Genomic DNA, 72,089 nt, shown 5'->3' with positions numbered 1-72,089 from the left:
AATTTGAATATGCATTTTCATGAGGCTGCATATTCTTTGACAGATTCTATGTATTATTGTTCTAAAGATGACTCTCAGTAATGAAAACAGAGCCTGAACCTAAGAATTCTAGTGGAAATCCAAGTCTTGGAATTAAGTGTGTGTGTGTGTGTGTGTGTGTGTGTGTGTGTGTATGTGAATATTCGCATACCCAAATTTGTCTTCTCCCCCACATCCACTACTCCTTTCTATTTTGCTGTGTTCAAGCAATTTAATTCTGCATCTAATTTTAATCTGTAAACCATATCCCTTCTTGCAGTTGTAGAGCATGTGTTAGCACTTAACCAGCAGGAGGGGGTTGCCTAAGGTAAGAGGATTGATAGCACAGACCCGGCATCTTAAAAATGGCTTTGTGTGATTTGGCGCCACTAGCTAAGACTTTACGTTCACAGGTCCAAGCTGTCTGTCCAGGGCTTAGAGAGACTCAGGAACTGAACACAGTGGAATCTTTTATTCCTAGTACTTGGTGTTGATGTTTCAGAAAAATTTGCATGGCAAGGGGCTGATTAAGAAACTCTGAATGCATTCACGATCTGCTTTCTTAGAGAGAGCAAGCAGGAAGAATGAGTAAATTCGTCCAAAAAGAGTGGGAGAGTGACTTGGAAAATGTGATTAAGATCCGTTGAAATTAGATTGTGTCGCCACTGAGTAAAGTAAGAAAGGATTTGTAGGAAAACAAATTTGATACTTAAATGCCATTTTTTCTTACTATCCTTAATCTACAGTGTTAGAAATTAAGAAAAAACAGTTTATTCTTAGATGTATTCTCACCTTAAGATCAAGGGGAAAGTTAAGTTTTAGTCAACACATAGGGTAAAAATAATCAGGTGAAGCTAAAATAACCCTCGGAAATCCTTAACATACCTGTAAAGTTAAAGCATTCAAAATTAAATTATTCCCAAACCTTTCCATATTTTTTCCATACATCCATTTTTCAGGTTTTATTGTATTTCATGTTTAATATAATAATGCAACTCACCAAAGTTGATAAATACTGTATTCCATAAAGATGCATCTTTTTCACATTTTAACATTTCTGAAATAGAGATGTGTTCTACAATTCATGGCATTTGAAAATTATAAAGTGCAACCTTCCTTCTTTCTTTCTTAATTCTTTATTTCTTTCTTCTCCTTCCTCCCTTCCCTCCAATCCTTCTTCATTCAGTGGTTTGTCTTACCATTAGTAGTTTCTTTTATTTGATGAAGTATAGTAACTAAATTCACATATGATAAAAATATAAATAAATGCTAGGACTCCTCGGTCTAAAAACACTTGCAACTATCATAAATGTAGTTTTCTGAGACATCCACAACTCCATTTTGATTCATGGCATCTGGCCCAAAACATTGGATTATATGAGGTAGTTATTGTAGATACTGCTTCCTGAACAGATATATTTCTGAATCATTCATTCAATTAATATTTATTAAGCTCCTGTCACATGCTTAACACATGCTTGTTCTTGGTGCTGGATTTAGAACAGCAAAAGAAACAACACAACAACAAAAAGAAACAAGTGAAGTCTCTGACTTATGGAGATTATTTTCACTTATGAAAAGAAAAATCAATCTTAAGTCATTTGATTCCAGTGTCATCTTTCCAAACATAGAGTCTGGGAATACAGAAATTGTTATTTAGTCATACCTTCATATTTAACTTAAATCCCAGTGAAAGAAAATTCAAGCTATGCTATTGTTTTAGAAGATAAAAATTATTGTTTATTTTCTTAGAAATAGTTATTCACTAAAAATTTGATTCTTAAAATTTGAATATGAAATAAATAGTACAGTTTAGATCACCAGTCTACCAGTTCTGTGACATTGGGCATATTATTACTATCTTGTTCCAATTAAAAAAGATTTTTTTTCTTTCTCAAGTTGTTTTTGTGAGGACTAAAGAAGACAATGTAATTGGAGTGTTGTGTATTTAACAAAGTAAATAATAATTCCATTTAACTTATTTTTGCAAATTCACCAAAAGTTAAGCATAACTGTTATTATGATTTTTTTAAACTAAGACCTATACTAATTTAGGATAGCAAAGAAGTGGATTTTGTCAGCTTAAAACAAAATAAAATAAAACAAAACACAGGGGAAATCAAGACAATTTTAAAATAAAAAAATTTAAAGGTAAAATTTAGTCAGAAATTAAAGTTCTTAACTAAACAGGTTTACAAATGACTGATCTTGTAGAAAACGCCAAATAAGCATTAGAGAATCTCTTCTGTCTAAAAATCTGAAGAATGATTTTTCATAAAATATACCCATCTATAACATAATACTTTCTTTGCATATTTGAAATCTTTCAATTTTACATATACCTTCCTTATGCCTTGGTGCTACTGAGTACTTACTGCCTGATATTACTTAAGAGCACATCCTGGCTTGTGAGTTTTGGCTTAATTCTTCCCATTTTTCATTCAAAAACTGAGATAAAGCTCGTAACTGATAAAAGTTATGAACATTATAGTCATTGAGTCAGTAATTTCATGTATTAATTACACACGTGCATCATGAAAATTCAAGGGCAACAATCAAAATCAAATGAGCAATTAACAAAATTTTAAATATTTTCTCATCCTGTGAATTCAAGTTTATGTATATGAAAATTACATTATTAAAAGGAATGTTATTGAGAAATTTTGTCATTTTACATAAAGCATGTGAACTCCTTTTAAGAAATATAAAAGATCATTGAATAATTGACTTAACATTTCAAAGTAGCTTATCCTTATATTTATCTTACTTTAAGTTTTCAGATTTTAATTTATCATCATATTTAGAATTAAAATATCTAAGATATGGTAATAAAACAAAAAAAAGTGCAATCAGATCTTGAAATAGAAAAAAAAAAAAAGATGACGGTAGAGCAGGGTGAGATGGTGTAAGCCTGTAATCCCATTGGCTCAGGAGACTGAGGCAGGAGGATCGCGAGTTCAAAGCCAGCCTCAGCAACAGCAAGGTGCTAAACAACTCAGTGAGACCCTGTCTCTAGATAAAATACAAAAAAGGGCTGGGAATGTGGCTCAGAGGTATAGAACTCATGAGTTCAATCCCCAGTACCAAAAAAAAAAAAAAAAAAAAAAGATGAGGTTACCTAGAGCACTTTTGTCAAACATCTCACAGTACTGTTTGTGTGTGTGTGTTTATGTGTGTGTGTTTAAATCAGAATAAACACTTATTTTATAACATTTAATATTTTAAATGCTGTCGCCAATGCCAGTGTGTGTTGGAATTCCAACAGGTTGGAGGTCTTTTATTTTAGTAAGCAAAATAATTTGAATTTAATAATAAAGATATTTTAAAAATACAACCATATTTTCATGGTTTTCAATTATATAAAAGGATAATAGTAACACATATAGAAGATAAAATGAATATGAGAAGAAAAAATGGTTAAAATTTAAGTGCTAAACACTGTGCTAAAGTAATTACATGAATTATTACATTTATTCTAAAAGTAATACTATAAGGTAGGGACTATTTTACCAGTTACACAATTGAAAAAACATAGTCTTAAGAAAGTGAATTAATTTCCTCATGATTGCTCCTCTACTAAACTTGGATTTAATCCTCAGTCTGAGTTTTAAAAACTTTTTATTTCATTACAAGCAGACTCTTCTTTCATTAAAACAAATCTAAATTTTTAAGTTATTATTACTTCCTGTTATATGATAGGTCATTATTCACTGCCTCACTCCCCATACTTGGACAGGTAGCATGCTTCTATTATTAAAATTTTAAAATAATGTACATTGTTGGTGGGACTGCAAATTAGTACAACCACTTAGGAAAGTCAAATGGAGATTCCTCAAAAATTAAGGAATGATATTTCACTCTTTGGTATTTATCCAAAAGGTCTAAAATCAGCATACTATAGTGATACATGCATACAAATATTTAGAGCAGCACAATTCATAGTAGCCAAGTTATAGAACCAGTTTAGGTGTCCATCAAAAGATGAATGAATAAAGAAAATGTGGTATATATACACAATGCAATTTTATTCAGCCATTAAGAAGAATGAAATTATGTTATGTGTAGGTAAATAAATAGAAGTGGAAAACATCATGCAAAATGAAATAAGTCAAACTCGGAAAGCCAAGGGTTGAATCTTTTCTCTCATACGTGGAAACTAGAGAGAGAAGAAACAAAGAATGTAAAAGGGAGAGGGTCTCATGAAAACTGAGGGAAGACCAATAGAGTAGAGGAGAGAGACTGAGAGGAAGAAAGGAGGGAATAGATTAGGGAAGTACAAGGGAATGAAATCTACCAAATTATGCTATGGCCATGTACAAATGTACCACAATGAGTCAGGTGTGTGTGTGTGTGTGTGTGTGTGTGTGTGTGTGTGTGTACAAAATTGTAGTACATATATAGTCATAGGACATATATAATTATATATAATTATAGCATGCTAATTAAAAAATAATAATAGAAGGGAGATTAATAGTGTAAGGCAAGGGAGGGAGGAGGGGAAGAAAGGGAAGATAGAAAGGAATGAGACTGACCAACTTACATTACGTACATAGACAAATATGGAACAATAAATATACCTATTATGTATAATTATAATACACCAATAAAAACAATTAAAATGCTGCTTTGAAAATCTTCAAACATATGTACATATGTGCATTGAAAAAAATCACACTTTCTAAATTTAAAATATATTATAAAGCTATTATAAGCAAAACATCATGTTACTGTCATTAAAAATAGACACACCAACCAATGGAACAGAATAGAAAGCTGAGAAATGAACCCAAGTATTTCTGGTCGATTGATTTTCAGCCAAGTTGCCAAGAACACACAGTGGGAAGGGGCAATGGCTTCAGGAAATCATGCTGGGAAAATTGATACTCACACAGAATACAATCAGATCCTTATCTCACATCATATAAAAAATCAACTCAAAATGGATAAAAGGCTTAGGTGCAAAACTATAAAACTACGAGAAGAAGCATAAGGAAAACCTCTACAATATTGGTCTGGGCAGAGGTTTCTTGTCTAAAACTTGAAAAGAACAGACAACAAAAACAAATAAAAAATGGAATTGCATCAAATGGGAAAAGCTTCTGCACAGCAAAGAATGCAATTAAGAGACAATCTAGTTTTGAGAGGAAATATTTGTAAGTCAGACATCTGATAAGTGTTAATATCCAAAAATATATAAGAACTCAATAGATGCATAAACAACACAATAGCTAGAAAACAAAACCCTCAGTTAGACTCAGAACACATATCAGTCATAGCTAACAAGTAGGACTTTTTTTCCAAGGCATTAAATGTCTATGGACATCCACGACATCAAGAAGCAGACCAAAGAGAGCTGAGAAAATGAGCTCCAGCCCCGAAATTTCAGAATGAAATCCATTTCACTCATCACTTGGGGAGCTTCAAAACATCTAATGCCTGCTTCTTATTGCTCCTTATTTCCCTGATCCTCTAGGTTTGACTTGCTGGCAGGAAAAGAAAGTAAAATGTTCATCCACCCCATCCTCATGGCATTATACTTGTGGAACACATCTACTACCTCCTGAAGGATTCAGCTTTTATTAGTTCAAATTCTTAAGAAGGAAAATATTAAAGTCTCAGCCATGCCTATGGATGGGTTCCCTTAGGACAGGTGTGTATTCCTAGTCCAATAGGCCATAGCTAGGAAGGGGTAAGTCACACATTCACAAAGGAAGAAAGATGAAGCCGAGAAGTGAGTCTAAGAAAACAATCATACCTAGTTTAGTATGAAAACATTCATGTCAGCAACACTAGAGGCACTATCATCTGATGAAGCAAACCAAAGAGACTCACATCACATTGTTTTAAATTTGGATTCTTATCAGTGAGATAGAAAAAGTTTAGATCATATATGCATCCTCCATTCACATTTATGCTGTGACTACTCTGTTCACTTCCATTGTTTGCTTATTTCTTGAATTGTTAATGTTCTTCTTATTGTTTTTTTTATTAAAGTTTGTACATACTCAGTATACAGATTGTTGATCTTATCTATCGCTCATATTCTTTCCAATTGACTCTTAGCTCTCTTATTACAGTTACTATTTTATTTTTATTTTTACAGACTGCATTTTGATTCATTGTACACAAATGGGGTACAACTTTTCGTTTCTATGGTTGTGCACGATGTAGATTCACATCTTTCACGTAATCATACATGTACTTAGTGTAATGATGTCTGTCTCATTCCACCATCTTTCATACCCCACCCATCCCCCTCTCATTTCCCTCTGCAGTTACTTTCAATATGTTCCAGTTTGATGTTTAATGTAGTCAAATCTTCCCACCATTTTCTTCTCTTTTATTCTTTTTGCTTTGTCTTCATATTGAAAAAAAAAAAAAAAACTTTACTATTTCAAGGTAAGTAAATATCCAATTACATTTATTTTAAATATTTTTTTAAAATTGCATGTAATTGCTTAATGTCCTAAAATAAATATTGAGAGATTATGAGACATTACAAATTTCTTTTTACTTACTTGGCTAATATTCACATTTTTTTCTACCAGAATAATCCATCTATTAAACATATTAAGATATTTTATTCAGGTTGCATTACAGCTTCACAACATGTTTAGATTTTTAAAATATACTCCTCTTAAAATAATGTGGAGAAAATATTGAACAGATGGCTGATAGTAGATACAGTTAATTAGGGGATTATTAGGATAGTTCACATAAGAGTTATACATTTCTGAACTCAAGTAGAAGTATACTGAAAAATTGGTACATTAGCAGCATAATAAAAAAGTGATCATCTATAGGGTTTTTCATTAAATGTCCAGAAAAGGACAGAAAACAAAAGACAGAGAAGGAGATGACTGCAAGATTCATGACTTTGGTTGCTCAGTTGATTGAGGGTTTTGTGCTTTAGGGAAAAGGTGATCAGTGGTCATGGCTGGGCTTAGGGCTGAGAGCAGAAGACAGATTGGTCTGGATATCTAACTTGAAGACAAATACTTGAATATCAGCAACATCTAGGCAGATGTAGACAGTGGGCATGTGCTTGAGATTCCTTCAACGATGTGAGGCAAAAGGGAAGAAAGTCAGGAAACCAAGGTTGTATCTCTTGACAATGGCACTCAGAGATTACACATACAGAGACAAAAGTAAAGGAACAGGATATCAGTGTTACAAAGAGAAATTTTAATGGGATAATAAGGAAATAAAAGTCAATAGTAACTGGAGCTTAGGAAGAAGAGATCAGGGTGTCAGACACCAAGAGAAGTTCAGTAAGGATAACTCACAGAAAAGCCTGATATTTATTTGGCAATACAGATCCACTGGTGAGTAGTTTCAGTAGTTAGGTACAAGGGGTAGAAAGGAATGGTAGAAGAAGCCAAATTACAGAGTTGAGGTGAAATGGGGCAGGCTGTCACATACTATTTCTAAAGTCTCATCTTTTAAAGAGAAGAAATAAAATAAGTAGTAAGAGACTGAAGCAAGTCCAGAGGAGGTTTTTCTTAAATGTCTTTAGTTTTTTGTTGAGAAGAGACAAAACTGAACCTTGCCACATGTTACATGGAAAGAGCCATATGGTGAGAAGAGGGGCTATTACTGAGCAAGACAGGAGGAGGTGAGACAACCAGGGGGCAGGAGTGTATGTGTTGGTGGGCCATCGCTGAAGAGGTGGAGGGAGCAATCAGATGGAAAGACTTCTCACTGAAAAGAAGAGGGCTGACCATCTGTTGAAACTGGAATGGTGGAGAGGATCCGTTGAGTAAAAAGGTCCACATTTGAGCCATCTACTAGATAATAGGGTGGAAGAAATATCATGGTGGAGTTGAGGGACCAAGACATTTAGAGGCCCATAAATATGTACTAACCTGCTTCCTTTTGATTGTGTGACTTTTTTCCCCTAGCCACAGTGAAGCTGGAAGGAAAGTTGCCTTGGGGATAAAAGAATGAGAAAAAAGAAGGAAGCAAAGGCAGAGTGTGGGGTGTGGCAGTTTAGGCACTGGATTAGGTCAAATGTTTTCGGGGCATGAGGAAAGCTCTAATGGGGTCCTAGGAATGGGCTTCTGCAATGGGAGCTGAAGAGAGGTGAGATTTAAAGGGTCAAGGAGCAGGAAGGATGGTGTATTGGAGAGATTTTTAAAATGAACATTGAATTTGGCTAGGTGCTCCAAACATTTTAGAAGCATTTTATTACTGTACATAATAATTTAACTATTATCATTATGAATGGTGAACTTAAAACTACTGGGATCAAACTTAATACCTAATGTTTTATTTAAAAATAAAGGCCCAAACTAGTTTAAAAAAATGACATACGTAGCCTTACCCAGGAAGTCAAAAGAGTGTGACTCCTCTAAAGATCATGGTTATATTTCTAACAATTCTGATAAGGTGTTTGGAAAGAGAAACCCAAGGGAAGGGGGTAAAATTTTATCTCAGAATTGAAATTTAGTTAGGGAAATGGATACTCATCATGATGATCACGTGTTCTGATAGTCACTGAGTTATTTTATACATTTTTTTCTCTTCCTTAACAAATACCATGGCAAGTTGAATTATTTGAGTGAGTCCTCACCCAGAGAAACAGAACGATGCAATTACTTCATGCTCCTATTCCAATCTGACCAGGAAATCCAACAAAAGATGTAGAGAATAAGTGCTTTTAAGTGCTATAAAGACAGAGGTGCCCGTGGCATGGATCCTGGGGTGCGTCTTGGTATCTTCCTCTCACCCCACTGCAAGGGTAGAAACTGTATCAATCCAGACGATGATGTTATTGATCCTGTGGACAAAATGGTTTACTTTTTATAAAACGTGCTCTATTTATAACCTGCAGAAGTACAGAGAAGCATCACTCTTGTTTGAACCAGTGCTTTTCTCACTGAAATCTAATCACACGATATAGATTGAATAAATAAACTGAAGACTCAGACAGATCGGAAGAGTTTAGGGTGCAGAGCAATACCACCGTATTCAGTACATCTTTCAAAGGTGGAATGTCGTTGATCATGATAGCAAAAAGCGGGGCCACAGTTGCATTCATTGTTCAGTGAGCTTGTCCACACTGCTCAACCCACCGACAGCAATGAATGTTGATTGTGACCTTTTTAAAAATAATCTCTGCATGGGGAAGAGAAAGTTCTGGTGTGTCCTGCTTTGGTTTTCTGTCTTCAGCAAATTCTGAGAGCCACAGAGCAGATGATGGTTAGCCATAGGGTACAATCAACGGTCGATGGTTTTGATTTTAATTCCAAACTCACCGACAGCGTTGAATGTTCACCGAAGCAACCTCTAAGCTCAGAATTCTGCTGACTTTACTGTATCTGTAAGTATGGGAGGAGGAGGGAGACAAAGATAGAATACCTTCAGTTACACGTTGTATGCGTTTTAAGTCATTTCAAAGAAATAAGGAGGAAGAGACGAAGGGTGATTCTTCCAACCAACAGTTTGGCCAGTCTCCATATCTCATGTGTCAAAGAAAGGGATTTGTTTCTTCAAGCTAAAAAAAAAATGCTGATCTTGGTTTAGTTCCAGAAGGAGAATTATCCCACAGTTACAGACAGAAAGAATTTCTTATTCAAAGTAATTTGAGGTATCAAATCAAAACAATATCTTAAAATTTAAATAATGCTATGCTTATAGAATATGTTATGCATGTAGAATATTCAAAAATTAAAAAGAACTCTCTTAGATTTCCTCAAATTCATTTACTGTAAATTACCCTTTTACATTCATACTATATGTCTAATATATTTGATTATAAAATTTGGTTTTAAAATTAGTATATGTCCCAAAGCATTCTAAAACTGAACAGATTATAAATGAAGAAATCTGTTCCACCTATTTTTCTTAGTTTACAACAGACATATTTCATTAATACAGTAAATGCAATCTATGCATGCTATGAAGCTATGCCAACCATTTTGGATATGAATTCCTAACATTTTTTGGGGATGGGTGAGTCAGGGATTCTTTTCATAACCCTCTTTTCTAAGAGTGCCTTATGAATAATGATTATTTTAAAGCATTTATTATCAACTCTATTGAGTGTATTTTATAACTTCCTTCAATAATTTTCTATTATTGATTAAAACAAAAGTTTTCTTGCATATATCAGAGGATAGAAAGTCACTATTTCATACACTTTAACTGGCACTATTTCATACACTTTATCTGTGGGTGGGACAACCCACGATAATTTAGAATACTACTTTGAAGATATTCAAATAAATGAAATAGTTCCTGAAATATAATAGTTAATTATGTATTCCAATTTTTACATATTCTGACATCCCCTTCTCCTACAGTACCATATTTTAAAGGCAGTTTTGCTTAAAATCTTTGAAACAAAATTTTCACATGGAAACGTGCTATAACTGATGTTTGAGTGGAATAAGGGCTAGTGACCTGAAAGCATATATTGAGACAACAAATAGTAATAGAATAAAAATGGTGATTAATCTGAATTTTGTAATGTTTGATTCCTTTGAAATAAGCGGTTTTTCTACAGAATACAACTCCTTAAAAGAATGCTTTGTCAATAGGCATTTCTGTGCTGCTGCTGGAAAGAATATTATCATGGGACTGAGGGCTCATTTGTTTGCATTATCAATTCCACCTGAAGGCATATCACTCCTGTTCTGCTGCCTGCACATTTCGGCGTTAGTGTCAGGTCAATATACAACCATTTTCAATCATGCCTATTCATCTCTCACTACATCTGCTAACATTTGTATAACAGGGTTGCTGTGATAAAAGACTTCAAACCCTGTATTTTGCCTTGATGCAAAATATGCATTTGACCTACTAATAAGCAAAGCTCTAGGGTAGTTACAATTAATTACAATGCATATCCATGTTATTATTTGTTTTGCAAAACATTCTCCTAGAAAATTTTTGCAGAATATCATTAACTTATGCCTAAATTTTTCAAATTATTAAAATAAAGCTCTTGAATAAATTTAATGTAAAATTCTTAAATAATTCATTTCCAACAGTAAGATATTATATTATATTATATATCTTGTCATTTGTACATAGGATAGTAATTGTGAACATAGTAATTAATTCTTTCTAGTTTCCCTGGATTAAACTGGATGTGTTTCAGATAAACATAGTTTGTTGAAGATACAAATCTCCTAACAGTTAAATTCTCCATAAGAGGAAATAAGATCTCTGTATTCTTGCTGCCTTTACCCTAATGTCAGAGAAGAGAATAAACTTCAGGGTTCTATATACTAAATTATTTTTGTATCATCAGAAAAAATGTTACATATGCTAATTCTGGTTTCTGCTAATTCGAGTGGGTTTTCAATCCCTATCTTGTATTTTCTCTAATTCTCTCTCTTCCACATATTTTCATGACTAATCTTTGGCTATAAGTAATTTATCTTTAAATTATTTCAGTTTAACAGTACTGAGATTTGATGTTTTCTATTAGAAAGTATGCAGCATTATCCTTTTTTTTAATAACATCATGTTCATAATTCCAGAATTCTAAATTGGTTGTAGCAATTTCCATTCTTATGTTGTTTTCCCTGAATGAAAAAAGTCATAAGAAATAGGTCTTTTGTGGATGAGTGTCCCCTTATGCCCCTCTTCCTTATTTTGGAGCATTGTGTGGGCAGGATAAGACTGATTTGCATCAAGGTCAGATTTATTTTAGATTTTATTTCTCATCCCTGGACTTGTGGGAACATTAAGTATTTTGGGTTTGCTTAAGGTTAGTAGGTCATAAATAAACCAAAGCAATTTCTTTGCTTTGAGCAAGAGGGTCACAGAATACATGAAATACCACTTTTAAACAAAGCAAACTTTAACATGAATTGACAGAGGAACATGAAGAAGTACTGCCATGTGCCTCAGTAAAAGGCCACAGGGATTTGGGATGCTGAAGTTGTCTGTTTTAGAAATAGATTATATATCTTGCTTGATGACCTGTATTTAATTTAAGTGACTGCCGCTGCCAGTCCTTCCAGAGGGCAAGTGTGTGAAATAGAGCATCCTAGTGTCAGGCTCCAGCCCTTTCCTCTGCCTGATGCCTTGACCTAAATTGGGCATGTGGGCATTGATCTGGACAAATGAGAGGGGAGGAGATTTTCTACCACTTGCATTTTATCCTTAATTCTAGTTAGTTGAAAATTTGGGGAGCAGCACCCTACCTCTGAGTAAATTTTAGTTTACTCAGTTTGATCTTATTTTAAGAGTGAATTTTTTTCAAAATGAAAGACATGAAAAATGCTTCATTTAAAAGTCTATTTTGTTTGTTTCCTCCCTCTCCAAAAGTATGAATACTATCTCTGAAACCCATCATAAATGAAATTCCAGCTTGCTCATGTCCATCTCCATTTTCTTAGAAGAACTATTCCTTTGATCAGGATAAGAAATCTCAGGAAATGTTTCAGGACTCGCATGTTTACCTTCTCGACAATGCAGTTTAAGTCTAATATAGAAATGCTCATTCTGAATAATTATAATTGTAATTATTGGGGTTTCTGGTTACTTGAATAGAAGAAGCAGAAACACCAGAGGTCAAAACTGACTAAATGCAACAGAGAGCCAAGTCGAGAACTTGGATATGGTTTTCCACTGAGCAAAAAGGAAAATCAGGGCATGTCATGCCAAAGCTTGGCTCAGAGTAGATATGTTTTACTACTGAAATGCTGGCTTCCAGAGAGGACTATAATTTTGTTTTCCAATAGCTTTGTAATTACTGATAGCCCTTACTCCTCTTGACAGCTAAAGGTCTGAAAGTTTTCTGGTTTTCTTTCCCAGAAAACTGTGGAAATGAATCTACATTACTCACTCCCTAAAATGTCTTATGAATTTGCTTTGGAGAAAGGAAGACTTTCCAGCATGATCTTTGTACTATTTGGCACAATTGCCAGATATTTAAAAAATTGATTTATTTTTAATATCTCTATTAACTGGATTTATATGTTAGGAACCCACATTGTATATGTATTACAAAATATATATAATTTTAAAAGTCTTTGTGATTGCTTACAAACTATAAAAGCTCAAATATTTAAACTTAATAAAAAGGTTAAAATATAAACCACCATGACTTCAACAAAAGCATCACTTTTAATAATAGCCTACAAGTATTGGTATTTTTGCTTATATTAACCATTTATTATCACAAGCTGGATTAAAACTTTTTTAATAGTGAATGTCTATATACAAACTGTACATAGGTATAAAATTTTTCTGAGCATGTGAACTGCAACAATTTAAAAGGTATATTTTATTGGGCAGCCTGATCTAGTCACTAAACAAAGCAAGAGAATTGCTGCAATGGACCCGGCTTCTGCCACTCACAGATTTGGTTATATACCTTCTATGAGCTTTAGTTTCCTAGATAAGATCTGCATCACAAAACAATTATCAGATATACCAGTTCCAGTTCTGAATGACCATTCTAATGGACATTCTGTAATATATAATGATACCCCTTATTATTTAAGGGACAGAGATTAAATCCAGATCTACCAAGAATCTAATGCTTCTTCCCTTCAGAAAAGCAGCTTGCAGTCCCAGTTCTAAAATTTACACACACACACACACACACACACACACACACAAACCTGCATGCACATGAGGCTTTTTTATAAGTAACCTCAAAATATATGATTTTTTAAAGAAGTGGTACAATAACATTCCCAGTAAGATGCAACAGCCTATTAGTCTGCTGCTTGGCTTTCTTACCTGGTAGGTGGTGGTGACTGACAGGCAAGGAGAGCTCTTCTAAGACAGGGAGTTCTGAAGAGGATTGATGTCTACTTAAAAGTTACAATTAATCTAAAACTCTTCTAAAGTTAGGAGCCCTTGATTAACCTAAAGCATCTTCGTTAATCTTCAACATTCACACAGAGGATGAGGACTAGAGAGAATTCAGTATGACTGTTGGTCTTCACCTTTTAAAATAGGTTCTTTTCCTTGAGAGTATGTCCTAAACTATTTTAAATCAAATCCGGATGCCATTGGATCTACAGAGGATAACACAAGTGTTTCAATATTGTTGTATTTTTAGACATTTATCAAATCTTCACTTTAAAAAAGATATTTCAAGGTTTGCTATAGGAAAACTATTTCAGTGGCTTTCTTTCTTTCTTTTTTTTCCCTCTGCAGTTTAGACATCTTCCTGAAGCAAAAAAGAGGGAAGGAAGGCATGAAGGAAGGAAGGGAAAGGAAGGAAGGAAAGAAGAACAATATTGCATTACTACATTTTTCCAAAACACATAATCTTATATTGGGTTATCAAAAACTGGACTTTTTGAACAATGGGTCATTCAGAGAGACAATTTAGGAGGGGATATTCTCTTTTCATGGAAAGAAAACTCTCTTCTTTATAGAGGAAAGCACAAAGAGCAAACTGAATATAATTAACAATTCTAATCATAATGAATTCTTTTCCATTATGAAGATCAATCAAGTCCGTAGTATAACACTCTGACTTCCACAAACTCTTGCCAATGTCACCATGGGCAGTGTTTATTTCTAACAAAGAAATGTAGCATCCTTGATCCAAGACTTTGTACTAATGGTTGATTACTTCCTCAATCCAGAAAGGATAGACATGTTAACTTATAAATAATTTTAAAATCACTTTCCAGTAAATACTTCCATATTAGTAAAAGAGTTTGTCTTGTGTTATAATTAATGATGCAAATTAATCTCTTGAAAATTAATAATAATATGTATATAAGAGAAAATAAGTCTTAATAGGGGAAAAATATATCACATCTTTGTAAAGAGGTAGATACCTTGCTTATACAAGCTGCTAAAATTTATCAAAAAAGGACACTTAAATGCACAATCAGAAAAGCACATACTAAGCTTTTGAATTTTTTATATGAAACAGTGTGTCATTTTATTATTGTACCATGTTACATTATAGGAAAAGTGTTTATAATTATACTTTTAGAATATTGAAAACATCTTTCAAGTTTTCTATGCTCTATTCAGAATTTAGTCTACAACTTAGGGTCTCCCAAGTTTTTTAATGACATTCTCCACTAACTATGTTATTAGAATACCTTTCTATTTTTAGAAGATATTGTGGATATATTTCTGGCTTCATAAATTATACAAGCATCTGTTCTTTCAATCAACAGGATACCAAATGTTTTTTACATCAATCTGTGTGAAACAATGTATGTAATACTATTTTATTCCCCAGGAGATTTTAATAAGTACTGAGTTTATAGTAAAAAAAAATTTGAATGATTAAGATGGTGGAAGAGGGGTGAATAAAATAATAAACAATAATGTATTTCAAAGTAAACTTTGTGGGAATTTTAAAAATTATGATATGAGTAGTTTTAAAACCTTTCTAGGTTTCTATTCTCCATAGAATATTTAAATTGACTAGTAGAATCTGACAGATTTTTAAGTACAAAACTGTAAATGTATTAAATAATTACTTCTTATGTCTTTATATAAAATTCTGTGTTTGGAAAATATGAAAAAGTGTTTTCCTTTACATTGAGTTCTGATACATATTATATGGATGGCAATTTATTTCATCAAAATTGCCTTTATAAGAATTTATTCTTTAAAATTGATTAATCTAAATAGACATGGGTATGCAAGCTCTTCTAAACCTTCTTTAATGTGACCAGCAGGTGACTGTGTTCTCTCCACAGGTGACTTGTGGGCTAAGAAAGGATTTCAGCCAAAAGTCAAGACTCCATTACAGTTGAGTATTATATTTCTCAATAAATCCTGTGAAAATGAAATACCTTAGCTCAAGTTATTCATTAGATATATGTCATTATGACATGTTTGGATTAATTGTTAAAAGATTTATGCATTGATTTTGGAATCTGATAAATGACCTCTTCTATTACCAAGACTATAATTTTCTAGTTCCTATTCCACTTTTATTTCCCTTAACCAAAGAGAATAATTCTAGAGGACATGATTATGTTTCCTTCATTCTGCATTTTAAAAGAACAAATAGGAAAAAAACAGTATTTAGTTAAAAATTCACAATGCTTTTTGTTGTAAAACATAATAATCCATCAGCTGATTCTTTGAGCAATAGGATCATATGGTGACTTGATTCCCTGGAATGGTAGTTGAAGAAAGAAAAATGATTTTATTCAGGCATTATTCTGTTTCTACCCACATGAACTTATTCTTTATTAAATGTATATCAAAATCCAGATATTTAAAAAATTTTAAACTAATCATCATATTCAAAGTATCTGTGGTAGATGAAGAGTAAACAATCTTTGACGTGATTGGTTAAAAGTGAAAATCTATGATTTGACTTAGCAATCTCCAGGAATCAACGACACTCTCTCACCACTCCTCATCCCACTAGGAGACATCTAGTTTCCACCTCACGCATGACACAAATGTGCTATTCCTTTCAGAATTATTCCTTTTTTACTTAATTTACAAGCAATCTCTCTTTGGTATTAATCCTAAATGGTTATTGGGCATTGATGCAGAGAACAACTGACAGAATGATTCATTTGCAGAATGGTTTTCAACAATTTATTTACGATAGTAGCTTTAGAACTCACTTTTTAAAAAAATCAGAATATTAACTAGATAATTTTGGAACAAAATCAATTTCGGTGCTTTTTTAATATCCCCTCTGAAACTCCAATTAAATACGCTACTCTTCCCAGTTTCCTGTCTTAAAACTAGTTTTTAGTGCTGCCTGGAAGCTGTTAAACAGCTGCAGCATTCCAGCCGTGAAGTTTTTAGCCATGAGTGAATTACACAAATGCAAAGACAGTAAAATTGCTTCTGGAGAAAAGTCTACACACACATAGATTTTTGAAGAATAAGTCAAGTTATCAAAAAATTTCAGACATTAACAGTATGAATATATCCAGGTATGCAATATTTTACAGAATAAGTGTTTACTATACAAATAAGCAAATGAGCACATCATACAGTTATAATATGAAGACAGAAATATTTCTTCTTAAAAAAATCAAAGTACATATTCAAGTTGGCATATAGACTCAAAAACACTGAATAAGTTTGGACAAATTGTCAAATAGTGACAGAATTCTATGGTCACTCCCCACTGAACGTCCTTTTTATCATTCTATGTACATGGTAACAACTTTTTTACTTTGTAATTATTGACCAATAATTTTTTAATGAGCACAAGAAGAAAATATAAATTATGCCCTGTATATGTATACCAAGACTTAAAGGACATCTGATAGTTTCAGCTGACATTTAAAATGAGAGGAGAAAAAGACCATGTAACAAATTAAGGACAAGTACACCAATCAGAGAAATCTAGTTTGAATGATATGTGATTTTCCTCTGCAAAATGAAATATAGGTACACCAAGAATTTTATCAAAGTTTCTCTTTTATGGTCTATCTTTCTCACTAGAGAGTGGGATCCTGGATTCAGACTCTCCTTAGTCATCTACCAAACTTGAGGACCTAGCATATTTCTTAGAATAGAACAGGTGTATAATGTGTGCTTGTTGCCTCTTCCTTGATTCCCTGACAAACATTATCAGGATGCTCAATGGGACATGGCCTATTTTCCTACTTGCCCCAATTCACCTGACTTCCTATAAAACAATACTAAACTACTTTTGGGGTTCTGCACGTCTGAATACACTGGGTTCTGAAGTCCGGAGTCCCAAAACCTAGTCATCCACAAAGGTTCAGGCAGGAAAAAGTTTAAACAGATTTAATGCTCAATTGAGATCTAAGCCACTTCCAGAACTGCCGATATATAGCAATGCATAGAACTAAAGAATTGTCTTGTTCTTTAAAAGTGCTTCATTAAATTAGGAATTTTGCTATTCTCTGCAAATGGACCATATATTGCCTTCTAATGGCATGAACAAAGTTATTGCATTTTTAAAACCTATATTTTAAAACGTTTATTGCTCTTAGGATACTTTTTGATACTCTACATACTTCTTTGAATAACACTTTAATTTTTGAAAACATCTATATTATCTCTGTTGATCAAGATGGTTGGGCACTAATGGAAAGTATCTTCATTGGAGGCCCATACACAGCATAGTCATTAACCACTTTCCAACTTTTATTTAGTGAAAGGCAAAATGAAAGAGAGCAAAAAAGGCAGTTAAGTGCTCTGGTTTGCCAAAGTCCTCCTTAGAAATTAGTTAAAATGTATCATTCCTAGTAGTTCCACCTCACCCAGCTGCCCAGATATTTTAACCACATGTTTCTCCCCCATTAAGGTAAGTTCTGGTAAAAAATGATTTTCTTATCTCAGTACATTTTTAGTATTTTTCATAGCTGGGCCCTCAGGATAGACGTCCAGCTAATGTACTTTTGTTTTCTGAAAAGTCCTTTCACAGTATTTCATTTTGCACAGATGAAAGTCAGAGTTTTCTTTCAAGCCTTGTGGACCAATCTGATCCACTATTTTTTACACACTGAAATTTGCAACATTAAGTATTTTTCAGCTATTCTCGAAAACTGGATCATTTTCAAAGGATATGAAGTTGTCTTCTTTGTGGCTCTTTAGAGTGTAGGGTTAAAAATGAGCAGGGTTGGATTTAAGACAATTTCCAAACGTTTTGATCTTTGACTGATTCCCTGGCTTATGGTGACATCTTCCAAGACATTTAATTCTGAGGGGCCAATGGTGTTCACATGCATGTATAGGAATGTGTTTATCCAAAAGTCAGTCACATCATCATCATAAATATTGATCATTATAAAAAATTCTCCACAAATGGAAAATCTGTTCCCCAAATTAAAGAAATCCAAACTTTTCTTTACTTAATAGTTATGATGCTGCCAATTATAATGTTCTTAAGCGAAAATGTTCTAACATTCTTGATTTTTTTATTGAATTAATTTTTGCTAGAAGATATTTTTCCCCAAAAGATACCAGGAGAAAGACCATTTAAACTAACACAAAATAACTTACTTTACAATCCTTATTTTCCATCATTTCTTATGCTTATATTAAACTTAGTTTCTGTCAATGTCTAAGATGTTGATAAGAATTTCTTGGTTGTGTTATCTGAGTTATCTTTCAGTGTTGCTGGCTGGCTTTCTCTTTGAGACACCTTTTTACATATGACATGTGGTCATCATGTTTTTCTTAAAATTGCACTTCTTAATGTTAACATTGGATTTCTACTTATTGATCAAAAGATGTTCTGAGCAGTAAACAACAAACTGAATTTTATAGTCTGCTAAGAATCCCTCCAAAATAGTTTCAGACATTCTGACTGATTTAAACAATTCCAATTAGTTTCTCCCTATACCATATAGTTAACTACAGGGAAGGCATGTTTTGCATAATGAGATTTACACAGAAATTTTGTCATCCTGGAGAGAAAGCTATAAAAATGTATTATGCTTCAATCTATTTTTAGCTTCTATTTTCTGGGAGGAAAAAAGGGATAATTTTGGCAATAACATTTCAAAAATCTTCTTTTTATTTTTTAGGGTAAAAAAGTTGTTTACTAAAAATGGGAATTTTTAAACTAAATACTCATTTACAGCTTTTTAAACATTCTTTATTCTACATTCTGTCTAGTTTTCTTAAGATCACGTGAATGATACAAAAATGTGGTACATAATACTGATTTTAAAGCACTACAAAAGGCATATCATTCTATGGACCCACACTATAAGACTGTACTTCTAATTACCAAAATTAGTTTTATGAAATATTTTCAATCACATTTAAATGATTATAATTTTCTCATGCAACACTGAAAACATTTGGGGGCATTTCAGAGAAATATTATCATTTCCCTGAGATTAGAAAATTAATATCAAAAAGCTAAAAACGTCCATTGGAGAGAAAAGATATCAACAAGTAAGCTGTCGTTTCTATTATAGGAAATAGCTAGAGGCATATGGCAGAAGTAATGGAAAGGAGCAGAATTTTCCTCTGCCTCTAAATATAACTTTTGACTTCAGTTAAAGATAACATTATATTGAAAGTATGATTCTTGTAAGCCTCTACAGTTACTAAAATAGCCTATTGGAACAGACAGAAAAATTTTAAAATTAAATATACATTCATTATTACAAATTTGGAATACTTTGGGAGAAATAAGGGAATTAAAGTATACACAGCATACTGAGAAATTCAAAACAGTGGTCTGCTAAAATTCGGTATATTTACATACTTGTAAATAGCATACTTCCAAAATATGACATTTGTTCTTTAGGATAGTTGTGTCCATCTAGCGGATAAGGGAGATGGGACAGGAAAACACATTTTATTTGAGGTTTCACATTTGATGAAACTATATACAACTGAATCTTTATAGTTATTCGGAATGTGACAGAATGTCTCTATTTTAAGGAAAATGAGGGAATAAGGTTTAATGATTTACTTTAGAACTGACTTAATTTCCTGCATTCATGCACGTACCATGTAAAATGTTTGCTCAGGCCTCGCATTTTGGTTGTTACATTTCAAGGATTTTAGAGACTGATATTTAAAAATACATATCAAAGTCATCTTAAAGGATTTTCTGCAGGAATAAAGTTGAACTTGGAGGCTGCACCAATAATCTTACTTTAGAGCCTTAACAGTTTGCTTTAGGATTTGCAGCAGAGGCTGGGTAGGTAGTTGTCACAAAACCTTGGAAATTTAAGGGAAATCTTCAGTGATCTGAATCTTGAATTTCCAAACAGCACAAATCTATTCGTTTTAATATTTTTAATTTCAGAAGCAAACGTGAAAAATCAAATACTCCTTTTTGATGTGAAATTTAGAAATTTCACATAAATACCTCAAATGCAAATAAATACATTTTTACATTTTTTATGTATCCCAACCTCTTATGTAAACCTGCTCTTCCTTAAACACTCTCCCTCCCTCCTTCTGTCTCTCTCTCTCCCTCTCTCTCTCACACACACACAAGTACACACACACACACACACACACACACACACACACTTTTTAGTAAAATGGACCAAGAAAGGAAGGGGGGAAATTAAGAGAGAGGAAGGGAGGGAGTGAAAGAAAGATAACAGAAAGTTTCAAAGTGGGCATGGTGCCTTTTTAACAGGTGAGCATGTTTACAGTAGCCAGAAGAAAATTTTAAGGTTGGGGCTAAAGAAGAGACTGATTTGGGACCACCTGAGCACTTACCTTTTCTGAGATTCAATCCTGTATTAGTTGAGAGAATATTATTTCCAATGCATTAAGATGCAGTTACTGAGTCTGGTCATTCTTTTGTTCTTTAATGTTCACAGTGACCCTTTGAGATTCTATGCCTCAGCTGAGTTAGAATCAACTTGCATTATTCTGTTCCTATCACGTTTTATATTTGGATAATTGGATAGCACATATACATCTCATTAGTTCACACCTTACATTTATAGTCAAGTATATACTATTCAATAATAGATCTATTTTAAGAAAAGGAGAAACAAACAAAACAAACGTTTTCAAATTGCCTTACTTTGTTTCCTTTGTGAAATTGAAAATTATATATTTATGGTTTAATTACAGAGAATGTATATATGAAAAAAAGATGCCTAATGAAGTCAGTATTATATTTGGGAAGAGATACTAGTTTGAATATAGATTATTAGCTAAAGGTGATTATTAATTTGGATTATTTCCCTTTTAGTTAAAAACAGAAACACACACATTCTCTGATGAAAATAAATCTTAAGAAGTAACTCTGAAATTAATAATTATCTCCACAAAGTAATGGTGAAAAGTTATTCAAGCTAATTCTATTTATCTAATTCTACAGAATATGTTACCAAAAATTATATGTTCTATCAAAAGAGATCATTCCTTAAGTTCACAATTCTTTGGATTTTTGCCATCCAGTCTAATTGAGTCACTTTATTTCATAAAACAGGAAATGGAGACAGAAGATATAATGACTTGCTTAAAACCTTATAAAACTACAGAGAGAGCAGAATCAAAGCACAGTCCAGGACCATTTCAGAAAACCCGTTCCTCTTCTCTCAGTTGTTCCTGGGGTTCATGGATCCATCTCAATCTCTCTTCCACCTTTCAAGGCTACAGTTATTGCTCCAGCTCTTACCCCTCTTTGTGATTCATCTTCTGAGTTTATTTTTATTATATTTCAGTTCAAAAATAACACCTAGACTTTCCTAATGCTTCATCATAACAATACACATTTAGTCCCTATTCTAATTTATTTTTTCTCTTCATTTTAAAAAAAAATAAATGTGTCCAAAAATCTACAAGTTTGCAGTTCTTTCAGATCAGCATTATCACTCTGTTGCCACATGGAAAGCCAAATCTCTAACCAGCCCTTCCCTGTCATCTCCCAGAGAGCCACAGGCAAATACATTTGATCTCAAAATGTCACAAAATATAAATGTCCATTCATTTTTTTTTTTAAGAGCAAGGATTGTTAATGGGGTTTTTTCCATTATTTTTTTCTCCCGGACAAAGAGTTGAATGCTTTGTACTTCATGATAAATAAAAGCCTTCTTATCTAATTCTTAAGTTCCTTGATATTTATATTTTCCCATTCCTATTCCTCCTCCTCTTCCCCTCTTCCTCTTCCTCCTCCTCCTTCTTCTCAATTACCTTATTTTTCAATATTTGAAATGCAGAAATATAAATCAAGACTTGAATATAGAAGCAAGTTGTACTCATAGTTATATATGAACTTTAAGATTATGGTTTCTCAATATATCTTTCCATTGTCGAATTGATATCCCAAACAAATACAAAAATGTTCAAGTTCTGCTGGACCATGTAAGAGATATTTTACACATTGTAAAATATATACACATTGTAAAATTGTATACAGAAGCATATAATCAGACAAAAAAATAACACAGCCAGGCACGGTGGTGCACGCCTGAAATCCCAGTGACTCAGGGGAATGACAGGAGAATGGAGAGTTCAAAGTCAGCCTCAGCAAAAGTGAGGCACTAACTAACTCAATGAGACCCTATCTCAAAATACAAAATAGGGCTGAGTGTCCCTGAGTTCAAAACCCAGGTAACCAAACCAAAAGAAAAAAAAAAGAAAAAACAACAACAACAACAACAATTCTGCCTATAGAACAATGGAAAATGAAAAATGAGAAGTGCGAAATTCATATAAAATTCATTTTCTATGTCTTTGCCTGGTCAGATAAGGTCTGTGTGCTTTGTCAGACATCAGATCCGGCCTGAGCACCCACCCCATCTGTCAGTATCTGGCTCTGTTCTTACCACCACAGGCACCAGGAGAATCTATGAAAAGAACCAGGGCTGGCTTTTCCTTATGATGCCTTGATTAGATCATGTAGGGATTTCCAAGAAATTAATGAATTTCTCGATGACAAGTGAGTCCTTGTTTGCTTGTTTTAAATACACAAGAAATTAAAAAAGGTCAGATAGAATACATCTTTCTTTTTTCATTGTAACTGAAGAAGAGATCAGGCTAAGAATCACTTTCCCTTTCTTGGAAACAGAGGACAGCCATGTTCCACTGTGGTAACAACCTGCACGAGGGTCACTGCCCACTCTTCCCGCTGCCTTTAATTAGCGAGAAGGCCTGCGTTGGCAGTGCTCACCCACAGAGTCCCTGTGCTGCAGGCTCATCTGCCTCAGTGACCAAGTGCAGAATCAGGGCCCTTGGGTACAGTCCCCTGCACACTGCAGGGGTTTGAGAAAGCAGATGCTGAAGAGGCCAGTTGCGGGGTGAGTTTGTTTGAGTCTAGGGACTCTTCCAGGAGCCTCTTAGCTCTCTACTGGTGCTCAGGTGACAAGTCTTAGGTGATATGGCCCAGGACCAAGGCTAGTCATCTTCCTTAGGCTGTGCATCGTCCCTGCCCAGCATTTCTTTCAAGGAGAACTCAGCCCATAAATCAGACAGAAAGTCTGTCCCAGAGGACTCGGGGGTAGAGCCGAGAGCTCGAAGGAGCCATTGTCTGCAGCACTTGGCTGTTTGTTGAGTGTGTGATTACAAGCTGGAAAAAATGCAGCCCTTGCAGAGGCTCAAGTGTTTGAATTATACAACAGCGATTAATTAGGGCAGCCCAAATTCAAAGTAGTGAAATAATGAACAAGTTTTTAGAATGAATGGAATTAATTTATAATGTATAGTAGGCAGTCTGCCCAATTGCTGTGCCCTTCGGACAAGTGAAATAATTAAAACCCCACATACTCTACTTACTCCATGCAATTTTTTTTTTAACTCATTTCTATAACTTTCTTTTTGGAACTAAATATAGCACATGCCTTTTAACTTGACAAATAAGATTTGCTAAGTGTATTAAAGGTTCACTGTTACACAAAAAGATAGAACGAAGTAATGAAGTATAAGCAGGCCTTTCGTTTTAAAAACCCTCCAAGACTCACATTTTGAGTCTTTGCACGAAGCAGTTTTCTCCTTTCTCTGGTACAGTTTCCTCCTTCTCTGGTGTTACACTGCAACTACTGTTACCTTTACACTGGGTTGCTAGGTGACTTAAAAATTTTGTCTTGAGAAATGCCATCGTAGTTATTGAAAACTTAGAAAGGGTGCTGGATATAGAAAATAAGAGAAAAATCCTAATCAATAAGGCATATGGTAGAGCACACCTAATCTTCCCACTCACCCTCTGCATTAGGATGAATATAAAAATATATAGAATTTTGATTGAGGTTTGAAAATAGATTATTCCCAACAAAAGAGGACATTTTTAAGAGGTGAAATAACCTTACTCATAATGTTTCCAACAGTCCCTTAAAATAAACATTTCTGTAAAAGAAAACTATTATTTCAATGACTGATTTTTTTTAATATAATTCAACTATGTATTATAAGAAGATAAATCGAGAAGAAGTCAGAACACAGATTAGGACTGAAATATTTCCGGTTCTATGAGTGTGGTGCTGGACATGATGTGCCATTTTCAAAAATTAGACTATAACTAGTCTTTTTATTATTATTTCTATACTTAAGCAAAAATTGTCCTATGCTCCTATCAATGTGAAATTTCCTTCTCTGTACATGTATCTTGTTGTTATTGTGGTTGCTGCTATTAATCAAATAGCTATGGAAGAAAACTGAGTGTTAATTTACCTTTTCATTGTCTTCACTTACAATCTCTTAATGTGAATCCATGCATGTTATAAATTAATAACTTCCATTAGATACCATGCAATCCAATATTCTGCAAACTTCTCAACACCTCAATTTGGTAAACTATCTTCTTATCAAATCTAAAATCTTCACCAGGACTTACTGAATGGCCTAAATGATTTCTCTTGTTTTATCTCCTCACTCACTCTACTTCAGTCAAAAGGACTTTCTTGCAATTAACAGAGCTTGCCAAATATGAGTTAGCCTCAGGACCTTTGTACATGAAGTTTATTTTGTCTAGAATGCTTGACCATTAGTTAGATAAATTTTCCTGACTTCATTGATGTCTGTGGTCAAAGGTTAACTTTATAAGAGACCTCTACATAAAATAGTACCCTGGTTGTTCTGTGTATATACTGCTTTATTTTTATGAATTACGAATATCACCACAGATATGATATTTACAGATAACAGAGTCAATTAGAATATAGGTTCCACATATCTGATATGAACCAGGCACTGTTTTATGATCTTGGGATACAGTAGAGAACAAATAGAGTAAAGCATCTTCCTTCACAGAGTTTACATTTTAGTGTGAAAGAGAAAACATAAAAGATAAGAAATGTTAGACTTTCATGAGGACTAAAGATTCACAAATTAGAGCAGGAAAGGGAACATGGAGTGCATTGAGGGTAGGGTTGAAGCAGTTGGTGAAGGTGACTTTTAATAAGAATTTGAAGGATGGGAGGGAGGTAACCCTTTAGACATCTAAAGGAAATTCCAGGAAGAAGACAGAGCACACACCAAGAGTTAGACAGGATAGGACTGGCATCCTCAGTTTTTCTGCTGATTATCTGTGCCCTAGAACAGAACCTCCATTAGAGTACAGATTTTATGTGTGTGATTCACTATTAAATTCCCACCATCTAGGACAGAAATCTCTGAATAAGTATATGTGAAGACATTAAATAAGAAACACGCACAGCCGTTACCCAACGTGTTCTAAATAACCAGGTTGTCAGTGGTGGACGTAGGATTTGAACCCCCAACAATGTAACTCCACGGTCTGCTCTAGCCACAATCCTCAGCTGTACAGGAGCTCCTAGCTCTCTTTGGAAGTAGGAACACATGGTGTAGAGAAAGAATATCTGAACTGGGAATCCAATGATTACAGAAAAATTTTTTAAAAAAGGAAAGATAGGGACTATTCTAAATTACCTAATTTTATCCTGAATTTTAAATATGGGCTCAGAAAGGCCAACACGTTTCCCATGGTTAAATACAAAATTGTCTGAGTCAAAGGTGGATGTGACCACTATAGTATAGAGATTGGCAACAGATGGATAGTCCCTCTTGGCCTGATGGTTTAGGATTCTATGACTTTGGGCAGCATTTTTTTTCTCTGTGCCTCAGTTTCCTTAGTCGCAAAATGAAAATGTTGGGCTGGAGGATCTCTAGATCTTTTTCTGTCTTTTTATGTTTTGGGAATGTTCACATAGATGACTGCTACACATATTTCTATAAACATTAACTCTCAGAAAATTACTCTAGAAAATTGAACGAGTCTTATTTTTGAACAATTTTAACAATCTTGAACAATTTTTATCCACTAAAGAGATGAATACAAATTATCCATGAAGAGAGACAGAGGCATTCCAAGGAGAGTGGGTTATTAAGAGAAGGCAACCGGGCACAGGGGTTCACGTGTTAGGGAAAAGTGATTACCTATCAGACAGATGCTGCTGGAATACACAGTTTGTAGAGGAGATGGAAGAATTTTGAAGTTGCTGTTTGTGGGGATCAAAGTACAAAGGGTTTGCAAAGCAAGCTAAGGAATTTGAACCTTATTCTGTGGGTAGCAGAATGTACAGATGGTTTCTACAGAGTTACATGTATTGTGGTCAGCGACACATCATCCATAGGACAAGCTACAGTCAACGTTAATCAGTTTCTTATTCTAAGATGCTTTTTGACATGAATTTTTATAAGGTATGGTGCAGAAGCACAGACAGGGTTTTAAAAAGTTATTGGAATAAATTACAGAGATGTAAAAATAACATTGGAAGACCTTCCTTCCTGCCTTCTACTCTGATCCTGAACTGGGACATTGTACACTGCAAGGCATATGGTTCCTGCTCTCATGTGGCTTATCATAGAGTGGAAAATGGCATTAACCACCACAGAAATTTACTCTCAAAACTACCTGACAGTGGATATGATGTAAGAGTTAAAAAAAAAAAAAAAAAAGCTATTCTAAAAACGTTTATTTTAGAATTTTCAGGAGGCCAGATGTTCATGAGGGTGCCGGTTGCAGAAGAGAGTTTTAGGGGTTCTTTAAATTGTTGGTTCAGTGGTCAAGACATTAAGGAACAATAAAAACTGTTTATAAAGATATCCCATGCATGCACACATTTATTTTTCTTTCCTACTCCCCCTGCTTCTTCATGCTTCCCATTCTTATTTATGCTTTGCATTAGCCACCTGTGTGAAAATCCCCAAATCTTCTTTTAGAGACTCTGATTCACCCAGCCCTGGCACATGACTGCATTTCTGGTTGACTGATATGTGGGATAACCCAGGTGTGACCTTCATTTCTAACTGAGGGTTGTAGTCCACCCCCACACACAGATATCATGTATGGTTCACAGGGTCAACAGCACATTGGTACATACACAATACGAACCACACAAAAAATTAGCATAGGGTTTCCAGTAATCACATATAAATGCAATAAAAATTTAGTAGAAATTCATTTCTGAACAGATCTGTGAAAAAGACAAGAGCATAAAATGCAGATGCAAAAATGTACAGCTATGTCTGTACTTTATGTCAGAAAATTGTAGCTAGTTTCAAATTCAACATTTTATGTTTATTCATATTAAATCAATAAATGTAGTAAAGTTGAAATTTAATTTAATTAAGTCAAACCAAGTTACCACCATAAAGAAAAGTGACCCCATTCTAGAAATAACCATGATGCTTTCAATAGACTGTAATCAAAAATGAAATTTATTATGTATTATGATTATTTCTAAAGAGTAAAGAAATGATTATACTAATGGTTTTGATTTTTATATTTATAAATGCATATATATATCATTTATCTATATTTTCAAAATACATATTTATATATAGTTTTTAAATAATATCATTGCCTAAGGCTAAGCAGTGAATTTTTTAGAAGTTAACTAATAAGTCAATTATAAGCTTCATTTTTCCCTTCCCAAGGGGCCCTCATATTTCATGAGCAATGACAACCATGGAATCTCTCATTATTTCCTTACATTGTTTTTTCCTTTCTCTTTTCCTTTCTTAACTGACTACATACATATTTTAAAACTAAAGTCTACTTTTATTTGTAACCTACCATTGGGTTATATTATTCAAAAAAATAATACTTTGAATATATCTTTGGAAACTTCAAATTGTTTTTAGCCCTTTGTGCCTCACTTTTTGTGTATTTATGTACAGTAAATATCTGAAAGAAGAAGAATATTACTATAAAAGAAGGGTCATTTCACAAACTTTAAAACAATTTGATTAGAGAAATGTTTCTTGATAGTCAGAATTCAGATCTTCCAGAGCATATGATTTATCAGTCGATGTCTGAGAGATAACTAGTCCCTCTTTGTAAAAGAAAAAACTATGCAATTAATTGATCCATCATAAGAAAAACAGTTCCATTAAAATGAGAAAAAAGTAATAACAACCATCCTCCCTTGGAAATGACACTGGTACACTAATATTTTACATTTGTGTATTCTAATATTCATATCAAAACTATCGACAGATATGTTTCTAATTTAACTTTATTTTGCTTGCATCTGAAAATAGTTTAGCGTTATCAACTACCTTTCAGCAACAAAATATTTTCTCCTTTATTTGGGACTTAAGTAACCATTAAGCTCTGTTCTCTTCTAAGCTAATGAAATCAAAATGTGGAGGAAGTGAAATCAATTGAATAAAAACAAAGCTGACCTAATAATTCATGCTGTCCAGGAGGCAGGGACTCTGCGCTTTCATGATGGTTTGTTGTAACACAGGTACTCCTGACGGGGGCAGTATATCGATCTCTAGGTGGAACCAAAGCTTGCAGTTGCAGGGGTGAAAATATTCTTGTAATAAAGAGGATGTAATATGTATTTTCTTAGTAGACCTCTAGGAAGGTACAGCCCTGGAATTTTATAAAAAGGGCTTTGTACATATTTCGTGAATTATGTATTACATGAATTATTAATTATTACTTAAATTATTTAGAATTTACAGTGCTTTTCCTCCCTTCTCTTTGGAAGGAGATCACAATGAAAGGGATAAAGATATTTTGATGAAGTGACTAGGGGTAGAAATTTTTAGACCATATAAAGAGAAAGGCACATTCATTACACTAGTGATTGTTCATTTGCATATGAGGGTGTGAAAATGATAGTCCGATTCTTTGACGTGAAACTGGATTAATCCGAAGGATAATGAGTAGTTACCTTTAGGGGATTTCTCTCTGTGTGTTAATGCACAAATGACATTTCTATTCACTAAAATTCAAAAGCAGTTAAATTAACAACAGTTCTTTGATAATTACTAAACTTTCACATGGATAGATAACCAGCACTTTGGAATATACCAAAGGTTGCTATTATGTAGAGCTACTCACAAAGATGAGCTTAGGTAGCAACCCTTGCGGGATCCAGATTTGAAACCTCTATACAATTCCTACCATATCAGGTCAAGACTAGTAGGAATTTCACGGAAGATTTAAAAATGTTTTTAATACTGCAAAAGAATTAATGCTATGGCTATACTTAAGGAAATCACTCTCAATAATTCTTTTTAAAAGCAATGATATTAAGTTCCAGATGTTTGACAACTACTCTCAAACTCGAAAAATCTAAATTGTGAGACTTATTCTCCCTATAAAAGTATGGTACAAGGCAAATTATATGCTTGCCCTAATCTTTTTAATATGCATTCAATGTGCCTAGCTTTGACTTAAGCATTTGAGAAAAATATGGCATATTAGCTTCACTGAAAACAATGAGAGCTGAGTTGCTTAAGTCGTGGGGAAAACTATAGACAAAGACCCCAATGTTCATTATACAATTTATCTGCTATGGAAAGAAAAATGATTTCACCTTTCAGAGATGCACTCCTCGGGAGAAAATGAGCAGCAGTCAACCCTGCAATCTACTTCATGGTGTTTAGGTAAGGATCAGGTTAGCTAAAGAAGGTCAGAATCTATAATGATTAAAATGGGTTTGATACCAGGAAGTCCTGAGTCTGAACTTTGACTTTGCACCTATCTAACTGAAGAATTTCATAATACTTAACCTCTGAAAATCTACTCTCCTATAAAATGGGCAAGAAAGGGTTGATGCAGACTTGTTTATCAAGCAAACATCACATTGTGAGTGACCATGATTATTAATGAAGTAGAATAAATTATTTTTCAGATAACTATCTCATGCACATATAACCCATTATTAATAGAGAATAATTGCATCTATAAAATATGCTCTTCAAATTAGCAACTTCATTCCAATAGTTAAATGTCTCAAACCATTTCATATGATTGAAGTTAAAGTCTAGCAACATGGATACTGTATCAATATTAAATTTCACTCATGGAAGAAATAAATACATTCAAGTAACAGAAGAATATTGTAAAAGCATAAAACATATAAAAAGTACATGATCTTCATCCTTTTTTCTGCCAGTCTAATGAAAGTATTCTTAGGGTTTTAACCCCTGGGTTAGCACATGCCTTATGGAAGTGGGACTATGACAGTTATTTGTTCACTCATGTTCTTAGCTACATCACTCATCATAGCCAAGGAGTAGAAGGAATCCCTGGCTCTCTGTCCATGGAGAGATGAATGGATAAACAAAATGTGGTGTATATACCTACAATTCATTATTATTTGGCCTTTAAAAAAGGAGGGTATTCTGCTACAACTTGGATAGAACCGGAAAACATTTTGCTAATTGAAAGAAACTGGTTGCAAAAGAAATGCTGTGTGATTCCACCTACATAAGATAACTAGAGGAGTTGAATTCATAGACAGGAAGTAGGATGGTGGGTGCCTGGGGACAGAAGGAGGGGAATGGACGGTGCTGCTTGTCCAGTGGGTATGGAGTTTCAGCTTTGGAAAATAAGAAAGTTCTAGAATGGATGGTGGTAACAATTGCACAATAATGATTAATGCCCCTGAACTGTACATTTTAAATAGTTAAAAGGTTAAATTTTATGCTATGTACATTTTACCATCATAAAAATCCATAATATTTTTCTATACATTTCTCTGCTTTCTTAGATTTAGGGTTATGATCATATTCTTTAGTTTTTTTTGTGTATTCATATTTGGTATTTTGGAATTTCCAAAAATAATCTGAGAGGGGTATGGGAGAGTCACTTTAAAATGGGCTACTTTTACTTTGGCTAAATCCTTCAATTTTAATTCCCATTTCCCATTAAGCATAAATACATTTAATCAATATCAAGATAACCAAACCGATATCAGACTTTGCTTTCTCTTCTTGATAATGGGTTTGGATAAAATGATCAACTGGTTTAACAAGGCAAGGTCTTTTAAAAACAACTCAGAAAGTTGCCAATAAATAAAACAATGCTTGTGAACAAGTAGTGCTTGTTTAAATGCTGAAAGGACTGGAACATTTTAGGTTTTACAAAGAAAAGCATCACATCATAATCTTCATATACATGTACTAGAGTTTTTAAGTTTTACTTTTCACCTATAAGCCCTAGTCTATCCACCCACCTTATATTTTAGAAATCTTAACCTGGCATGTACCACTGAGGATTTCTTGCCCTCAAAGAGACTGCATGATAGCAAAGCAGGTAACAACTCAGATGTCCAAGAAGAGGATGAATACATAAAAGAATATTTACTAACACTATTCAGCAGTAAATAAATACATAACTACATGCAACCATGTAGATCACTGAACAACATAATTTATAGTGATAGGAAGTCTGTATATAAAATGTTATTTTATAAACATTCGAAACAAACAGAACTATCATATATATGATCCCCAAACTCAGGAAGGTAGAGCCATGGCAAAAATATTTGTAGGTGATGTGCTGCATATTTCCAGGGGCATCATTCAAATCATGCCTGGTTGTAATGATAGATATCACTTTAAATTTGCAAAGTGCACACTCTGCACAACTGGATATGGAGGCTTTGAAAATAGTAATTTCTGAGGGAGAGAGCAAGAGAGGGAGAAGTGCAGAAGTTGCTTTATCAAATATAGTGCTGCTCTAGTGCTCAAATTGGGTATTAGATTTACAAGTGTTCATTATATTGCATGTACTTATTTGTATTTATCAAATAATAGACTCCCTGATGTAATTGTACGATATATCCTAGGGTGGTGGGATAGAAGAGAGTGAGGATCTAACTTTGATTGTTTTCCACATGTGGAAAACTTTTCCTCCTACTCTTTTTTTGCTCCTGAAAATGACTATTACCCCTTTTCCTTTGCTTTCAATAAAAAGAAATGTTTTAGTTAAATTATTGATTGCATGGATTTTTTTAGCTGCCTCATATTCTGATAATAAAATACTTGTCATGATCTTTGTCAAATGTCTACTAAAGGTGTACTGCATCTCAATCTTAAAATAAACTTGTGATGCAAATATTGATTATTTAAAAAAATTCATATCTACTTCTGAAAATGCATGAGGTTCATGTTATATATTGGAGCATGGAAGCAAAGTTATCTATTAGTTACTAATTTAGCATGTGCTCCTAGAAAAAATGAGTTTTGCACTTTAAATATCTACAGCTACTTATCAATATACATAATATTGGATAACATGAAGGTCCAAGTGATTATGTATTTCTGCTTTTATCTATATATGATGAGAAAAAAGCCCATTATTTTGTAGAAAATGTAACATTTTATATATCTGCAGAAAAACTCTGAGTGAAATGTTAATTTTCAGAAAGTTTTTATTGTCGTCTCTATAATAAACATTATGTTAAAAGTACATATTCAAATTAAAACTTGTTTCTCTGCTGACATTTGAAACACACCATCTGCATTGTGTGCTATACCAGAATGCAGAAGGCAGTTCCTTCGCTTTATATATAATAGTCATCTGAACATAAACTAGTTTAACATGAAGTGCCTTGTTTAGAGAACAAAAAAATTTTTACCTGTGATTCTCTGATGGATACACATACTTGTTTAATGTAATGTGTGTCCATAATATGCTATGTGCTGTGTGATACATAAAATAGAAAATCTTAAAAGCAAACAAAATGTGGAGTGAATACACAGCAGAAAAAAAAAAAAGAAAAAATCCATAAATCAATTAAGATAAAATAATATAAATCAAAGTGTCCCTTTCGTCCATCTTAACCAGGTCAACTCATAAACCTAGTGTAAAAGACAATTTGCTCATTTTTTCCTAGCAAGAGAAAAATGAGGGCCAGTACAGTATAGAAGAGTTTTTAAATGAACCATACTGACAGATTATAATACGGTGCCCCATCAGATGACGTGGTGTTTTGACTACATGGCTATGAGGGCTATAATTTAAATGCCATTAAAGACACATAAGCTCTAGCATGGAGACAGGAACACTGAAATCTTTTTGGTCTGTAGTCACAATGCTGATAAAATTGTTCCTTTGATCTTCTGACGCTGAAGTCTGTTGTCCAGAAGGGAAACATCTTTGTGCTTCTGTCTTAAACTAAGACAGATTTCGTTTTCCATCTAAGTCATTGTGTTAACACCACATAAAAAGTAAAGTATATTTTAGTATTTTATCAAAAAGAACTGACTTTCTCCCATTGTTATTTAGGTTACATCACGATTATGCAGTACTCACAACAGTGTTCCCGAAATACTCGCATCTGGGTTTAAAGTGAGTAGACTCAAATGTCCTGGTATGGACAGCTCAGTGGCATTTGAATGCTAGGAATTGAGAACATTGTAATTTTTTTTCTCTACTTAATTTTTCTTTTGAAACAATAAGGAGATACTGTACTCATAAGACTAAGCAGAACATAAACGTTTGACCTCTGTGAGGAAACACTATAGATAATAGTCTATAATAAAATATGTGCTACAACATTTGCAAAAATCATGCCAAACGCTCTCCAGATCAAGTCTCTACTGAAAAACTTGTAATATTTTAACAATTTCTTGACTTTAATTGTAATTTAAAATGTATACACCACTTTTTCATGAAACTCAGGGTATCCTGCATTTCCAGGGGGTGGTACAATATAAGACATTTTGATAATAGGTTAATTGGATTGAATTTCTCTGGAAAATCAGACAAGAGGAAGAAAAAATGATTTGCTCATGGTTTTAAAGGCTCTTTATCTATAATCCTATTAAATTTATGTCAAAAACATATTTTTAGATGGCAGTATGTTGATAATAGTTTCCAGATTCTATTCTACTTCAGGTCTTATTCATTTGTATGGTGACTATCTTTCATATTAAAAAAATAAAATGAGCAATATCCTATTTAAAAAGTAGATACTGAGTTCGGATTATTTTTGCCAAGATTTATTGATTATTAAAAATACATCTATCTATTCTATTGTACGTAAGAATGATTTCCAGCTTCTTAAAAGAAAAACTTGAGATGACTGAAGGCAGTATGTTTAATGGTCAAAAATAATATTTTCATTCTGTCAAAATTTATATTTTCAGATGGGAATGTCTTGGTAATAAACTTTGCTAAGTCAGGTTTGAATAGCTTCAGGTCACACTATCTCCTGCATAAATCATCTCACCTTCTCCCCCACTCTTTGCCTTGAAACATTTTATAATACCATGGTCTAATAAAATTCTAAAAGTCAACTTTCTAACCAAAATGTCTTTGGAAAGTTAAAAGTGATTTGATTTAAAAAGTGTGAGTAAACAAAGAAAAAGAGAACCTGAATGAACACTTTTTGACACAAGTCATGCTCAAAGGAAAACAATTCAAATTCACTGGGTATTTCTGCAAAACACCCATCAACAAGCAAACAAAATCTTATCTAGAGCCTGTAATTGAATTCTTCATTATTCTCTTTTTTTTTCTAAATATTGAAAATAGTTTGTTTTCAATAGAAACAGAGGCTTCTTTTGCTCTCTGTGCCAAAGTGGGGCAAATGGAGATGCTTCTGTTGACAAGTCTTTGCCTACTGTTTATTGTTATCCAGCTGTCCCCTATGATAAGACGCTGGAGTGCAGAGTCCCAGGCATGATATTTTCCCCAGAATTCAGTATACATACCCAACAATGGAAGTCCTGACTGCCAAAGGGTGTGTCCCTGACACTTTTGTGTGAGTGGATTGCTTGGTAGTGAAGAGGACCTCACCGTCATTGCCAAACGACAAAGTGAAAAAGACCATCATATAAAGGGAATCTAACTTTATTGATTCTGAAAATAATTTATCTGTCTGTGAATGCTCAGGAACAACCTGAGATTGATACAGAATTTGCTCTTACTCATTGTGAGCTGTTGAAAAGTGAATTACAGTTAAGATTAGAAAGGGGACAGTATGAAGGGCAACAAAAACAATCCCAGAGAGTGGATTGTATACTTTGTATCTGATTTTGAAAAGGCTTTTAAAAATTCATATCAACATCTTTCTGGAACCCGTGATTGCTAATGGTTACCAGTACCAGCCCCAGGCAGATTGCCTAACAAGATTTTCTAGAGCAGTGAAGGTAAACAAACCAGTTACTATCTAAACATATATTTATGTTATGGTTATTTAAAGCCTCAGTATACAATGAAGAAAAAAAAAATGTTAGGAGAATGCTGAATATCTTCTGGGTATTATAGAAACATTTGGCCAAAACTGAATTCTTTAGACAAACATAAAATCAGGATCATAGAATATAAACACAATGTGAAAAAAAATTACTGAGAAAAGGATATTAGAAATTATAGTCACTGAATAAAAAGCATAAGCCTTTTTTAATCATTTGAAATTGACTGCTAAATTATGAGAGGAAGAGATTGAGATTTAATCACCATGAGTGTAAAATTTTCAGAAAAATAAAGGAATAATACACTAAATGGAAAATTATGGTGAATAAAAATATGCAAACTAGAATACTGACATGTTTTGAAGGAAATGTAGGAAAGCGGGAAAAACAGAAATAAAAAAATAAAATTTGTGAATTAACAAATAAAATCATATGTGATTTTATTTATGCCCAGTTGTGCTACGAATCAGAACAACTCTCAATCTGTTCAGGAACAAAACAGTTTAGTTTCTATGAGATCATTGGTAATAATTTTGATTAACAAAGTGATTGTAGGGTATTACTAAAATCCATTTCATTCTTAATTTTATGAACAAAAAAACACTAATGCTCTTAAAATGAAGATAATGATTATTTATAGTCATTTCAAAGATGAATTAACAGCAAATGCATCCAGCAGTCATTCCTTTTGGTTATTTTTAAAGAATACAAACAATCTAAGCAAACAAGCTGAGTAAATTTTATCAGATCTGAAACAGAAAATAATTTCAGATAGTTAGTGAAGTCAAAATACAGATGGGTTTGCCCAATACTTAAGAATTCTAAACTTCTTTGGGCAGTCTCTGAATTTCTAGCAAATTTTTAAGGATCTGAAAATCTCTCTGTTGAGCACAAATACAGGGCACAATGATACTGCTTTATAACTTGAATAAATTCATTCTCTTCTAGCAATTTAAATAGGAACATGATCTTGAGCTTGCCTCCTATCTTGATCATTTGAAAAAATAATAGCAGGAGTGGAGTCTCCAATTTAAACATTTGGTATACTCTGAATATGAGCAGAATGAGGTTTAATTCTCTAATGAGTATCATATTTCAAATGGTCGAATTTGGAATATGACCACAATGTAGTTTTATGTCATTCAGAGAAAGACAACGTCCATCACTTGTAAGTGGTTCAGACTGTGGCATCTGATACATTTGCTTGTGGTTCTTAACAGTGAATGGTACCAAATAAGTGCTTTCCAATATCCAAATTTTTGAGCTGCCAGAGAATGTTCAAACAATTGGGGTTCTTTGGAATGTGTCCTTTACTTCCTGCTATGGGTCAGAAATCACAGCTGCCACAGTAGCTGTGGGTTCCCAGATGTCAAGACTGTAAGGAGAGTGAGGTAATTGCAGGAATGAAGGGATACAATTTTGTTATCAAAGATCACCCTGCCCATTGAAGACAGCGGATAAGGCACTCATGTCAGTACTTTGGATGTGTGTAGTATGAATGGGAGGTCTTTATGCTACAGGGGTTTGTACATTTGCTTTTGTGGCAAATGATAGGCCAGGTTTATTAAAATGTGTAGGAAAGAAGGCGAGTCAATGCTCTCAACACTACCTTCATGGATTTAGGAAACACCTAAGTATCAATAGGCATTAGCAAAAGTTAGTTTTGTAAAATCAAGAACTCAATAATAAGGTTTAATTTTAAGAGTTCTGGTACTACAACTTGCTGGTGCAGTAAGAGAATATAAAATGTTTGTACACGGACAAATCAATGAGCAGCTCTGCTTAAGGCTGTGTTTGGAAGCTATTGACTGTACAGAAGAGACAGGATGATGATTTTCCAGTATGTAACTAAGAATGATTTCTTTCCCAACTTGCCTTGTTATGTGATGAAAAAACTACAGGTTACTAAAAAAAAAAAAATCTGTAAGCTACCATTCAGAAGCTAGAATCAAGGGACCATATTTCTTTGTGGGAATTTTAAAGAGTAAACTACTTTGGAATTTTTCACTGTCAAAAGCAATATGTATTGTTCAGAGATTATTGACATTAATTCAATTTGACAATATCTTCTCTTTTTTTTCTGTTCAAATACCTATATAATTTATTTTATTGCGTGTAGATGTTAGTTTCATGTTTTTTACAACTTAGTAGAATAGTCATTGCTTTGGTTTCACCTAAAGCAAGGCAGGTTTGAGGATCACGTGAGTTATGATTCAACTCTGGATTGTTCTACCCATGAAGACAGGCACTTCTCCTCTTCCTAATATCCACCATCCTGTCCCACTAAGACACTAAGCTTTTCATAGCTTTCGTGGGCAGCACATAATATTATTGTCTCTCACTGTGTTAATAACAGTCAACCCAATAGTCACAAATGAAATGAACAATTTTTATGCCATATCTCCTCCATTCTGCATAATTTTGGAGTTAGGACTAGAATTTGACACCCGCTTTGTTAAGCCTAGCCTGTTACATGTGACCTAAGGGCACCTGACTGCACAATTCCATAGCTCCATGCACATCATTGTCCAAATCAAGGCGACATCCTGAAGCTGCATAGCCTTCTGGGGCTGTTGGTGGTGGCCTGCCTATCTTCAAAAATGTTTTTGAGTCCTGGTTAATTTATTAAATATATTAGATGTCCTATAATATAGTGATATCTTAATTTTAGTTGGATCCTGACAAAGTTGAAATAAAGGTATTGAATAAGTAGGGCCTTGCCTTTATATTTAAGATATAAAATATATAGAAAAGAGTTAATGGACACTTTGGGGGCAGTGAACACTGAGAAGAAAGGATGGTTCATTCTTTTGGGGCAGTGGAATAATTAAGGAAAATATGAACAAAATATTGATAACAATGTGTTTTGTTACTTTTGGAAAGCAAACTTTTACTGTTTTGTGGGATATATATATATATATTTAGCTAATTCAAATCTCTGGCAGTAGTTCATCTGTTTTGTTTTTCTTTTAAGTTTTCCTGTCTTTCAAAGGCATGTGAAAATAACCCTCTGGAATGTAGCTCAGTGGTAAAATGTCTATTTATTTCATTGGCATGGTCTGTGCCACTTTTAATAAAGAGAAAGTTATCAAGTCAAACTAAGAAGGTGCACATGAGCTTAAGTTCCAAAACAGTGACTCTCTGTGGTCTGGATCACCTGAGAATTTGTGAGAAATGCAGTATCTCAGGCCTCGTTATCTGAACTGGATGCTCTGAGCACAAAACTCAACATCTGTACTTTACCAAATCATCCAAGTAATCAGGACACAATTCGAGTTTGGGAAACTGACCTAGAAGATCTATGGTAGCTAAACATTGCTTCAGTAACCAAGTTGGAAGAAATAGTTTCACAGCACATTGTTGAATTAAATTGTAATTTTTTCCCAATGTGAACTTGTTCATTACAAAAAATGCTTTATTACATTTCAGATGTACTATCAATACAAGTTCTCATAGCTATTCTACTTTTATAGTGTAATACTACTTATTACCAGGGAAAGATTCATGGAAATTTAAAAATTCAATATACAGAAACAAAGCACAATTACCCTAAGCTCTTCACAAAGACAAATTAAAACTATAAGCATAATACCATTTTATGATATAGTTACTACAGGTTGGAGCTATAAAATGTCCTAAGTTTTAATTCTGTAACTCGATACCACACATTCATGGTGATATGTTTAGTGATATCACAATTAATACTTGAATGCAATTGAACCCATATCTATCCTTAGTGTCACTCCGGGTCTATAAAAGACAAAGCTATTATCTTCCCATTCATAGATCCAGAGAACTTATTAAGATTTCAAATCTTAGAAATATAATAAAAAATAAATAAGAGTATGTGTAAATTTTAGTGTCTCCATGCCGTCCAGTAGAGGACTTTAAAGTAGGTAAATCTGAGGAGCTTTAGGAAAATCAGTTTAGTCCTACCATGTGCTTAATGGGAAACACACACACACACACACACACACACACACACACACTCATTAGACAGTTATTAATATTCTAAGAGGAAATCTTCATTAGTTGATGAACCTAAGTTGTCCATGAGCTTTTCTCTTAAAGTCAACTCAAGCTAAAACATAGTGGCTTAAAAATTTTTACAATTTTTGCAAGAATAATAGATCAGTGCTATCTATGGTTCCTATGGTCTAATGTTTAAGAGTCTGTACTTTCTATTTCTCTTTTAATGATTTACTCAGAGGTTTCTATGTGATTATCATTTTATTCATTTTATTCTTTCCTGTCAATACATTTATACACACACACACACAAACACACACACACACATTCACATACACACACTCGAAACAAAGGCATGTTAAGTTAATAGTTTTTCTACCATCTCACTGTAAACTAAAAAAAAAAGTTGATAGTTCACATTTTGGCTACATGATTATCAGTCCATCTCAATCATCTCACAGGAAAATCATGTTTTAATAAATGGATAAAACCAACTTTTATGGAAAATTACAATGAGGGTCACTTTTATGCTAAAATAAGTTCCATGTAGAATTATTCTAATGGACTATTATTTTGTTTTCTGCTGTAAAAAGTTTCCTCTGAAAACATATTACTATATTTAACTATAAAATACACGAATTTTTTTCATGTCCAGTTAAAGGAAAACATTTTGTATCAATTTTCCCTCACAGGCTTACATTTCATATTTTCAAATAAGGCACAAAAGTATAATTCTACATTCAATATCCCTTAATATTCATGTTATCTAAAACAATTCAAATTGTGAATGCATCATCAAAATTCAAGTTTTATGTATCCTATAGTTATTATATCCTGAAGAAACATTTCCATTTTCAAGCTATTCTTAACTTAGTATGTAAAAGTTCTGTGTTTACAATTTCTACTAATGTGAATGTAGGGGACCGATGTAATTCATTTTACATATACATAAAGAAAAAAACAAAAATGCCTAGGCAGATGGTTATCAGTCATGGGAAACTTGCGTTCTCTCACAGGCATTTGGCAACTTCTAGATATCGCCATAAAGGGGAGGGTGCTCCTGGCATCTAGGAGGCCAGTCCAAGGATGCCGATAAACATCCTCCAGTGTACAGGACATCTCCCCACACCAAGGAATTTTCTAGTCCAAAATATCAGCAGTGTCACTGTTGGAAAACTCTAGAGAAGAATAGAAGACTCTCTAGTCAATATAAATTTGTCGTAGTTACTATAATTTCCATCTCATCCACTTGGAAAATGAAAACTTTCCATCATAGCAGTCTAACCCTGCAACATGAATAAAATTCCCCTTCCTTATTCTCAAATTCTCCATTTCAAATCTAGTTCCCAGGCCCCAGAAAGCATTCCTTCTCTGTATTGAAAACACTGCTAATGATTATAGACCAGCATTGGATTCCCATTATAATCTACCATTGCTGTCCTGGCATTTCCAGTTATGTATACATTGCCTGTGAATGTCCAGCTTTGTCAGTCGATGTCTTTTTCTGCAAAGCAAATCATTCCATGTTGTTTACTTTGAATAGATGGCATCTTATAAAGAGCAATCACTTCTTCCTCTATGTAAATGTTGCTTTTAATAAGACATTTATGTTTCATCTCCTTTTAAATTTTCTTTATGAATAAAAATTTAATGGATATAAAACTAAAGCCTACTTTCTAACTAAATATATTTTGATAATCTTTCAATATGCAGTTTAATATCTATAATAGTTCTGAAGTAATTTCTCATGTATATGATACAACTTTCTTTTCTTTCTTTCTTTTTTACAATTCTGTTGTTGTTGTTTTCTTTTATCTAAAGGCTAACCATGGCTAAAGATGCCATACAATCTTCAGTGTAATTTTGCAACATAAAGTTAACAAGAGATAAATGTTGCTCTGCATTTTAAATTTATTTAGAAATTTTAAAAAGATAGCAGACGGAGAATAATACTTTGTTTTTCCTTATAATCTGGTCTGAATTTTCCTTGAGTTGTATCCTTCAGATCTATCTGTAAAATTCACTACAGGCAAGGGATACACAGCTACACCTTCTGTCCCTGAAGATTCTCACAGTGGAGGTTTGGCATGAAACAATTTTCATTGCAATATTTGATCATAAATATCTTTATTAAGAATACAGATCCCACATGCCTACAAATTCTGATAATTGTCATGGATCTCTTCATACAGTATTAAGACAACACACATCAAACCCAATTGTTTCAAATTAGTCTACATTAGTACCAAAGGAAAGAAAATCATGTTTGTTTTCATTTGTGGTGATTTCCTTGAACAGTTTTGGCCAAAGAGAATGAAACTATCCATAAGTCCAAATTCAATAAACCATAACATTTTCTATTTCTAATATTAGACATTTTTTATATTATTTAAATTATTATAATCATAGAGATGAGGCAGATCTTGGTGAAAGCTAACTGAATTTGGAATCCCTAAAATACAAATTAAAACTACAAGCAGACACAAAATCCTGGCTTAATTACTGTTTTTCAAAATTATAGTACTTCTATTTCAATTAGATGCAACCTTGATATTTTGGGACAAATGCCCTAAATCAGGAGTGGAAACTGATAACCACTTAAGTATTACTACTTCATAAAAATGTTCATCTTTAACTGAAGAAATGATAATTTTTTAAAGATGTATGTCAAAACATACTTAGAACTAAAAAGTTATGATTTCTTAAATACATCTTAAGTCACACTGCCTAGTACAGGACTGTGTGGAAAGCTTTTTGGAGCTAAGACATTCTTGTCCAATTGGCAGAAATGTTCTTTCCAGTAACATCACAACATACAATGTTGTGTGATGTTTCAAATATTAACCTGAGTGAATATTTCTTTTTTTTATTGTTTTATTTTCATAGAAAAACTAGAAAGTTGGTTTGAGGTAAAATTAAATTTTTAAAAGTTTTGATTAACATTAATATTTATCAGTATTTTTAATATCTCAGATTTTTAAAACATGATGTCTATCATATCATCAGAAACAATCATATTTTCTATAGAATGCCACTAATTGCCCCTAATTTTAGATCTAGCTGCTTATCTACAATACATGTCCTCTCCACTCCCACTTCTACCAATTCTTATGGGAATACTTATAAATGAGAAAATAGGATTTTTTTTCCATATACATTTTTTAAGGGTGCAATACTTAGAATGGGGAAAGAATTCCTGGAGTTCTGATAATAGCTTACCTTCTTTTCTTCTGGACAATCTCTTTAGTCTGGTTAAAAATACAGGACTATGATAAATAATCAGAATACAAAAAAATTAAATGGGGATTGTACTGATACAAAATATGATACTCATTTATGTACAGAATTTGGGTGTACTTCACACATCTACAGAAGTCAGAACATATATTAACAATTGAAGTAGGTATTTCTATATGAATAATATCCTCAGGTAATTTAATGCATATTCTTGTTCAGATTGAATGATAGTTATATTTCACTGTATTTGTGTTTTGATGATTGGATTTCTCCTCAAACATTTTTCAGAATTATTTCCTGAGAAAATATTTTCTTTCTCTAAATACATGCAAAACTATAATTAAGTCGATGGCATTTGTAAACAAAGTGAATGACTTAGGACAGATTATTTTCTGGACATCATTCTCTTCATCCAAAATATGAGATTTGCATTATATAATTTCTATGCTTCCTATCTGATCTATAATTCTGCTAATTCCAATGAAAACCTAAGAATAAGGCCAAAATAGTGAATATGTAAGCTAGAGAGACACCTACAATTTATCATTTTGTTTAACAGTGACATTGTGTTACTGTTAAATTTAGGCTACAAATGATTCCATCTACAAACGTGGTTGCCTGACACCTACATGTGCACACATGCTCTTTAAAATAATTCTTGGGAAGGGAATTTTTCCAAAATCCTCAAGCATAGCATGTTTGAAGTGAATGAGCCCCTGCTGGATTTAGGAGATCCTTCGAAACACAGTGTCACAGTGTCCCTGTTCAAAACCTGTTCTTTGTTTTCTAGGGACATCCAGCGTGGAAGAATAACCAGGAGCCAAGCAACTACTATTTTGCCCATGTGTGTATGTTCCTTTGTTTAAAGAAAATGGAAGAAAAGTAAAATATGGAATTTTTAAAGACAGAGATAAAATCAAATAGAAAGAGGGACCCACATAGAGGGGAGGAATAAAAACTAGCTGGGAATGGAATCCAGTGAGGAATCACCAATAGATAGACATCTTCAGAACCAGGGGCCTGATTTCCTGCTAGACTCAGAAGGGTCCCCTTCTAGATGCTCAGCTCAAATGGTCATATCTTTAATTGGCTGACTCTAACAACTGATTCAGTTACCACCACAGAAATAGAAATTACAGCTTTCAACCCTTCATTTTATCCCTCTTACCTATAATCCTGTAGTTCCAGTCTGTCTGACCACTTGACAAAGTTTTTTTTTTTTTTCATTTTGTTTTGTCTTTTCTTTCTTTCTTTTTTTTTTTTTAATTTCTTTAAATTAGTGCAGTTTCGGGGGAACACTCAGACATGCCTTACACAGAAAACAGTAGACATCCCTAGAAATTCTTGATGAGAAAAAAAAAAAAATCCTCTGGGGACATAAAATGGCACACAGGGCACACCATAATGATTCTCATAATTGAGATTGTCATGTGTCTTATTAAAAGCCATCATTTACCTGGAGGTCTTTCTTGGAAAAAAAAATGCCAAGATACTTTACAGATTTTACATAAGAATGTTTTTCAAAGCCTTAGTGATCTATTTTCATATGTATGTTGTTTGGTGAGGTCCTTCAAAGGGCTTCAAGGTTTACTTTTATATTTAAAAAGAGTGAAGATGAAAGCTATTATTTGAATACAGCAGTGCATTCAGTGGCACCAAGATGCTTATTATAACTGCCCTGATGAGACAGTCGAAGCGTCTCATGGATGCCATTCTCCTCTAATGTGTGTTTAGGTGCCCTGTCTGCTGGTTCGCCTAAGTGATGTGGCGTACATTTGATGAAAGGACAGTGAACACATCAATTATAAAAGACATCTGCTAATGAGAGGAAGAAAAGGAAGGGAGAGAGCGAGAGACTGGAGGGAAAAAGAAAGAAATTCTCTGACATGGAAAAGAACAAAGCATTTCGATTGTGCTCAAAGAAATGACGTACCTTAATCACGTTCTAATTTTAGGGTACAACTAACCAAGCTCTCTACTCTCCTTTAGAGACATCCACGTTTCTTTGGTTTCTGTGGAACTGTCATTGGAGATGTAGATCAAACTTCCTTCTGTTTCATTCTTGAAATTGTTGGTCATTTTGCCAAGACGCCTATGCAAAACAAACAAACGAAAAAATTATGTGAAACTCAGGCCGGATTAAGCAAATTAGCTAAAATTGAGTTTTAGTCTTTCATGGGGATGTTTTCTAATTCAGCAGTCCAGAGGGAGCAACCAACTTTTAGCATCCTAAATCTTTCCTTTTGTAGGGCTACTGATTTGGTCCCAGAATCATTGTTTGTATTTTTTTTTTCTTCCATAAATGAGCCCCATGAAATAACAACTGGAGATCCCTGAAAGAATAAATCAATAATTTTGTTTACCTAAAGCATGCTAATTAAGTAAAAGGATTACTTTATTTGAAAGCATTTCCCATAGGTAAAAAGAACATTTTAAAATATTAAATACTATTAGCTCAATAATTAACAAAATCTATATTATATTCTCAAACATCTTAAATGTATTAGCTTTGTTTTTATTTTTATCATCTAATTTAAAGAAACTAACTTATCTTATTAAAGTTATGCTATCTTTATATCATTCTTCATAATAATAATTGAATTTTTAAATATTGAAATAAGAAAATATTGAATATGATTAAGCAATATAATTTTTTTCTCCTCTTAATCAGGCAAAATGAAGCCAAGCAAATGTTTTATTTTTCAATGTTGAATTAGAGAATCCTGATATTTTGTAAAGAAAAAAAATGACCGTAAGAAATATTGTTTAGAATTTATGTTTATTGGTTTTCTTAGGCTAGTCATCATACATTCTGCCTTCAGGAATCTATTTCTAGTCTTTCATTTCAAAAGACTACCCATGTTTTCTTGAATATATTTCACACTGCAGCATGTTTTCTTCCCGTGAAATTCTGTGATCGTTGGCACCTGGGGCGAGGCTCCCAAGTCTGCTGAGGAAGCACAACTTAAGAGGCATGAATGACCCTGAAATTGCAGAGAAGCCACTACACAACTTCACATCTTCCTGGGAAAGACTCTTCTTTGGATGGGGAAGCAGAGGGCGTGGCAGTGTGGGGACAATTGTAGAAAAGCTGTATTCTGGCTGAGTTCCGTGTCACTCTGGTTCGCTGTATCTCTCAGCTATTCTGTGCACATCCACTTAGTAGTAAAATGACTAGTGGGAGGAAGAGTTTAATATGTATAAATAAATATGTCAGTTATTCTTTAAGAAATTTTAAATCACAGAGTATCAGATTCAATGTTACAGAATGTTCAAACACCCTGAAAAACCAACAAATACACCAAGCAACTGGTCTGTTTGGTGGTGACAACATAGCTTTGGACTGATTTATGTTACTGAATTCAATGGGGACTTCTTATCCATATTAATGAGATGGAACTGCTTTGCATATTCAACTTTAATGTTCTAAAAGCAACAAAAATTTACACCCTTTCTTCTCACTCTATAGTTAGCATTTGGGAGTTAATGCTGACTTTAGAGATTGATTCCCAATCTCTTACAGCTGGCAAAATTCTTCATATTACACACAGAGAAACTGAGGCTCAGAGATTCACTAAGACTCCATCAGAGCAGAACAGTATTAAAAAGTTAGACTGCCAAACCACCCAACTGGTGTTGTTTTCTTTTGGTAAGCAAATGAATGACTCTTTGGAGTCCTTAGATTGAGCATTTTTAATACCAATTTTATTAGTTAATATTATATTAAACTAATTAATATTAGTTTCATTTTAATATCAATTTCATGAGTTAATATTTTAAATATCTTCTTTATATCATTCTTCTTAGGTTGGAAGTGATAACTAGAATATATCCTGACATCAGCATTGTGTGAATGAAACATTTGTTTAGTGATCATAATAGTCTCAGTATACTCCAAGATATCTCTTAATGATTCTGGCATAATATGTCTTCTCTCTCTCTCTCTCTCTCTCTCTCCCTCTCTCTCTCTCTCTCTCTCTCTCTGTATGTGTGTGTGTGTGTGTGTGTGTCTTTTTATCTCTAATGTTCATGTTGGCTAACATATTTAAGGATCATAGGACTAGGAAGAAGGTGGGAGAGTAAAAAAAGTGTTCTTGATTTTTTAAAAAAATTGTTAGGAACTTTAAAAAAAAAAAAATTAAAATGTCCCCAGTGCAATTTCTTGGTCTATTACCCCTGACAGCTACTATCAATTATATTTTAACCTGTTAATGATCTAACATTTTCTAAAATATAAAAGCCAAGTTTTGTTCAAGGATCTAGCCCATCTATTAGAGCAGAAAGCTCTTGAGTGGGTCGGTGGGTATGCAGGCAGCCCAGGCTGACCTTCCTCTGTAGCTGATCGTTCTTTGTTTTCCAGTCCTCGTCTCTGCACCTACACACCGCCTGGTGCAAACTGGAGGCCAACCAGACGGCCTTTACTGCTAGATGCCAGAAGAAGGGACTGCGGCAGCCAAGGCCCTGGGCACACAAGCTGAAACTTGCATGCTTGGCAAGGCTCAGATGCCAAGGTTTGCATGTCTAATAAACCACTCTCTGCCTCTCCAGTAATGATACCCTGGGGCTGCTGGGAGGAGATTCTTTTTATAGGAAACATACTCATAAGGATTTAATATTATCTTTCTGAACCCTTTGATTCAATAAGTTTAAAAAAAAAAAAAAAAAACTTTTCCTTCTTATATTTTAGACCCCATGATGCGAACCAGTGTTAATTCTTTATGCAATAGTAGTATGTAATCAGCTTCCCTCTACTGAGCTCAAGATTCTTTTTCCTTTTCAACCACGTGCTTTAAAAAAATAAAATATCTTGCCACTGAATGTCTTTTTTACAGACTGAAAAGACTTTTAGGTTAAACAACATTTGTTAGGCTTTGATGCAATCAAATGTAATTTCAATCTTCTTGAAATATTCAGCCCTGCCTCTCTGAAATTGCACATATGTGTCAGCTTTCAATTTTTCTCACTAGTGTTCTACACATGAAATCTATTTTCACTGAGAAAATGGAATCTTTGTGTCTTTGTCTCTAGGCGCGCAGCTTTCAGTCGTGTTCTGGCAGGGGCTTTGACTGTCGAGGCACTGGGGGAGGGGCCTGGTAGTCATTTGTCAGCTTTCTTGCATCTGTAATTTCTGGCCACTCAGCAGTATTAGAGGGTCTAAGAAAGGGGGTAAGGAAGGTGGGGGGGGGGAGAGTTTGTCATTGATGAAAGCCAAACCCGGAATAACTGCCCCATGTTAATGACCAAAGAGAGAAGGGAGAGTCTAAAAAACTTTTATTGTGCTTTAATGAAAAAGATTTTTTGGAAATGGCTGATTTACAAAATTGCACATGGTAACATTTTCAGATCTCGGTTTAGAAAGCCCCTGTCCATATTGTGTTACTGATTTCATTGCTTTTAGCTTGGCAAGGGCTCATGAAACTATTTTAATTTTCCATCAGTGGCTTCTGGTTATTTCTGCTCTTATTTCCTTGTAACAAAACTGACAGCCCAATTAAACATCTGCATTTAAAAATCTGGATTTCCCCCATAACTGTTTTGCTTTTCTCCTAAAACTTCCAGATGTTTTGACTTCTTTATGATTTTAATGCATGCAAGTATATTTGCTCCTATTCCAAAGACATAGAGAAAGTAAGCTAGATGAACTGACCAGATGTTTCTATATGAAAGCTTTGTAAAACACAAATAATCAGGTCAACATTTTTGTCTCTTTATGGATAGATTTAAATTAGAATACACCTTATTGTCTTTTAACAACTTAGTTGATCTTTGCAAGTTATTTCTGTGGACTATTAGAGGTCAGAATTCACACTGTGATCTGTTCATTAATCGCAGCAGATGAACAAAGTATCCAACTTTGTTTTCTCAGTATCTAGTAAGCAGGAGAGAAACTGTTTTTATATTTCTGTCTTTCTTCTTTTTTCTTTGAGAGATAAGAAGTTGTAAGCTATGTAAAGAAACAATGTATTTTAACTCAGTCTCTGGCTTTGTACAAACATTAAAGGAATCATCAATATCTTGCCTTGAAGTGTCTGGCCAAGAGTTGAAAGAGTCTCTCATATATTTCAAGAAAACCTGTTTCCCATAATTAATAACAGGAAGCTGGGTAAACAGACTTATGCTGACAAATGAAACTGAAACAGCGACATATATACAGAAACATGGAAAAGAAACAATGAAGCATTGTATAATTGTATCAGCAGAGTCATTTTTGGATATAAGGCAGGAGGTACTCACATAAAACTCCAGAATAAAAGATTAGTAATTTCATATTTCTGTCCATTTGAATATGTGCTTATAGAGAGCAATCATTTCTCCCACCCTTCAGAATTTACAAGTGATCTCAGACTACTTATATATGTAAAATCATTGTTTGCTGGAATATAGATTTTCAAAAATGTAACAATGAAGGAAGAGAAGATTTTTAAATATATTATGAAAATTTTTAAAATTCATTTTCCATGCACAGGGAAAAGTGAACAACTAACAGGACAATTTTGATGTATGTAAGGGTTTTTGTGATTTGTTGTTTTTTTTTGTTGCTTTTTCTAGGTGAGTGTATATTTGTGAGTTCTCAGTCAAACGGAATGCAGCAGTCATTAATTAGTTCACCGGGCAGATGGACCCACAGATTTAATCTGTGGATGAAGCTTTCCCTGGATGCAACGTATCTTCATCTTCTAACTGTATCATAAAATACAGAGTGTCCACCTCAGTACTGACCTCAAAAGCCCAGATTGGGGTGATATGTAGTGTTTCTGTATCTTAGAAATATTGGGCTCGATCTAAATTTTTGGATTTTTAAAAATAGTACCAGTGCTCAATTTACAGTTAATTTTCAGCAATGAACTGTTTGATCTTTTAAGTGATTTTTAAAAATTTACACGTTAAAGGCGATTATTCAAGAATTGTTAGATATAAAATTCAGCTTGGATAAGCTGAATTTTTATTTCTGGTTGGTTAGGATGAATAGGAGAATGAATTGAATGATGGAAAACTTTTGTTTTATGATGTGCTATACTGTAAATTAAAGAATGCTTTTTGACTATTCTAACACAATAAAAACAAACTTAAATGAGTGGGAATTATATACCTTCATGGTAACCTCTCAGTAAATCATATCTTAACACTAGAAGATGAGACTAAAACATGATCCCTGTTACCAGGTGCAATATACATCCACATAACTGACATATGAATTGAAAATCAAATTAATTAATTAATTAATTTATTTATTTATTCTTAGCCAAATCTTTAGTGGCTAGAAATTTAAGACAGGGAGGTTATATTCAGAGCTTACTGGGTCCAATTACAAACAAATACCAATTATTTAATACTTTACATATACATGAATGAAGAGAATTTATTTTGACACATTTTATATCCTGTATCTTACATTTATTGTGGAAATTGGAAGCAACCAAATGAATAATTTGAGAGTAAATAGTTGAGTTGGAGAAACAATCAGAGTGGAGCTTTGTTAATTGCAAGTGAAAGTAAAAATCTTTGCTTGAGCTATAAAATTGTATTTTAGGTTTTTTAAAAAGGCTAAATTTTAAAGTTATTAATTTAAAATGTACTTTATTTGGATTTTTTTTTTTAGTTTAGAATGAGGAATATATACTATATTGATTATGACCAGTATAGCAGTTATTAGGAGAAATTTTGTAAATATAAACAGTTAATGAATTCTAAATTAGAAGAAATTTCAACATAGTTGTTTTCTCTTAGATTTTTGTAGAACGAAAAATAAAAATTATTAGATTTGTCAGTAGATTTATGTGATTTTCAAGTTGATGCTTTGGAAATCATTGAATATTTTCCCAAAAATTTTAGGTAAAGTTCTTCTTGGAAGACTCTTAAATATAAACTATAAACTGTTAACTGTTAACTATAATTTAATATGAAAACAGACCAATGAGTAAAGAAGGATTTTCATAGAAAGAAGCATTATATGCTACACTTTCTTCATGATATTTAAAGTTAGCCTTGGAAATGATTTGTCATAAAGATTGTATAGGTGATATGAGTTGCATTGTCCAGGAGAATAAATGCAGAACCACCAAGGTCAGGTAGGTTAGGGTCAATAGAATTATCCAGTGCCTGGCAGAAAAGAACATTTCCTCTTCCTATGGCTCCATCAGAGCACAATGGGCTAGTCTTTAGATGAAACTAATAAGGGAAAATTTGGTGTATTTAAGAAAACAACAATGAGCTCTGTGCATAATTGCCACAGAGTCAATAAGTCTTTTTGCTTTTCTAAGAAAGCACTACAATTTCATTTCCTGAAAATGAGATCTGAAAGAAAAAATATTGTAAAGATAAGAATTTCAGTAGTATTATACATGACACTGAACTTGGACCAATATTTTGATCAAAAGGGACTGGGGGCATAGCTCAGCAATAAGGTACTTGATTAGCCTGCATGAGGCCCTGGGTTCAACCCTTGGCACCACAAAAGAAAAAAAAAAAAAAAAAAAAGTTTTGATCAAATCAGAGTTATGTGGACATAAATCCAAGTAAATACAGTTTCTAAGTTAGATCTCTACAAACGTTCTCATGGTAATGTCCTTTGGTTTAAGTAGTTTGTATATGGTATACGAATATCACTATTTCCTCAACATAGATGCCTGATGGTTTCTCTGTCACATTGTTCTCCAGTTTCCATGTATTTCTTAGTAACCTGCCTCAGGAAAAACTGAAAATCCATTTCCTGACTTCTGTCTTTCCTATTTACTTATTTACGTCATTTGTAAATTTACTCCAACAAGTATTCTAAAGAGACAAAATGCATGAATATGAATTCAAGCTTACAGAATTATTTCTTGACCACTGGTGAAACCTGCCTTCTCATACTTCAGTAGCCCCTGTACTCTGTCTGGTACCTATTGAACTTCCAACACAAGCTCAAAGATTTCTCTTGTGACCGTCAGATATAAATTGGACAAACCCCATTAACAAAGTTTACTGAGGAGCCTGGGAATAGTCAGAGCACTGGTAGAATTTAGCTGTTTCAACCCCCCCCCCCCTGCTCTTTAAGATTCCTTGTTATCATCAAACAAAACTGTAAGACTATTGCACTCTTTCCAAAACCAGGACGTTCTTTCAAACTACATCCAGGTTCCTGGAGATCTTTTTGCCTTGCATTTGTGTGTGCTTTAGTTAGCATATCCCAGTGTATTTCCTGTCATTGTCATCCTTCCAAACACTGCAACCTGTAATACACACTGAGCCACAGGAGGAAAACATGTTATTTTGATAATAATGTGCTAGCAGCAGAAATTATTAAGATTGAAGAGCAGTTATTAAAGTCTATTCAAACGTGAAAAGATGATGGTTGTGATGGACCCACATTGAAGTAACAATTAAATTTCTATTTGTAGCATAAACGAGGGTCAGGACTGGACATGCATATTGTCTATAAATATCTAGGGATGCTTACTCTTCTGTAACAAACAACAGAACATACCCAACATACAAGGATCATTTTATTTGTCTTACAATCAGAGATAAATAGTGAACTATTACTGCTATGCAATTAGCAGTCATCTTTCTTCTATCTCCCTCCCCACCATTAACAAAGAGAAATCAAATCTGCTTTGCTAGAGGGAAAATTATGTTCATAAATTCTAATTTTAGAAACTAAAAGCAGAACATTTGTCTCAGTGGTTTAACAAGTATACATAATACATCTCATCCATGATATATGCAGAAATGAGTACTGTTTTACAAAATCTGTGGATATTTAAGAATAAAATATTTTAAAGTATGTTACATTTTTGTTAAACTGAAAAACTTGAATGATGTTACTTGAGAAAGTTCCTGATTTTGAAAGAACCTATGGATTTACTCACAGATTGCTTAGAAAAATCCAAGTATGCTTCATGAATTTTGTTAAATTTTACTTGCTGCCATATAAATGGTTTATGGAAATATTAAATATGGGACATAAATTCTCTATGGAACAAAACTAGAAAAATGTGCAGGCAACTTTGGGAATGGATGCTGCTCAATTCTGCATTTCTGTGCAGTATAGGATACTGAAGTTTTGAACTTACTTTTATTGAAGTGTGATCAACTGGCATGTCAAATCATACATAGAGAATGGGACATAAACCAGTTCTGCCTATTTCTGTTGTTTCTTAATTCTCTAAATGTCTCCATTGCTCATATAAACAGGATGCATGCCCTTTATTTAGCAGATCCTAGTTCTTCATTGGTTTCCACATTTCATGGGATGAGAATAGAAATCAATAGCCACTTATATATCTGGGAAGAAAGATTTTATTGAATGGGAAAAGCACAGATTTTCTTTTCTATTTTGTATATTTTGCACTTTCTCTTGGAAATTCTTGAGCAGAAAAGAGTGATCAAACCAAACTTATTCTGTGAGGTGAAATTCTATCATTTCAGATAATAAAAGCTATTCCCTTAACAATGTTTATTAAGCAAAACCACTTAACATTTATTTATTTTTCTTTCAGCACAATGATCAGTTTTTATTACACATCATGTAGCAATATCTTTTTAAAAGTAATTAGCTCTTACTCAGTTAACACTATAGATTGTGAAATTTATTGACAATATAACTTTTAAAAAATTCTTTATTTGTATATTATGTTATTAGATTTCCATCTGTAATTTTAAGAAAAATTATCTGGCTATGGTCTTAAAGCTCTATGAGGAAAGATTCCTTATGCTAATTATAAGCTTAGTAAACTTAAATATTTGAGATATTTGTGGTTTTGAGAGTACTTTTTCCTTCTTTTGCTAATGGGATTAGAAAACCCTGGACCCTTAAACCTAACAAAAAATTTAAATAACCATTTCATTCTATTCACTCACATTTAGCTGTATTCATTGGAAGCAGAACAGAACAATGCTAAAAAAGAATACAGAGGATAATACACTTTAATTTCTACTCTTACATAATCTTTTGAAAACATTTAAAATTTGCAACCCAGGGTTTAAACATGCCCGACTTTCAATGAATCTAATTTCCCAAAAGATAGAATTGAGCATCAATAATTCTAACAGAATTACTCTGCCTGTTTTAGTAAAGCTATGCCCATTCATTACAACGTCTTCTGTAACATGAAAACTCACTTGTTTCCCATCACTTCTCTACGGGAACTAAAAAAAAAAAAAAAAAAAAAAAAAAAAAAATCTGTTTTCGTTGTAAGGGAATTGAGATAGCATTTAACCAATGAGATTATTCTCACCAAAATTTCAGCACCATCTTGATTACCCTTGGTGACTGTACAATTTGTTGTTTTCCTTTTGGTACTGGGGATTGAACCGAGAGGCGATTAATTGCTGAGCCACATCCCCAGCCCTTTTTATTTTTTTCATTTTGAGACAGGTTCTAAATTGCTTAGGGCCTTGAAAAGTTGCTGAGACTGGCTTTGAACTTGCAATCCTCCTGCCTAAGCCTCCCAAGCTGCTGGGATTACAGGCATGTGCCACTGCACCGGCAGCAACTGTACATTCTTAAAAGAGATGATTCTTTTCAATATTTTAATGCAGAGTGTCCCTAATCAAGTAAAGGTAAATAATCCCAGATAGAAGAAAATTAGTGTTTTCCATTTCTCACCATCTTCCATCTCTCATACTTCAGTTTAAAAATTCCTTTTTGGTCAAAAATTAACACAACACAAATAAAAAATAAGGATCTAACAAAAATGCCTTGAAAGAGATGACAGAATGCATCTTTGATATGACAGATAAAGGGTTAAGCTTATCTTGGATACTTGAAAGGTCATTTTATTGTTTTCTATAAGAAGTACTTGGTAGGAATTGTTAAATTATCAATTATTTAGTCCCTCAAGACTAATGGCAGTTTTTTTCCTTTAGTTAGATTTAACTTAAATGATAACTTAGAAGTCACATCCTCAGAAAGCAGAGGCTGCGTTCAATTCCCTGTTTTTCTACCTGCCACTTGACTGGAATATCAAGCATTTGAGGGACTGTCTATAAATGTACAATGACTTAAATTTTCCTTGAGTTTCCAGAGGAAGAGGGTAAGAAAAAGAATGTAATGAGTGCTTGACTCCAGAAACTGAGATTCTATTTGAGTCAGGTGTGGATACAGAGAAAATACGCAGAAAAGAATCTTATATAGGAAAACTGACTCATAAATGCATGAGAAGGAAGACTTTAATGTTAATGTCCATGTTTCCTAATTAAAATATGGGCATTTGCATCATGTTCTAGCATTCTAAATATAAAAGTAGCTAAGAATTCTTCAATTCTTATTTAAGAACAGTATGAAAAGAGTACATTAGAATGCTAACATTTTGATAATAAGTATTCTCCAGCATAATACCATCATCGTAATGAAATCTGTTAACTGATTTGTGTGTTAAATTAAATGTGCAGCTAGATGGAGAAATATTTTGGAATTTGAAAAATAGGTCATTAGTTAATGTTTCCAAACAAACAAATAGGTCAATGGTCAGGATTAGCAATACAGTTACATTTTGACACTTAGAAATAATTTGTTAAATGATATCTTTAGGCACGCTTTTCAGAATATTTAAATTTTATACACACATTTAAAAGTAAGGCAACAGAAAATACCACTAATAAAATGTAAGCATTCCCCCATATAGCCTGCTTGCTAGAAGTCATTGCTACAAAAATGGCTTACTGCATGTTTGTTTTCAGCCTACAAAATTCAAGAGAGTGCTGGAAATACCCACACTAATCTTTTGAAAATAATGTTAACAATTTTTTGTGAAGCGATCTATTAAGTCAATAGTCAGACTTTTTTTCTTAATGCTAAAAATGCTTTGTATATTTTAAATCAAAATTCTTCTATGACATGCAGATGGAAAATGGGAAAATGTGATACTCAGTGAAGGGAAAAGCAACCTAGGAGCTCTGGATCTAGCTTGACTTGCAAAGCACAGACTATCACCCAGGTCTCTTTGAGAGTCAGGGTTAATCGTAGCAGATGAGCTCCCTAGAGAATACGTGTGAAGATAATTACTCTATAAAAATGAGATAATGAACTCCCCGCCCAAAAAGAGACCCTTCTTTAATCTACATCAGAGTCTTATTGAGTAAAATCTTAATGAACAACATGACCTTGACTCTGAATTAAACTATGTCCAGAATCCAGCTACTTCTCACCATCTCCAGTGCCACTGACCCTACAAGGCACCTGTATGCCTGGATTATTGCCATACTTCCTAAGTTGCCTCCATGCTTCACCTTTGCCAAGTACCATGAATGCAGCTTAGCCTGCTCCTCACACAGAAGCAGGACATTTTTAAAAGGACATTTTTACAACTAGAGCCAAATCATATATATCCACTGCACAAGTTCTCCGATAATTTCCCATCTCACAAAAAATCCCAGATCTTAACCATAGCCTGTGGGGGCTCCCCATGAACTGCTCACTCCACACCCTCATTGTGTCTCCCAACACTATCTGCTGCCTCTGTTTGCACTCTCTTTTCACTATAATGGCCTTTAACTCTTCCTCAATTGCCCTGATAAGATTCCACATGTTTGCTCTTGCTGTGCCCCTGGTCTGGAAAACTCTTTGGATATTCAAGTTCCTCCCATTATCCTTTCATTCAAAGCTCAACTCAAATGCTACCTTATAGAGTTCTTTCCTGATAGCCTTGTTAAAATTGTCACCCCCAACTTCCATCATCCTTTTATTTATCTTCTTAGTATTATGGCCACCTAATTGACTATATATATGTTTACTGTGAGCACAGAATTTGATCCTTTACTTTTGTTTCCTTGGCATCTATAAAAGTCCCAGACTTAAAACAAATACTCAATAAATATTTGTTGATTAAAAGAATGAATGGATATTAATGAGTCTCAGAAATATGTAAGTCATAAGATCTCTCAGGATTATACCTATTTCTTATACATCATAATTATTTCTCCAAGTGTTATGGTGCTACTTCTATCTTATGTAATCCATTCCTTTTCTAAGATTTATTCTTTGATGGGTTCACTATTTGTACTTTTAAATTATTAATATTTAAGACACAGTTCCATTAAAATAAGTAAAAGTAACCATTGTTATTTATTGAACATAACTTTGTAAAGTCATGGGAGTCAAAGAAATAACTATCATATAATTAAAAACAAACAACTCCTTTGGATTTCCCTCAACTTCTAAGGCTTTTTTTATTCAGCTTATTGAAATATATAGAACTGAAATTATTCCTCAAATTTCTAGAAATATTTTGGTTCTCGAATTAGCTCTTGGATTTCTGCATATTTTTTCCCAAGTCTTTGCCCACTAATTCAATATTTCAACAAACATTCATTTTGTACTATTAGATCAAGAGCACTCTGTTGAGTGATTGAGACCCTGCCTTGAAGGAGTGGTCTCCTAAGGATGAAAGAACAATAACATGAGGAAAAATGCAGTAGGTACCATGAATAGGGATGGAGTTGAAAGGTTGTTAGAATTTAAAGAGTTTAAGTGCATTGATAGCAGATAGGGGAGATGCATTGGAGAGGTAGCATTTGAGTTGAACTGAATTTGAACATCCAGAGGAGAGTAAGGAAAAATAATTTCAACAGGAGGAAATAGCAAAAGCAAACTTGAGAGGTATATGTAACAAAACAATGGGTTCACATAATAATAGGAAACTTAGGTTATGATTGTTTATACACTTGAAGTCTCTGTATAAGAATGCACTAACTCTAATATACGATGTGGCCTAATGTTAAATGCATTTGTATGTATCATTGAATAACATGCTTAAAACTAAAATCTTCTAGTTTTCTCTATTTTTACAAGTTAAGATGAAAAAAATTCTCAGCAGTCAAGGTATATTACAAAAGTCATTTTAAAAAAAGTAATTATTATCGTAAGCAATGTGTTCACATCTAGCATTGAGCACTGCAGAAAATCAATTACACAAATTTCACAACAGTTTGTTCAATGTCATTAGGATATGTGGCATATTTAGGTGTTTCAATATTACATGGTGAGATGTATGTCTGCAGGTGCCCATTGAGATGCCTCACATATTTTGTATGCCCAGTGACAGCAAACCTGGAGAATTTGCTAAAGAACCTTAAAGTAAAACTGCACTTCCTTTTTTACTTCTAGTGAGAATCAACATTTTATCTTCCCATATGCAATTCATGACTTCACTATAACTCTCCATCTCTTCACTATAACTTGCTCCATTCAAGTACATGGCAAAGGAAGAGAATGTCACTTGCAGTTAGAATGTCAACACTGTATTTTCCATATCTGAAATCTTTCCCTTTATGTGGTTTCCTTTTTAAAAGAAAAATGCCAACATTCCCATGCAAAGTGGATTTTGAGCAGGGCAGAACAGTGTGTGGGGTATTGGAGATCCAAGCAACATCAGTCACCCAGTGACCCAACACAGGCTCAAACGAGTCAAGGATTTTCAACTGAGAGTTTCTCCTTCGTGGGCTATATTTGTTTTTTATATATTCAAATAATAAAATTAGATCGTGCCTGAAACTACACTCATTTAATGAGTAAATGAGAACAAAGATGAAGAGGAAAGAAAATGGCTGCTTAGTTTTTCCGCCTTTGTTTAGAGACTAAACGGTATGGGAAAAATACAAGTGATATTTCACACTTGAACCCCATATTTAATTTTGGCAATGGCGGTGAGTTACCTCATCTGAATTAATGCTCCAGTTATCTTTCTAGAGTGTAAATTTAATCCTGTCATCGTGTGTTTGCAATCCTCAAATCACTGCCATTTTCCTGATCTGTAGCAGGTGCTACATGAATGTGGCTGTGTAAATAAGCCACGCACTCACAAAGGAGTTAGAGGGGTTCTCAGAATAGAAGAACCCACACGGTGGTGGAGTCTCTCTGTAAGAATGGCATGCTGTGGACGTGCATCTGTGAACTCATGAATTTTGTGAGAATTTTTCCAGCAGGCTGTCTTTTGACTTGAATGCAACTCTTACTCTCAGGTGCTGGACTACCTTATAAGATTCCAGCCTTGCCAGCTTTTACAATTGCATGAACCCATTCTTTAAAACCAAATCAAACAAAATAAAAACTCTCTTGTGTGTGTGTATGCATGTGTACATATCCTAGTGGTTTATTCTCTAGAGAACCCTAATACTAGATAGTCGTATGTCTAGACTAGGCCTTTTTTTTTTAATTAAAAAAATCCTTAGTAATTTATTATATATGAAGTTAATCTTTGTTTTTAGAAACAACAGAAAATGCAGATAAATAGAAAGAAATACAAAAATTCACTTATCACACTCTTACCTAGAGGTAAATACTTTTATAAGTTTGGTCTATTCTTTTCCAGTCTTTTCAGGTATATTTTGCTAGAGCAAGCATTGGTAAACCCTACCACAGATTCCTCTTAAAATTTATTTTAAAACGAAGTCACTAGAACTCTACTGGGTGTCTCAGTTTTGCTTTTACACTAAAGTTATTTTTTGTGTTAAAATTATTTCCACGAGAAGGTGTTTCAGTGGTCAGTACATCTCTAAAATGTGCTGAGAGGAAAACTTGTTGAAAGTTCTTTCTGCTCTATGCTCTGGCCAACCCATTGGCTGTGGCCCTGGAAGGCAAAGGGTTGATGTCAATGGAAGAACAGAAGATGATGGAGAAAACATATGAGAAAATCCCATGTACCAACCAAAATTTTGAGCAAAATTTAATACAATATGCAAAAATTAATACTTCTGCAAAAAATAATACAATATGATGAAATGATGTGAATGGAAATGTTCTATTTTTGTGATTAGATAATCAAGAATTTTTAATGAAAGGTTAAAAATTATTAGAAAGGTTTTATTCAATGTGACTCTTAAGCTATACAATTTTTCATATGATAAGATGCTTTTCTAGGTGTTTATCATGTTCTGTTATTTTAAGTATTTATGAGCTAGGCAGTTTTGGGAGAAGCCTCTGCAGAAATATTGAATAGAAGCCTTTATTTGAAAGGATATGTTGCATTTGATGGTGAAACCAGAGTTGAAGTACTTGGTATAAGGCTAGATAGTAGTTTGAGCAGAAATTTTCTTAATGGCTGGTTCAAATGGAGGATCAACTCGTGTAATTTGGAGTCTTACTCCCTGGGAGAACAAGGGGCATATGGCACTAGTGGGAATTCCCCCAGTAGCACTTCACTCAAGCTCTTAAATGGAGATTTCTGGTATTCACTTCAACCACTGGTAACTCTTTTTTCTGAAATCCTCACTCCTCATTACCATATATGTATAGGTTATCTGTTAACTATCCTAGTGAATATTAATTTAGATGAAGAATTTGTTTAAATTTTTATTTTGTTTTGTTTGGTTTACATTTACTCTTTTACCTCTTTTCCTACTTTGTATGCTGTGTTTTATTTCTTTCATGCCTGTTTCCTTGGGGAAGTGTTTCTTACCCTGCTTTTTGGCTCTTCTTGAGTAATCAGCTCCACTATACAACACTCAGCACCCCCAACCTGCCCCATTCATTCTGCACCAGACAGCATTTAATTGGAAAGATTGGAAAAAACCACTGGGCATGTGATCTCCACACATCCTTTCTCTCTCTTGTTTTCTCTCCTTCACTCTTTCCCTCTCTCTCTCTGTCTCTCTCCATCTCATTGTCTTTTTTCCTCTCTGTGCAGAGCTGTTCTGCCTATAGAATGCATGCTCTCCAGATGGCCTCCAAACTCTTGAGGGTTCAGCTCCCATGCTTTAAGGTGTGAGCCATACTGTACAAAATGATCAGCTCTAACAGTAATAATGGTACTTTCTATCATCAGTTGTTTCATTTTTTGATTCATTTCAGGACTTGGGTGGGGAAGAAGGGTGTTATTTATTGACTTCTCAAAAACACAATGTATTTAATGCATTACTTGAAAAAAAAATACTATCATTTTCTACACGGGAACAGTATTGCCAAGGTATATTTACATATATTTCATACTATTATCATGATACCCCATTTTCTCTTTTAATCATTAGGCCTAATTTAACACATTATTTTCTCTTTAAACAACCTAAATCAATTTCTTTAACTGTACTGATACTTCATTTCTCTAGGATAGAATGATAATATGTACAAAATTAGTATAAAGTCAAAAGAATATAGATGAAGTCTTTTGATGACCAACAACTGTATTCAACCTTCCCTTGCTCTATTAGCAAATGTAAACTTGACCAAAAACAAAACAAGCAGCTTTACAACTTCTTTTAAAATATATTTTTTCAGAGTGAAGAATTGACATATGCTACCATTATAAAATATTTTAATTCCTTATTACTTTAAAACACATAAGGAGTAAAGGTTGGTGACTCTGTCTTGGTCTTGCATAATTTTCTTTTTTCCTTCCTTTAGTATTCCCATTAATTCATATATTATATATTGTTCCAATAAGAAAAACCATGAAAATTAAGAGCAAAATAAAAATTCTATGTTCTTGGACTGGGAATGTAGAACAGAGGTAGAGCATTTGCCTAGCATGCCATGAGACCCTGGATTCAATCCCCAGTACCAGAAGACCAGAAGAGAAACAAAACAAACAGAAAGAAAAAAAAAAAAAAAAAAAAAACACCTGAAAAACAAACAAAAACACACACATGCACACACAAACACACACACACAAAAACACCAATCTCATTTATTCTCTCAGTAATTGAAATATCCATATCACGTTAGCACCTAAGACTTAACAACATAAAGTTATGACCATACAGTCAAAAGTCTTGAAACTGACTGTTTTGAGAGACAAAGAGATTCAAGAGTCCACTAAAGAATATGTTCTGAGGACATACATATGTCACAGTCAAAGCTTGAGAGGGACCTTATAAAGAACCATATCGATACTGAGAGGCTCATTAGGGGCAATCAACCATTAGCAGGAAGGATGACCCATCCCAGGGGGAGCATCATGGTGGCTCTTGTGATAGCTACTGGGTATCCTGCTGAAGAGTTATTTCTACAAAAATGAGAGAACAGCACAGAGTGACAGGGGCTGCTTTTCATAGCACTTGAAATCTCTCAAGGCTGCTAGCATGGTACACCTGAGTCTCTATGACCAAAGTAGAAAGGTGGCCTTTGTTTTAATGCCTCACCAACCTTATCCAGATTCCCAGGTCACTGTGCCCCATAGTGGCCTCTATTTAGCTCTCACAATGTGTTCTTTGCTACCTCTTTGGAATTTCATTTTCTTTTTTTAAAACAATTCCATCTATGTTGTCTTGGAAACTATCTTAGCTTAAAATCCTCTTAACAGTTTTATTTGCCACATCTCCTTCTGGGTCCATTCTCAGAAAGCCTCAAACCCCCTGATGTTGATATGAGCAATTTCCAGGAAGTATGATTGTGTCATCTGGCTCAAATATCCTTAAAGTTAATTGTGGATGAGTTGAAGTCTAAATAAAACAATTCTCATACATCCAGCATATAGAAGGAAAGTAGAAAAACAGCAGTGATGATACTGATGAAATGAACATGAGACTTCAATGGTAAGAAGAAGGAACTAAGAAACAGAGGCCCAAGTTCAAGGTTACAAGAGGCAAGAACTCATTTGTCAATCACAGGTGGTCAGACGGCCAATTTTCTAAAATCAATGGTTCCATGAGCTACTATTACTATGAGAATCCAATCCATTTCAGAAATTACAGTTTGATAAGGGTATTCTGTCTCATTCTGTCTCCATCCGTCTCACTCCATAAAAATCATGACATCTTACCTCTTCTACTCTTTGATATGATTCTAAGATCACTACTCTTTTAGGCTCAGGTCTGCTGAAAAAGTTATGTGGTAGCAGGGATTCAAGCCACAAGAAGAGGACAGGCCTAATCTTGAAGATTCTTGAGGCAATCACACGTGGTACTAAATTGACACAGAACACATTATCACTGCTTATGTGAATTGTGCTTACTCTAACTATGTTTATCCTGGGCCTGTCTAAAGTCTCAATAACATCATGGGTGTGAAGAAGTTGGATCCTACACAGAGTGACATGAATAAATTTTAAGATCCTCTTTGTTATTTGGAGTATATCTGAGATTTTCCAAATAAATGCCTGTTGATTTATTGGGACAAATACCCTATAGCAGAAGCTACCTGTTTGGCCACATAGAATATATTCCTGCTTAGTGATTTCTTTCTTGTCTTGGTATGTGTATGATTTAAGAATTGAGGAAAATATAACTTAGTCCATTAAAACTTATACCTTTTTATACCCTACCAAAGCAAGAAGTAAGTGCCTGATTTAAGAGGATACCTCTACAAATTACATGAAACAAACAAAAATATTAATACAGGAATGCCTACATTTTTCTGAAAATTAACTGATGTATTTGACTAATTCCTGGATTCCCATTTCTAAAACCTTTAGGAATCAATAAATAGATTTTATCTCCAAATTTCTAAATATAATTCATATTTGCTTTTATAATTCCAAGACTTCAGAATATTTTTCCCTCTGGTCATCATTATAAATATTAATTAACTTTGCAAATGTGGAATAAAACCATTTTGAGAATGTAGTTTCGTGGAACTTCACTCATTTAGGATTGTGCTGGCATGGAAGATGCTATTTTCGAATCTAAGATTTTTACAATAAAATGTTTTGTAAAATATGGAAAATAGTTTTCTTTTAAAAATATAAACATATATTTTGAACAAACTAAATTCATTACCTGGAGTAGTTCAAAATTCTATTTTGAATCAACTTGCTTGTGAACACTGAAGGGTAGAGAATAAGTTTTACTCATGTTTCCGATATGCTTCTATATGTATATCAGTGTTTAGAAGAAACAAGAGTCTGAATAAGTATGGGAATAAAATAGTGCAGTGATTCAGTTTCTATCATTTTACCTTGACAATAAACTATGTAATTTTGCTAGCAATGCTTTCTTTGCTTCCTACTCTGTTAGGACACATTAGTAGGTTTGATCTTTATTTAGATGGTAAAAAAAAAAAATCATGAAAGAATATGAGAATTTCAATGAATGACTTGAAAATCCTTATAAATATGAAGGTTGAAGAGAAAACTGAATGAAAATTATGAACAGGAATTCGAATTTAAAACTTTCTACTAAGAGTTTCTTTAATGACTTTTGTCATGACTACCCAATACCATTTGAAAGATTGATTGGAGTACTTATTTTTCAGGGATAAATAATGGCAATTCTTCAGGATAGTAAACATGGCTTTGGAAGACAGTTTCAGATTTATGGTATAATTTCTTAGAATTAAGAGCAATACAATAGACAGGTCATTTGGCCACAACAGTTTCCAGTTCCCTGCTGAGATATTGTCCTTCATCTGTAATAAAAGTTCTGTCACATTAGACTGAAATTGCACATAGACACACTAGATACATGTTTTTAAATAGTGGACATCTTCACAAATATTTTCAAGATGAGAATACATGTGATAGGAATTCTTTCAGATCTAGTCTATAATGAAAAATGTTCTACTGTTTTTCATGAAATAAATGAGTTTCTGTAGTGAGTTTCACTACCTGACATAAAAACAAGAACTATTTTTTAGAAAGCTGAGGATCAACAAGAAAATTTCGGGCAATGACTTACTATTCTTCTTCAAGAGAGAAGTTGATTTGAGTCACAGTTTCACATCTAGAAACATTCAGTTGATGCTTAACTAGTCACATAGAGAAGATCAGGTGAGTCCAAATAAGTCTCTAACTAAACCAAAATTTAGTTCTATAGTGAAATTTTTTAAGTTCCCCTTCCCCCAAATCTACCTTGCTAGATTTTCATATTCCTAAGTATGTATTTCTAATTCTTGACAAATTCCATAACCTCACTATCCTTCAATGAAGATGAAGTTCATCTACAGATTTTATTTTTAAGCCATCAGAACATGAACATATTGATTCTCAATGTCTTCCCCAGAGCTAGCAATCAATAAATATTTGACATTGATTATGAAATGTCTACAGTGTAACATGTTGCTAGCACTATGTTTTGATTCGATCTGGTCCTTTTTAAGGATCACTGGTGGCTACATGCCTTGAGATGCAAGCTATCACAGATTGGTCTCCTGAGCTACTCTAAGCTCAGTACACTTAACTAAAATTCTGTGAGTTGATTTTTATATTTCAAACATTACTGATTTTTTTAAGGGATTCCTTCTATTTATAAGGAACTGAAGAATATAACATGTTGAATATGTAAAGGAAATAGAAAATGGAAACCAAGGAATCACAAGGGAAATATGACTGAAAACAAAATGACTTAATAAAACAAACATAATTGCTGTGGAAATAAAATTGACATTATCCATACAGGTCAAATATGATTGGGGTTAATTTCAAGAGAGTTGAGTATACAAAAATTTAAAATAAGTAAGTAAAATAAATGGGCTTTCCCATGGTGCTTATATATGTTCTACCTCAATCTTCCTCATAATGGAGCTCATTAGAGAGATTTGACCTGCACATCCAAGTATTGATTACCCATGATAATGTGAGATAGGGCCAGCATCCTTTCTGAAATTACTAATATGTTGCATTTGAAAAGTGTTTTATTACTTTGACTGTCTCCCGCCTATTATCACACATTGTAAAGCAAAAATTGAGAAAGTCATGAAGCAAAGCAGTCAGACACAAGGATGAAGAATCTCTATGGTCTCCAGGTTCAAATCCTAGTCCTACTCCAACAGGCACAATACCATCTTATGCTTGTTCCTCAGTTACTCTCCTTCTAAGTAACCCTTATTCCAAAACAAGATAATAATGACGCTTACCAACAAGAAATTTTGTTGAAAATTAGATGTGATACACATAGTTCTATGAGTTATTGCAAATTTTAATAAATGTCTCTAATATGAAACATATAGGGCACTTGCTGTGGTGACTCCTTATAGGAGGATTGCTTACAGATGAGGAAACGGAAGGACAAAGGGGTCAGTAGGAAATTGCATGCTCCTTACTAATATAAACTACTCAACTTTATCTTCAGCAGGACTTCTATCTGAGCTAATGTTTTTCTACCAAATGGGTCCATTGTACACTTTGATTAGAATCATTTTTAAGGAGACACCCAAGACATTGAATTATATTCATCACTCAAGATAACTTACTCTGTGAATTTGGGTTACTTGCTTCTCTTCCAAAACGTGTTTCTTTTTCTTCTATTGTTACATTATTTCATTGAACTCTTGAATTCCTAAGATTTGACTCTAATAAATAAACTACCTTAAAGTACAAGAAACCTACAGTCTGTTCATAGAAATGCCACTACTTTATGCACATTTAGTAGGCATTGATATTTTTTCTAGGTACATTCTTCATTTGGCTTTAACATCCCAATTCACAGTGTTGGAAGGGGGAGTCAGATTTTTGAAGTCAACACCAACAGCAGTTATGGAATTAAAAATTGCCCTATCAAGTCCAAATTCAATCATTAATAACATACTGTATATTCACATGTATAAATGGTATAGACACATCAAAGTCTCACAGAATGATATAAGTAAGCATTAATTTTTTCATGATTTTCTTTAAATAATTCATTTCACATTTTCAGTTTAAAAACTACTTTCTATATTTAATATGATCTGCTCTTTCACCCCTTACTTTTTCTTCTGCATTTTACTGTGTCTAAATATCAGGCTATGTGACTCTTTGAATAAAGAAAATCACACACATTTTCACAACATAAATGTTATGGATAAATCAATGACACCCTGACTTTGTATGCTTTGGATATCTACAAAAGTCATTTAATTTGGATCAATTATGTATTTATAGAATATTCAAGAAGCAGAGATTGTCTTATTGAGCAAGTAAGTTTAAGAAATTTGTATCTGACTGCTTCTTGACATTTTCTGAATAATTGCTGTTTATAATTTCCTATGAGAATAAGTTAAATCGTTTGGGTATACTTCAGTATAAAAATGTTCTGAATATATTTTATACTCTTCATATGTGAAGTGATTTCCTGTAATTATTTTATACTCATTATTTAACTCACTTGTGATATTACCCTCCACAGGCTACCATTACTCATGCTGTACTCTTTATTTTTGGATTTTTAATATTATCGCTATTTCTGACATTTGAAACTATAAGTCCAATTCCTTATGTTCATTCCCAGTGGAAGTTTAGTATGTGCATATCACAGTTATAAACTAGCTGAAACGTGGAGCCTTGTCTGAATTAGCAAGAGAATTTATAACTTAAGTTGTTCATAAAAAAGAAATCTCAGTAAGTTTGCATTGATAAAATTTAAGGAAAATGGTTGTCAAAGTTCCTGGACAGTTACTCATGGATCAACTTCCCTATTATAAATATATTGGCAGTGCTAACTTTAAACATAATAATTTTGGAAATACCTTGAGAACATCATTTTGTAGTTCTTACTACAAATGTCTAAATCAGCACTTAAGAAACCCCCATGGTCATATCATGTGGAAATATCATGGTACATATCATGTGTAATAACAGCTAAGATCCGTCTTGCAAAGAACTCCTTTTGTTGTGCTACCCAATAGCTCCAGATTATTATAGAGTTTATGCAGAATGAGTCCTACAAAAAAAGAGTCCTTGAAGTAAGGACTGTGTTGTTTCCTAACTTTACTTAGTTTATCAGTAAAATGCCTTAACCAGAACTTTCCAAGATCCCCTTCAGCTATGTGATTTTATAAATGATACTTAATGTAGAAAACCAGCATATACAGATAAAGAACACCCTTCAGAATGTACACAGAGGAATGAAAGTTTATGTACAAAGGAGTTCATAAAGGGGAAATTAAATTATTAAAGGGAAGAGTCTTGAATAGGTATGAGAGTATGTTGTAATTAGGATGAACCACATGGCACATGTATAAAATACAGAGATTATTTTGATAGCTCAGAGTTCACCAACTAGCTATTGGTATCACTTTAGTTAATCCTACATACATTATGTTCTAGGACCTTGGAGATTCACTGGCCTCCTTCCCTGGAAGGGAAATGGCCAAAATAGAGTCTCCCAGCTATTCAGAAATACATTTTCTGACTCTTTACCCAAGGCTTCTTTTTATTTGCTGTGTGACTATAATGAGAAACAGACATAAGAATTTTGAAAGGTTGCTAATGAGTTGACCAGAGTTTAAGAAAAACAACAATAAAAAGGACTCACATGAGTGACATTGACTGTATAATTACATGGAGGGAAAGAATATTGGTAGCTTAAAGGCTAATGAAGATGATAATGACTGAGGAAAGAAAGAAAGAAAGAGAGTTAAATAAAATTCAGGGAATATATTTTTTCATCAAATTATAAGAGTTTTTACATCTAATTAAAAAAAAAAATTAAGCATTGAGGAAAGAAAACAGAACCTCACACATGCCAGGCAAGTGCATTACCACTGAGCACTGAGATACATTCCCAGTTCCAACAAGAACTTTTAAAAGCAATTTTCCAAACTCTTGAATTTCTTTATAATAAAAAATGTGATATGTTTGAATAAATGATTTCGAAGAGAAAATTATTTTTTATATATTGTACATGTACAACAATAAGTTCTTTTAAGAAATAGTGCGGTTGAAATTATAGTATTAGATTTTTTTTTTTTTTTTTTTATGTGCATCTAGCCTAGAAGATCAAGAGTCACATTTGTGGAGAGCTATAATATACTCCTATTAGAACCTGAAAAAAAAAAAAAAAGTATTTTGTACTCATCCATCTTCATCTGCTGACTATGTAACCCAAATGTTGCCCGGAGTTTACATTCTACTATTGGATACTAATCATCCAATCTTGAAATAACAAGCAGTTCACAAACACAAGTAGGAAATTGTTTAGGTGGATAGCAATCTGAAATATCTAACCAAGGTACCTTAGTTCTTTTTCCTCAGGCATTAAGATTTTGACTTAATTTTTAATTTGACTCTAGGTATCTCTTGATATACTGCTATCTAAATAATTAAATTAGTAAGGAAACTAAAAGAGGGAAGACACATTTAAACTCACCTGCATGTATTGAAGTTTTCTCTCCTACAGATAATGTTTTAAGATAGCAGGTGAGGGTAAAAGTGCTGGTGGAGATTTATACTGATACCTAGGAAGAGACAGGGGTGTTAAGGGAAAACGTCTATAGAAGAGTGAATCACCACTTAGTTTATGCAAATCTGGAGTAATTCTGTATGCAAATAAGAACCTTAGTTTCAGAACACTTTTTTAAAAGGACATTTGCTCCTATTTTAGGGGGAAATCTGACTCCAAATGAAGAGGCAAAACACCATATTAATATCAATGGCATTTCTTTAAATCTGATATTACTAATATATTGGTAGTACAGCAAACTGAAGGCAATTTTTGTATTTCCCTAAAAAATTTCAAAATAAGCATTCTTACAATGTACAATGGGAGTCAGGAATAAGAAAAGCGATATCCATGCATGAAGCTAACAATAATACATGACCTTTGTTAGAAGAATAAAATGTGAGAAACAGAGCTAATGCTAAAGTACAATGATTTAACCATATTACCAATTCCTTTTTGTAACATGAAAACAGTTAAATTTTAAAAGACTTGATTCTAAAGAACAGAGAGGAAAGGTAGACAAGAGGCATATTTTCTCAATTTCTGCAGCCATGGAAATTAGTTGAGGCAGGGAGAAAAATCATTTAACTCAAATCTCTGTAGTTAATCAACACTATGGTTTTAAAACTAAAAGTATATAAGGACTTGTAGTTCCATTTACAATAATTTTAAGATAAATTTTAAAACAGGTAGTTAGGAATTATGTAGAAATAGAGATATGAAAAATGACCTACCAAAATAAAAAAAGAGAAGAAGAAAGAAAGATGACCTAACAATTCTGAAATAGGAATTACTTCTATAGCCAGAGGGAAATCAGAATATGGGAAGGGAACTGGGGTCTTCAACTGTACATAAATAGATTTTTAATGGTTTGGAATAAATTGAGCAAAATATTAAATATAGTAAACTTGGTGGTGGAAACACGGGTCCATTAATTGCTTTAAATTTTCTGTGTAGTTTAAAACATTACAAATTAAAAATGAAATTTATTCTGCTTAGCTTTTATTTGAGCTAAAAGTAGTGTTTGCATATCACTCCTCCAGTGAAATTTTAAAATCATTTTTTGGTCAAAAGTTAGAGACTTAATTTTCTTCGGATTCAAAAACATTTAAAATGAATAAATTTGTTATTTAGAAATTATCTGCTAAACAAAACATTCAGCAGAAAACCAAAACAAAATCCTAAATCTTTTTAATGTAGCTCAATACTTGCATAACTTTATTTCTCACTTTTTTGTTTATATGACTAATTTTGAGTCATTTGCTGCTTTATGTATATTAGATGTCATTGCATTTCAGAGGCATAAACATGACTTTTATTCAAATGTAAATTAATATGTATAAATACATTTCTTTATATTTATCAAATACTATGTAAATAGATAAATTTGTAGAATCCTGTAGTTAAAACATTTACTAAAGTTTTACTAAGAATGCAGAGTATTTTGGTTTTTCTTAGTTGCTTAATATAATTTTTAAAATATAATTAATCCATTAAAATATGGACCTGAAACATTAGAGCTTCATGAATTGCTCTAAGTGTACATATGTATGAAAATTTAAAGAAATCACTAGTTTTCTATATCCACTGCAAGGAGTATTCATCTAGATAGAAATCACTAATTTAGATATATTCTTACAAAAATTCATTATAACAATGAATGTACCATGTGTTTGAGATGTCAGTTATACTTGAATGGCTTTAGTTATATCCTAAACAAGAGATAGAGTCACTGCTATTAATTATTAAGAAAGTTGGCAGAAGTTTATGGAGCTTTGCTAAAATGCCCTGCATCATAACTACAGGATTTCTTTCTATACTTCACAAACTGGGTTCACTCACACTTGGAAACTTGCACATAGTGTCCAATCATGGTAAAGCACTTGCAAAAATGTTGCACCTGGAACAGGGAGGAGCCAGGAGGGCAAAGGTCAAAACCAGGCCTTAATAAGCATTGACTAAACAGACTTTAGACTCAGTGAAAAGTCCAGACGACCCCTGCAGCGTCATCTTACAGCTCTGATTTTCCTCTTTTCAATGTGGAGTATAATCCATAAATACAACCAAGTCACTAGCTGCTTGGTCTTTGGTTTGTTTTTTTTCTTCCAGATTTTTCATCCCTCCCCTTGACAGAGATTTAAAAAATTAACCCTTTTCTATCCTCAGACTGACCAAGAATTGATTTCTTCTTTGTAGTCACTGTTGTTAATCTTAAATCGTTAGCTCCTAGGGTAAGAGGCACTTGGCAAAGTGACTTATAATAACCAGAGTAGTGCTGGAGTGTTTCACTTTGTCCCAATACATTTCCAATAATATCTTGGTAGATGACTAATAATAACGGGGGTCATCAAACAATTATACAAATCAGTGAAATATGCCTCTTTTAGGAATGCTTCTACAGAAATGGACTTAATTTTTAAAACCTTAAAAGGCATTTTTGCTTATTTCTGGTGTCCTGTCACACACAGGTTACATTTATATATGTGTTTCTAGATAATTCACATGCATGATGAAAATATGCAGACCATTTTGACATATTCTCCTAATTTCAGATTATCTAACACAACTTACCCTCTCATGTTTTTATGGACACAAGCCCTGTTTCATACTTGTGCTTTCTTATTCTACTCCAACATCTGCTGAAAGAGAGGTCAGTCCCTTTTAAGTTAAAAGAGTAATTTCCCTGAAGGAAATAAATCAAGTATGAACTGCAAGAGTGAATCAAGTCCAGCCCAAGTGTATTGGTTGAGGCAAGCCTTCCACACTCAAGTGGTCTCACTTCACTGCTGCAAATGAGAGCTGCCCAGTCAAATTCAATGTCTTCATATTATTCTGTTTACAACACGGCGGATTTTCATAATTCCAAAGGCATCTGCATCTGCCCCTACATTTATCCTCATTCTACCCTTGAGCCCCACTTCCTTTGCAGTTAAAAATACAAAATAAGAAAACAACAACAACAGAAAAAGCACCAGCTCTGCGTGTGAATCATAAGCCGCACAATTAAGGATGAGGCAAAGTCCTAACTAAGCAGAAATGACAGGGAGTATAGCACACCGACTGGGGAGGCTTCAACTCTCAGGAAGGTGCTAAGGTCTCGGAAAGGTCCTTTAGAAGGGGCATGAAAACAGACACAAATAGAGCTA

This window comes from Sciurus carolinensis, chromosome 12 (genome assembly GCF_902686445.1).
Source record: "Sciurus carolinensis chromosome 12, mSciCar1.2, whole genome shotgun sequence".
In the NCBI taxonomy this organism is placed as follows: domain Eukaryota; kingdom Metazoa; phylum Chordata; class Mammalia; order Rodentia; family Sciuridae; genus Sciurus; species Sciurus carolinensis.
The sequence above is the reverse complement of the archived record's forward strand: the minus strand, read 5'-3'. Positions refer to the sequence as shown.